Raw genomic sequence first — 72,089 nt, forward strand, 5'->3', positions numbered from 1 at the left:
CACTTGCTTAGGAATTACATAATTTAATGCCTTGACGACACCCTATCCATCACACACCCTAATTCAGGAAGGCACGATTTAAAAATAAAACATAAAACAAAGGAAGAGAAAGATGATATTATACATACTGGGAACATTGATGGGCCTCTGCATGTTGTTATTTTATGATTGCCTTATTTTCTCGAATTCAAAAGCATTTCAAAGATGATTCACCGGTAATATATTTGGGGAAAGTCTCTGAGAGTGAAGTGGAAGGCATCCTGATGGATGGGGTTGGGAAATCTTCATAAGCTCACAGATATTGACAGAATGACATTTTACTCTTCCGAGTAGTACTTACTTCTAGGTAATGGGTAGGGAAATTTAGTATGTTGCCTGTCTTTTCTAAGACATTTTTTTATGCTTTGACATGTTGAGTTGGATTGATTCACCTGTGTAATTGAAAAGTATAATTTGGTCTTAGTGTAATTGGTCTTCTCCTGGAATGCTTATCTGACAGGACAGATCAGTTATTAGGTTGGTTCTGCCTTCTACCTACACACAGATCAGAACATATATATGTAAATTTTTTCCTGGAAATTCACTTGTTAATGATATCCATATATAAACACACAAGTGAAGCTAACATTTTGTCTATCTTCTACTCTCTACACATGTATATCTGTGTACACTGAAATTAATTATTTGTTAATATTATTTTTATTAGTTCTGCTATTAATAATTTTAATAAATTTTACAGTGGTCCATTAATATTTTTTAATATATAAATACAGAATAAGAACAATGGTTAATATTGGTTTTCTTATATATTCTTAATTAATCAGGCAATATGAAAAATATATATATCTTCTTATTTAAGGTACTATCTGCTGAGTTAAAATTAGTCTTCCTACTCCAATCCATCAGTCTTTCAAATTGCCACCAGGGTTAGCTTCCTAAGAAGCAAATCTGACAGTATCACTCTCTTGTTTATGAATTTCACTGGCTCCCCATTACCTAGAGGAAATGTGCCAAAATTATTTGCCTTCAGAATCTCACCCAACTTAGAATCTGTTTCCATTCCTTCCTTCTAAACCTCAAATATAAGTCACAATGAGCTTTTCAATATTTTTGATGCAAGACATGTCTTGTCACAACTAGGGAAATTTTGTATTTGATTTTCTTTTCCAGGAAAATTCTTAACTTCTTTTATATCTAGAAAAGTACAATTTATCCTTTAAGACTCAGCTAAATGTCACTTTTTTTCTGAGAACATTTTCTTGATTTCCTTAAGCAGAGTGAGTTTATCCTTCTTTCCAGGAATACTCAGTTTATACTTTTATTAAAGCACTTGACAATTAAGAGTACAATCATTTTTAACTGCATATATAGTTATGTGACTTATTTTGGTATAGGGATCCTATATTAGTTAAGCTACAATTAAGTTGCTCTAAAAACAAATAAACAAACAAACAAACAAAAACGAACACAAATAAAGCATTTTAAATATATGTTCTCGCATCCATTTGATCATAAGGAGTTCACAGTTGAGACATGGCAACTCCTCTTTTCTCCCCTCCAAACATCACTTCCATCCAGTCAAGATAGCTCCTGCCATTACATCAACATTTCAACCAGGGAGAGAACTGGGGGCAGGTGAAGGAGAGGTGCAAGACCTAGAACTTGACTATCTACCTCACTACCAGTGACACTGGTTTGAAGGCTGAGAGATGAGTCTGAGGCTGATTGTTATCTTTATCCACTCAAAACACTATAACTATGCACCAACTAGAGAACAAATACTGGGCCAATACTCATCATTTTCAATCACAGAACACATCCTTGACTTCCCAATGCCTAGCACAGTGTTGGTTCATATTAGGAATCATTATACTTGATGGATAAATGGGTAAATCACAAAAATCAGCAATTTAGAACCACAATGGACCTAGAAATCATTTAGCACCACCCACTCATTTCTTCAATGAGACAGCTGAAGATCTTGTGATTTTGCTGAATTTATGTAATAGCTGGGATGTTCAGAAGCTTATCAGCCAAAAATCTTTTTAAAGCAGTAAAATTACTCTGTTAATTTCAAAGGATCTTTTCAGAGAAGAGTACACTTTAAAGGAGAGTACATCTCTGTTGTATTACATTGAAAGCTTTCTATAATATGCTCCTTTATATTCAAAGAGACCAATGGGAAGTCAGAACAAAATGAAGAGGTTTGGACTGAATGTCCACCATGAAACATTTAAAAATATTTTATACATTAAAATTTAAAAAAAGATATTTTTTCTCTTCAGTGTGACACAAGTACTCTGTCTCTTTTCATAGCCATCTAGTATCCTTCTTTGGGAACCATCATTACCAGTTTCTTATATAACATTCCAGAATATTCTATGCATATAAGTATGCATGATGGCATATATTTTTGTGACTTGCTTTTTAACATTTTAATTTTAGAGATCTGATAAGGTATATTTTCAATAAGGAAATGTGCTAACGTGGAAATAGAGGCTAACTTTTTGTTATGAAACCTTCTTAAATTCAAATGATGATCTTCAAAACATACTACGTCTTCAAACAGCCCTGACATCTATCCTTCCACCTATAGCCACCCCTACTTCTGTCTGTGCTCTTGACACACTAGCTTGCTGCCGGTTCCAAGAATAGAGTAGGCTCTTTACAATTTTCCTTCTGGTCTCCCAGCCTTGAACATGTGCCCCGGGAATTTGAATTGGGTTACTCCTCATGTTTCAGCTTAATGTTAACTCTTCAGAAGGATTTTCCATATCATTCTCCCTATGGTTCCCAGTTTACCCATAGCCCCTGCTGTTAGTCCTGAGAGCATACTGTGTAAATACCTCATCATTCTCACCCAGTCTGTAATTGCATTATTTATTTATCTGTTTACTTGTTCACAGCCTAAGTGCTCTACTGAGATGAGAAATTTGCCAAGGCAGGAACAATGTCTGGTTGTTCTTGCATAACCAGCCTCTTGACTCCTTTACAGTCAAGACCAACAGGTATTTGGTAAATAAAAACACACACACAAATGAACAATAAACAAATTCTCCTTGAAGCCTGTTTATTAATGACTCTGTGACCTACCTTCTTTCCATTGAGCTGTACACAGAAAGATATGTAAAGTATAAAATGTATAGAAAAGCTGTGAGAAAAGATATAATGGCTCTTTCCTTTTGTTCTGATAAATAACTCAACAGACACATTTCACCTACTGAATTCGTGGTGATTTCCCATAGCATCATACATTTTTAAAGGGCAATGTTTTCTCAATAGTCTCTTCTCATTCCATATTTACACTTTTTTTTCCAACAGCCCTGACACTAAATAGGTTCACTACTTCCTCGGAAACTTGACAAAGTGGATAGCAAAACATTGAGCAAGAATTTTTTATAATAAAACAAGATCATCATTTCAATGATGAACAAAGTTAATGCTAGTTCTAGGGATAAACTGAAGTTATCATTAGCAAGGCAGCAACTAAACGAGTTAGGGTTTCAAGGGCTCATATTAATCTACTTTTCCCAGCATTCCTCACAACGTCATAAAGAGCCCATATCAAGCATGTCAAACTTGTGGCCAGCAGGCTGCATGTTTGACATGCTTGGCCTAGATGCTTATGATAAACTATGTAAGTAAAGGTTGAACCACATTGACTGCATAGGATCAGTGCCACATGGATGATAAAACAAGAGTGTTCTACAGTCAGCAGTCTTCCTTTCAAATCAGTCTTCGTTTTGTAAAGAAGTAGACCATTCACTATTACAAATATTTCTTCATTTGTTGCTTCTAAAATATTTTGTTTATGCTTTATCAAAAGCTTTAATATCCCCAATTAATTGGACATGTGATTTATGATTACTCTTGCTTTCCTTTTACTCTCCAATAAACATTTATTAGGCACTTGTGATGTACTAGGCACCGTGGGCACACAGGATGTGGGATACGGTAAGAACACCCGAGAGTAAAGCCCCTTTTGTTTCTACTGCTAAGATCCATGAATGGATTTTCAAGTCTCCATTTTTTTTTTTTTGCTAAACTGAGTCATAGATATTTCTTGTCACATACGAAGTACCTTGTGAAAGATACTTATTTAAATTATCATTTTTAAATTAGATATGAGAATATAGATTTGTGAAAAATTAAAAGTATAGATAAAAAAAGAAGAATCACATAGTGTCACCCATTAGAAATCTCCCTCTCTATTCTTCCAAACATTTTTCTATATATAAGCACCTGAGTATATATGGCTGTACTATTTGTTTACAAAAAGATTTTATGTTACATATGCAGTTTGCAACTATTTTTTATGTAAACACCTATGGTAAACATATATGAGTAACTAAACACATTTAGTTACATATATGATTACCACATTTATGATATCATTTATTTAACGATTTTCTTCTGCATTATATTTTTCTCAACATATTATACAAATCACTTGGTGAATGTGTGCATGCACACATCTTCCTTTAATTCTTAAGATAATTCTGAAAGTATAATTGCAGAATGATAATAATACTTTACTCAATGCTTTAAATGTATTTACTCAATACTTGCTGTATATATGTTTGCTTTATATATCTTTACTCATCAAATCCTCAGAACAAACCCATGAGGTAGTTACTAAGATGCTGATGTATAAAGAAGTTAAGACCATATTTCTATTGAAAGGTTATCGATGATAAGAAACACTATTATCACATGCAATTAAAAAGAAAATAAATATTGCCAATTAATTTCTGATGAATATTTATATATGCACCTTAGAATAAATAAAGTATGGTGACTTGCTTAAGATTCTATAATCTTTTGGTGCAGACATGATATGTAAACTAAGCCAACTGGTCTATAATCTTATCCATACAGCTCTATTTTCTTCCCAGAATGTACTCCTACATAAAGATTAGGTCCAGTAGTTAACTGGGGGGTTGGGAGGGAATGAAACACGTACTTAATAGGTTGTGCTGTGGGGTAATTTTTGTGTGAGATAAATCAGTATTTTGTTGTCATGGTATTATCATGCCACATGCCCACACCCTGAGTTGTCCCTAGACTTAACAAACTCCCAGGGAGAAAGAAGAACACTGTAAAGTCTCTCACACTCTTCTGTGAAAGCCTAGATCATGATAGACACCACAGAAGGAGCATCTGAAAGTGAGTCCTTTGGAAGGAAAAGAGAATGAGAGCATTTGAACAATATTCAGAATGGGAAGGAATGGGTGAGTTCCTCAATAAACAATACCCTCTTCCTGCTTTGTTCTGTGCACTGTGGAGAACCTGCACTTCAGACTGGATGACTGAATGATATACCCAATGACACTGAAACCTAGGTACCAGGGTTTTCGTCCTCAAAAAGACATCTTGCTCCAGGACTGAGTGATACAGTGCTACAGAAGACTTCAAGGGTCTCCCCAATGCAAGTTCTTAGAGGATATGCAAGGCTGATATTGATTATTTTTAGACCTGGTTGAGATATGGTTTATGACTAAATTTGTTTTTAAAGAATAAAATTAAATTGTGATACTTCTTATATTTTTTTGTATAGCTGAGATTGAGAGCAAGATTCCCATTCTCTATAATTAGGAAACGAGGCAAGTAGGAAGTCAGTAGCGTAGCTCTGGTAGATGGATGAAAAATGACACTGAAGTACACTGAAAAGGGAATAGGAGAAAAGATAGTTTGAGAAAACAAGAAAGAATATGAATGAAAGAGAGAGAGAGTAGAGGGACTTGATTATATTTACTGGTTGAGAAAAGAAATCAATAGGCAGAACCAGAGAGGAGGAAAAAGGCCCAGGAAGAGCTCTATAGAAGCAAATACTATCACTGTGGAGGTAATGCTGTTTTCCCTCCTTACGGGAAGCCTCCTCACATGGAGGATACATTCCTCTCTAACTGGGCTTCAATCAGCTATAACCTAAAATTCCTTAACTGCTTGTACTTCCTCTGCAGTTACAAGGCCAGTCAACCCTAACCTGTTCTCTTTCTCTCTGTCCTTAGGCTTTTCTCCAAAGATATAAGGTCAATTTAATTCAATTTAACTGATTTGACCTGTTGGTGTTTATTGATTGCTTGGCCACTGATTAAGCACTTCACCGTCCTACCTGCTCGACTTCCCTAATCGTCTGCAGCTTCTTCCTCTCTGGGACTTGGAAAGAATCACTATCAGGCCGTTCAGGTTCCCAGTTCTGTAGGGAGAACCCTCCTTTGATGGGATTGTGGATGAACCTATACATAGTTGTTAGGTTGCTTTTATGAAGGAAGTCCCACTGCACAATTTTCCACGTGTCCACCTTGCGGAGAACGGGTATGATGTCTGTGGCATGAAGGCGGAACTGATTGCAGTTTATGATTTGTTTTCCAATGGAATATAAAAATTTTTTGTCAAAGGAAATAAATGACAGCCTCAATTTTGTTTTGGGTGGCCGGTGGGGATGGGGCACAGATTTAAGTATCTTCCTGAAACGGAACATAATTTTTGTGTTTTTAATGCAGATGGGGCTATTTGTCCAATTCTGTCAGAGAGAGTACGTGTCTATGGAAATTTGATGCCACTGGATCTTTCTTCTGTGTTTGTGGAGTGGAAGTGCACGTTTCATCTCTGATAGCTGGCTGGCTGAGCCAAGTGGAGGATCCCCCTCTGTGCACCAGGAACAGAAGTTCAGCCCATCTGCTAAGAGATATCTGCTCTGGAGCTGACTGTGGGTTGAGGATGTCATTAAACCATAGTTTACAAACTACATCTAAAATGGGATGACAAATACCTATTCTGAAGTTATTACTATATGCAGAACACCGAGTTCGGCGTTTGTGTGCTGAAGAAAAAATAACTAGTCTCATTAATAGTAATTGTCAGAGAACTGCTGAATGGTGTCTACCATAGACACTTCTGAGGGAGAGGGTGAGGGATGGGATATTTTCCATCATCAACTTGCCTTACCCCAAATATTCATTCCTACTTGGTTTGCTCTGTTCATTTAAAACAAATCCTACCCTGCCCTCCCAAAATTAAGTCTAAACCCATTGTATTTATTCATCCATTTACTCATTGAGTAAACACTAATGTAATAGTACGTTACAGACCCTCCACCACCCTCCAGTTCATTGTTCCTTCCTCATGATGCCCCTACATTTTGTTCTTGTGCTGTCTCATTGTGTAACATTAATTGTCCAGATGCTTGTCTATCCACTTGCATAATGAGTACTCAGATCCTGTCATTGATCCCTGGCACTGGGAAGATGCTCAATAAATGCATACATAAACTCACAAGTAAATAGCATTCTGAATAAGTAAGGGCATTAGAGAGGTCCAGGGACAACGCAAAGGCAGATGAGCACATCTATGTGTTGTTTTAAGGAGCTATTTCTCTGGAAAGCAAGAACAAAGGCTGGGCCTGGGAGAACTGGGCTGTGTAAGAGCCCGTTCTTCCTCCTGGGATTCACTCTTCTACCTGCCACCTATCCCTGTTCATCTCGCACCATCCCAGTGAAGGATGTCCAATTTGAACTATTTAAAAAAAATTAAAGTGTAATTGACGTATAACATTAAAAAATGGGAAGAAAACCTCAACAGACATTTCTCCAGAGAAGATATATAGATGGCCAACAGACACATGAAAAGATGCTCAACATCATTAGTCATCAGGGAAATTTAAATCAAAAGCATAATGAACTATGGTCTCACAACTCTTACAGAGGCTATTATCAAAAGGACAGCAAAGAATAAGTGTTGATAAGGATGTGGAAAAAAGGGAACATTCTTGACTATTGGTGGAATCGTAAATTGGCACAGCCACTGTGGAAAACATCATGAAGGATTCTTAAAAATTGAAAATGGAACTACCAGACAACCCAATTCCACTTCTAGGTATTTATTCAAAGAAAACAAAAGCACTGATTTGAAAAGATATATGCCCTCCTGTGTTCACTGAATCACTAGTGTTCATTGACAGGTGACCAGACAAAGAAGTTAAGGCATTATGTATTTAATGGAATATTATCTATAATAATAAAAGCATAGTATGCTAATTAGAAGGAATGACCTTTCGGACAAAGCCACAGCTGTGGAGGCTGAGGTAGAGGTGGCCACTGTGGTGGCAGGGGCTGAGCCCCTTGCATGAATTTCATGTATCAGGCTTCTAGTGTGTGTGTGTGTGTGTGTGTGTGTGTGTGTGTGTGTGTGTGTATTATTATTATTCAGCCATAAAAAAAGAATGAGATCTAGCCATTTGTGACATGGACAGAACTAAAGAATGTCATGCTAAATGAAATGTCATATAGAAAATAACTTAGAACATTCTTGCCCAGTACTCGTGAGTGATCCTGTGATTGTAGCAGAGGCTGGGAGAAAAATCCCACATGGCTGTAAGGCAAAGCAACTAGGACCTGATCATATCCTGTTAAAGCAACTTTGCCCCAGGAGATCTAGACACTGAGCAAGACCTCAAAGCTCCAAGTACAAAATAATCTCCTGCTGGATTAATATAACAATAATTTAGGGTAAAACTGAATGTAGCAATGGCAAGGAGGAAAAGACATGTCTCCAGATATGTTGGAGAATGGATGCATAGCAATAAGATTACATCTCATTGAGCATTTACTGTGCACCACACTTAAAAGCTTTACATGTTTTATCAGTTTTAGTCTTATATTTAAACTCTTTTATGTGGGTGTATATTTCATAAGTAGAAACTGGAATCTGAGCAGATGAACAATCTGCTCACATCCCCGGAGTTTGTAAGCCCCAGGGATGAGGTTCAAACTGAGGACACTCTGATACTCAAGGTCTTACTCTTAAACCACTTTTTGCACACACCCCCCCAACATGGGGTGCAGGGAGACTGCAACAGAGGATCACTCGCTGGTTTCAGTCCTTTTATCTGAAGATGATGAAATTTGAAAAGTTCTGGTAGGATCATTGGAAAACACATTTTGAGTAAAGATGATTATTTTAGATTTGTACATACTTCAATATAGGTCTCCAGTATATTATCAGTAGACTTTTGGGAGTAAATTGTGGTTTACTTTACTCTACTATAAAATGGAGATATTTATGTTACAACTTGCTGTAAGAATGAAGTCCAGAACACCATAAGAACTCAATAAATGTTGTTATTATTATTCATGAGTATTTGGTTTAAAAAGCAACAGTATGTTTATTGCTGGGAAGGCATACGCCTTTGTTTTCAGCTGTTCCAATAAATTTCTTGTATTTTATTGGAAATTGTTTTCTTTTACCCTTTAAGGAAAATAGTGTGCTAATAACTGTAATATAAGTTATTCTTAATTGAGCCCTATATGTCAAACTGTGTGTAAACATCTTACACATATTGTTTCATTAACTTAATTCAATAAATTCATGTAAATCATTTAATGCTGTAGGAAGATTTCAGAAATAGTTTTTGTCACTAATATGTAGTTCATGGATGAGTTTCAGAAAATGATGAACTTTTAAAAATTCTAGATAGTGTAAGTGTGCCAATATGTATGTCATCAGTTCCTCGATGCACTCTATCACCTCCTCTCCTCACCTAAATGTCTAAAAACTGCTACTTTATTAAGGAATGACTTAAATCCTATTTGGAAAGGAGAAGGGTTCATGAAATGCACTAAAATGAAATAATTCCAGAGATGACTAGTGCTTCGCTTTCATGCAAATGTGTAGCTTGTCAGAGGAGTCTGAGGGACGAAAGGAACTAGCTCCTTCTTGTTAATTCGAGTCATTAACAAATCCCCAGTGGCAAGTTTTACAGCACAGGTTTAATTATAATAGTATTCTGAAGTCAATACAGGGGCTGAGAAGGTTTTGTTCTTTTTCCAAGTCCTAGTGCAAAATCATTGGCGTTTCAAAACCAAGGGAGCATTCACAATCCTTTGAGGCTGTTTGCAATACGAAGCAGGTGGCTCTGGTCTCTAGTTCTCATTTTGTCTATATTATTTAGGCTAATACTTAATAGCTTTTATCTTCCTAACCAAGTATAGGGTCCAACTTAAGATTTAAAACTTGCCAGAGATACACGACAGGAAGAGATTAATATTATTTGCTGCCAGTTATAGTTACTAGGCAGGACCTGGGAAGAAGAGGATAAAGACTTGGAATACTTCTTTAAGAGTTTTCCTGTAATGAGTGGTTCACACGTACCAAAATTTCCTGTATTTCTTTTTCAATTAAAAAACGGTAACTGTGACTTCTATCCTGTTCAGTATTTTCGTGGCACATAAAGCAACGTGTCTGTTCTTAAAATAAATAATGTTATTTGTTTCGTTGTCTGACCCATTCCATCTGCTGGTTAGGAAGACTGAGCCAGGCACTATCTGATGGTCATAGGGATGTTCCCATTATGTCTTCTGGGTCTTTTTTCTGTATTTCAGTAACATAGTAAAGATGATCTGGAAGGTTTCCTCAAGCTTTCAGATTCCATGATTTTTAAAGCATTGGTTGTTGACTAGAAGGGTTAGAACTTGAAGGTATTTAAAAATCATCCATCTGTAAGCATCAGACGTTAACTTCCTAACATTACAGTGTTCGATGGACAGCGATCTCTACCTCAGGCCTCAGCGCCTACTCAGGTACTCCACCCTGACAGGAGAGACCATGGTCTTTCTCCCTGGGACTCACACGGGACTCACTCCCAAAGAGTGTGCCATACGCCTCAGCGAAGGTTCCTTTCAGAACGGGGCCCTGGTGATGTGTGAAGACACTTCCTGTTAGCGATTACAGAAATGAGGATCAGGTTACGATTTTGAAAACGGTAAAAATAAAAATAAAAAGGAGAAAGGCAATACTTAATATTTGGAAAAGTTAAATTTTTACCTCATATTGTTTTAATCTATATATGCGGCTTCTATAGTTTGTATTTTTTTGAAAATCTTTTTTTTACTTACATTTCCATGACATAACTTATTTTTCTGAGTTAGGATTGTCCATGCCTTTTAACATATTTATTCACACCTAATTTTATAATAATCTCTTATTAGTTTAGAGCAAGCATGTCAAACTCAAAGGCTAGCACGGGCCAAATAAACAAGGTTTAAGTTTATGTGGGCCACAAAAAAACCCCCCAAAAACCAAAAGCTTCAATTTTCATATGAAACCAAATTTCAATAGAGGCATGCTGAATACAAAGCACTGAAATAAATGAGTAATCATTAACATAAAATAATAGAACATTTAGTAAAAGTTAATATTTTTGTCTTGAACATTAACTTACTAGACACTGAATAACTGCAGAAATTAATAACCGTAATGCAAATAAACCTATTTTTCTTGTTCTCTGAAAGCGAAATATTTCCTGTTGTGCACATCAAATAAATCAGTCCAAGACTAATGAGGTAGCAATCAGCTGCTAAAATATTTGCTGCTGGTATTAGTGGAAATAGTGTGCCTGCATAAGGCATCTAAGGGAAATGAATGCAACATGATTACAGTAATCAATCATTAGCGAACATTGTAGTTCATTATTAATAATTATGCATAACAGGATATTATAAAAATTAAGTTACAAAGTTTTTATTAAAACATTTCTTACATACTGTTATATTAGCTGGGCAGCAAAAATATTTGTTGTGGGCCGCATGAGGCCCATGGGTTGCGAGTTTGACATGCTTGGTGTAGAGGTAGACTGGGCACTGATATGAGAGTGAGGTAGAATGGGAAGAAGACAGGATACTGGAAAGATAGATGATCAGAAAAAGAAATGGAAATGGAAAATACAAGGTTACAGAGGCCAACAGTCTCTTAAAGAAGTTTTCGTATATAGGAAAAAACAAATCATTATTATTAAAATCCTTTCTTTCCAGGCATCTTGAGGTTAAACAGTAAAATAGATATTGTTTTCTAAAGAGGACAATCTGTGATGTGAGAGACACAAAAAGGAATTTTAACTTTGAAATGTCTTTTTAAAAAACTTAAAGTAGTAACCATGGAAGAAATTGAAGCAGTCAGCAAAAAGCTCCCAGCAAACAAAAGCCCAGGGCTAGAGGGTTTCACAGGGGAGTTATACCAAATATTCAAAGAAGTAAAACATATCCTCCTTACACTATTCCAAAATTTCAAGAGGAAGGAACACTCCCAAGCTCATTCTATGAAGCCAGCATTACCCTAATACCAAAACCAGATAAAGACAACACAATGAAAGAGAATCATGGGCCAATATCCCTCATAAACATAGATTCCAAAATCCTCAACAAAATTCCAGTAAATCGAATCCAGCAGTACATCAGAAAGATCAAACACTATGACCAAGTAGGATTTATCCTGACGATGCAAGGATGGTATAATATCCACAAATCAATAAACGTAAAACTGGTTTGGCTCAATGGATAGAGCATCAGCTTGGGGACTGAAGGGACCCGGGTTCGATTCCGATCGAGGGCATGTACCTTGGTTGAGGGCATATCTCCAGTAGGGAGTGTGCAAGAGGCAGCTGATCGGTGACTTTCTCTCTCATTGATGTTTCTAACTCTCTATCTCTCTCCCTTCCTCTCTGTACAAAATCAATAAAATATATATTTTAAAAAAATCAGAACGAAAACCTTGTCTACTCAGTGGCTACATGTGAAAAGGTAGATTCTCCCACACACAGACTCTGAAACATTGCTGTTCATGAAATCCTCATAAATGTTCTCTTCACACAAGATTATTTTCAAAAGCAACATTCAGGACTCACGTGCTAAATGTCGGAGGTGGTGCGACTGTTAGAAAGTAAAGCAATGTGCCACTGCCGTGATCAAAGTAAGCCTCCCTTCTGCAGGCTGGGAATGTGAAGGTGTAAGGATAGATGGGCAGGGCCATGAATCCTCGAGAAAGTGGTGTACATGGAGCATGGACTTCTAGTTGTGCTGTTTCTCCATTAACCACCTCACCACACGTCTCAGGTCCAGCTGATTTTATTTACAGAAGAAAAAAAAAAAAGGTGCCCAATCCTCCACCGCACAGGCACCTTTAATGAGCTGGGGTTATTTTGCCGCTTAGCTTACACGTGAAAATCAATAGGGAAACTCACCCTTTAGCTCTCAGTCAGGTCTGGACACACTGGGAGTAGAGATACAAGTTTATTTCCGGTCCTATTATATACAAGGAAGACCCTGCGATGGCTATTTTCCTGCCACCTTTACTTGACCTGAAAAATTTTAATAGTATCTAAAAGATCTCATGTCTGACCCGCTACTGTCACATGGCAATCAAGGTGCTACGTGTAAAACGTACCTTAAAGCAGAGTGACAACACATTGCTTTATGATATTGAGTTAAATGTGGATTTCCCAGTAATTTCTAGTAAAGCAGTTGTTAGTTTGTGCAAATACATGTTTAAAAACATGAAGAATTAAGTGCAACCTTTGAAAGGATGCTTGGGTCTTTTTACTTTTCATGCAAAATAACTCACGTGTTTGAAATCTGGGTACCTTTAAGATATATTTTATTGATTTTTTACAGAGAGGAAGAGAGAGGGACAGAGAGAGTTAGAAACATCGATGAGAGAGAATCATTGATCAGCTGCCTCTTGCACACCCCCTACTGGGGATGTGCCCACAACCAAGGTACATGCCCTTGACCGGAATGGAACCTGGGACCTTTCAGTCCGCAGGTCGACGCTCTATCCACTGAGCCAAACCGGTTTCGGCATGAAATTCGGGTACCTTTAGACATGTATTCTTAAAAATAAATAAATAACCTGTGCATTTATTAGTTAGAACACGATGTTCACTAACATAATATAACACATAGAGAGTAAATCCTGAACTATTTTATGCTGTTAAATAGCTATTAGTAGCTATTTATAAAGCACCAGAGGAAACTATTTATTAGAAATCAATGATCTAGTCAATAGCAAATATCAATACAGATTAAAATAAATTTGGAGAATTCCTATTATGCAACATTGGCTAGAAAGACATAACCTACTGATTTAAAAACACTTAAATCTATCATATTTGTTGCTATTACATTGTCTGACATATAATGTTCAGGCTCTTGATTTTCAGATGCTCATCAGGATTTTTCCTGTGCTTTCACAGAATTTATGTAATGTTTGATGTTTAGATTGCTCATTTTAAGGAAGATGGCTGTTAGCTATAGGTTAATAGAAATAGTGTCCCTGGCTGCATACGGTGAGTTTTGAATCTTCTTACAACCACATGTAAAAGCGCACCCTGCTAGGACCTCCACTAGTCACGCTGAGGTTTAAACACCAGGATTGGGTTCCCGGGGGATTTTCACTCTCACAAGTACTTTATGCAGCTCTAGGTGTCTCGGGGCAAACTGAACTGGCCACTGAATCTGCTTTTTAAGGGGAGTTAACAATGGCTTAGTTCTACCTCTCTTGAAATGCAGGATTCATGTTTTTTCTCTCTTAAAATTTAGTGTTCCCAGAGGCAGTCAGGGGACATGAGAGAATGAGACTGTATTTATCTATCCCATGCTGGTTACAATATAGGTGAGGGCAATCCAATGTTCCCTGCGGTGCTTTGTCTGAGCTTTTTAACCCTGCGCTGAAAGAATAACCGCTTCAGAGGGAGGTTACAATGGAAACTCCAAACCCATTAAAAACTTGGGCCTTTACCTTGGTGCAGGCTTTTGATTATAAAAAAATTCTGTGTCCCTTTGAGGCTGTACACCTCTGTACGAGAGGTGAAACTGTGAACCCTGGACTTATTACAGGTGCAGCGATTGCCAATTCTAGGATTAGAACCCAGACCTTAGATCTTTTCTTTTTGAAAGGTATTATGGTTTTATTTTGGGCTGGAAGAGTCATGGGGCAAACCAACTTAAGTTAAACTCATAAATATACACAGATAAATGGGCACATGGCTGTCAGAGAAGTTAGAAAAGTTATACACAGGATCTAAAATGCTCATACCTCCATAAATGCCTATATGAATCATCATAAAAGTCATGATAACATTGTGTTTTGATAAACTGGACATCAAAACACGGAATATATTAGTCAGAATAAGCGAGGCTATGCTGTGGTAATGAACAACCTCACAAATCTCAGTAAGTTTGGATAAATATCATGTGTTTTTGTCTTCACAGCTCTGTCTTTCCTCTATAGTGATCCCAGTTTCCCAATATCTCAATACAAGCTTTTCTCCTTCGTTTGCATGGCATGGCAAGAGACACCTTGGAATCTCAATGAGTAAATAAATGTATTCACCTGGAAATGATGATTTCATTCCTATTTCACTGGCCAAAGAATACCTAGGGGGTAGGGAAGTTAGATGACCACTCCTGCCTATAAAGTGAAGGAGAGCTGGAAATAGAGGTGAGTAACCCAAATGTATACCATGTGAGAGATGACAGAATGACAGAATTCTAGGTGAGAAATCCATTAACTCTTTAACTATCTCAAATAGGTATGGCTGAATGAATAAATATATTTGTTTGAGATAGTTAGAGTTAATGGATTTTGAAGACGGGACTTTCTGAAATTATGCTCTCTGATTTATCTATAAGAAGCAATGGCATTATTTTTTGTAAAAACCACACAAATATGCATACGTATGAAGTACTGTGCTTCATTAAATATTCAAATGGCATTTCAATATGGAAACAAAATCCATAGACTAATTTCATTATTGTCACAGGCAGAATATTACGCTCCCTGAAAAGTGCTCAATAAGATTGATTTGTGTTCTCTATAAAACGTAGTCTCCACTGACCACTTGCCAGGTTGGGTTACAAGAGCCTTTCAAACCACAAACGGTGCTGTGGTCTCTACGATGGGATGCCTGGCAAGCTTACACTGAGCCTTGAAACACTACAAAATATCAATGGCCAGTTCACAGCCAATACCTACCCGGGCAGAGGTACTTGGCTATAAATCGTTTGCAGGAGCTATTAGTGTAAATCAAAGGTTTCGTGTGTTCTTATTTTTTTTCCCCTTTGCCCTTCTAGAATATTCATAAACAAATGGTATATCGCTGCACCCACGGAGAAACTATCATCACCTTATAAGCCCTTAGCTCTCTTCATTTAACCCCTCCCCCACCTTTAAAATAAGCCCCGTCGATAGCATTCATTATTAATGAAAGGTAGGATCATTCCTGGATGGAGTTTTACTTCAGGCAGCAAATCGATACCTCTGACCACGTCTGTTTCATTATTGACAACGTCTACCCACATTTACTCTTATAATTAAGTTTGAGTTCAACTCCTAACTTTTCTCAAGTGTTTCAAATGGCTATATGGTGTTCTTAATTTCAGCTGCCGTTTCATCTTTCTCAGTAGGTGCCCATTTTATTGTTAAAGGTCACACTCATTTGTCTGCGCTGACAAAGGCAGCCCTGAAAGTTGGCTGTGGTTTTGACAGACAGTGGTCCCTATAAGTGATGGCCCTGAGGACGGAGCCGGCACCGGGAGACAGTCACCAACGCCAGGGGAATAACAGATAACAAATCACGCCACCGTTTTTCCCCTCCTGGCGTGATTGACGACAGCACAGCGGGTGTAACTTTTCAATGTCCTCAGATTAAAAACCCCTCAAACAAATGAGTTCTGAAAATACTGTCCAGAGGCATTAAAGGGAACTGTTGGGCTCAAAATACATTTAAAAAATAAGGTGTGTGTTTTTTTGTTTGTTTGTTTTTTAGAAAAAGCACAATTTATGGCCACTCACTACAATTATCTAATTTTCAGTGATACTTTCCATTTCATACACACGAAGCGCGGCCACAGACTCGAGGGGCGGTTGTACCGTCGAAGTAACACACAGTGCTTAGCTGGGCAGCATAGCAGATGGCATTCTAGAGAGGAAATTTGGTGTTTGCCGAAGCATCGGATGCATTTCAGGGGGTTACAGATGCTTTAAAAAAGTATTATTTGTGTGGTTATTAATTGTATTCTAACTGAATGGTAGAAATAAAGATAATCAAATGACCAAGCCCTGGTTAAATCAGCATATTAAATCAGCTCTGTATTTCCCTGGTCTATCATTAGCAGACGTAAAGCAGTATTAAAAAAAAAATATTTCCACTTAAAAATATGAGCTCCATTTTTCCTGACATATTATTTTGTCCAATATTTTTTTTTATTAACTAAAAAATACAGATGTTATACTTCTGGTTAAAAAAATGTAATTAGATGTATTGTTTTATATACCTATAATTAACTGTATATAGCTAGGTAGACATAACGTGGAATAGTCATAATTTTAAGTGTATATGTAGAATGCGGCATGTATCATTATGTATACCATTGAAGTGTGTAAACCATGAGAAAAGGGTGCCATTTGTCGGGAAGTTTTCACCATGTTAATAGTTCATGCCTGAGCTGCTTGCTGTAAACAGTGATTATGAACCTCTCTCCCAAGAAGATTGATTCAGCAGTTCTGAAATGAGGCTTGCAATCTGTGCTAATATGGGACCTCGGTGATCTAGATATTGGTTGACTGAGCTATCACCAGGGACCCAGGTGAGACATTGGATTAGCACTGTCAGGTCACCTTGTTTTGTCTAGAAGCCCTGACTTTGGGACCACGTGGACAACATTTGACTACAGCTACTGCATGTTACTAGCTATGTGGTTTTCACTTCTCTGGACATTTACATGGGAATAAGAAATCATAGCTTGAAGGAGTGTTGGAAGATTAATGAAGCTGCTAAATAAATGCAAGGGGTCTTGACTTGCTAATAATACAGCTGAAATGATTAAAACAACACAATCAGGAGCCTGAATTAAAACACACTTTTAAGAAGGTAAATGGACTCTCCTCCTCTCCCTACCCTGCAGCCCCAGGGCTCTGGGCCATTCCAGGGCCATAAGAGCATCTATACAGACAGATGAGGTCATCTCCGCTCAGTCACCAAAGGAGGTACTAAGATGATTCTTCACACTTACCCTACGTCTAGTTGTTCAGATATTAGCTGAGTCTCCCAAATCTTGTACTTCCCTTGGGGTTCAGAGTGAATCTGGGCCTTGGCAACCACACGTTCAACATGCTTTCTGAATCCTTGCCACCCACCAAGGATCAGGATTTCTTCCTTAGATGATGAGTCATACTCCCCACAGACTGGGAGCCATTCTAGGCTGGAATAGGGCCTGCTCTCCTTGTCCCACATCTCAAACTTTTTTTTCATCACCTGGGATGGGGTACTCTGATTTCAGGTAGGGTTTCTATTTCCTCATCTTCAAAATGGAAATGATCACAAGCCTACCCACTGGCCCAAGGGTTAAACAAGTTAATACATGGGAAATGTTTAAACCAGTACCGGGCACATAGGAAGTGACTCATTCCCCACCCCGACCCCCCTTCAGGGAAGGGGGGTTGTCACACTGCTGGGAAATGCTCTGTAACTTAAAACAATGTCTTTAGCGGAAACCGGTTTGGCTCAGTGATACAGTGTCGGTCTGCGGACTGAAAGGTCCCAGGTTCGATTCCGGTCAAGGGCATGTATGTTGGTTGCGGGCACATCCCCGGTGGGGGGTGTGCAGGAGGCGGCTGGTCGATGTTTCTCTCTCATTGACATTTCTGGCTCTCTATCTCTCTCCCTTCCTCTCTGTAAAAAATCAATAAAATATATATTTTTTTAAAATGTCTTTATAGGAAAAATGGGATTATGCGAGATCCCCATTCTGTACCTAATGATACTTAATATCATTAACATGTTGTAAAGAAATATATATGAAGCCTCCTTATTTTTTCAATGACTACTTGGAATTCTAGTTTTATGCTAAAATTTACGTATCCCTTCACCTATTGGTGGACATTGAAACGGTTCTTAATTTTTAATCCATTTTTATGATATTTCATTAGATATATTTGTACATATATTTTTACACTCTTATTTTGTATTTTGTAGGATAGATTTCTGGAAATTATATGGCTTGATCAAAGAATAAATGGATTATTTTGATTCTTTTGTGAAATTTATTTCCCAAATCTATGCCAATTTATAATGTCACCTATATTGTAGGAGAATGTCTATTCTCCATCCTCTTGCCAACATTGGACTATATCAGTTTTATAAGTGTAGATTTCATTGATTCTTAGATGTACTCCCCCCCCCCCATTTTTAGCAGCTCTGAAATTTGAATGTTTTATAATTAATGACATGTAAAAGTTAAATTGGTAGCATTTTTATTTTCTCCACAATACATTAAATCATGGCTGTGTTTTGTAATTGATAACACCTTAATTTCAGTGAAATATGGCATTTTCCCAATCTAACAGATGGTGAAAATTTTAGTAATTTACTGTTAAGGTGTGCATTGTTTCAATTTTCTATTTTCCAAATTTAATACTTTTGGAAAAAGTAACATACTTTTTCTTTCACAAATGGTCTGTTTGCGATTAATTCATTTTGTCCTGGTGAATGTAAGGAAAGTATGCAAAGGATGCAGGCCGTCCAGGGCACTGGCAGACCACGCTCACAAAGCTGGTACATCAAAAATGCACCGTGACCCAGTGTCTTTCGAGAGCAAGTCTGTTTTCAATAAGGGATCTGTTCCCACACAAAGGGTCATATACATCTTCACAAGGCCTATCTTGTTGGGAAAGAGGACTTACAATTTTTGTTTTCTGATTGACAATGAATCCATTCTTCAGAGAAAAGTGGGTACTGCTCTCATTCACGAGAGCAAACTTTAAGTCCTGAAATTAGTACTTTTCTCCCAGAGTAGCTACATTTGTCTGATTTCTCCTAAAGCAGCTACATTTGTCTGATTTTTCCAGTTCTGACAAAATATGTGGCTTCCTGTAGAAAGAGTTCTTCATTCCTGAATCTGACTTCCCAACTGTTACCTGGATTTCCAATTGCCATAATGTATATTTTATAAAGATGTCTCCTGCTGGGCTCAAATCAACATTCCTCTCTCTGTTGATGTCTCACACACCTGTATTTTCAATAAGGGATCTGTTCCCACACAAAGGGCGTGATCCCTGCCACCCACCCAGGGGACATCCGGCAATGTCTGGAGACATTCTTAATTATATTGACTGGGTGGGGTAGAAGCTGGGTAGGTACTAATATCTAATGGATAGAAGACTGGGATGCTGCAAAATATCCTACACTACATAGAACAGTCAATCACAAGGAAGAACTATTGATCTAAAATATCAGTAGTGCCACCATTGAGAAACCCTACATTAGAGTCCAATTTATAAGACGGCTTTACCTGTAAATCACAGTGTTTGGAATTTCAGTATCATCTCCTAGGGTTTGTCAACACCTAACTCTGCCTCTACACACACACACACACACACACACACACACACACACACACACACCCCAAACTCCTGAGTGAAGCAACATACTTTTTATTAATAGTAGTTTCCTACAGGAATGGTGTGGGAGGGTAGGGGAAATTATGACATGCCTATAATTTGAAAAGAGTTGCCAGGTGTTTTTGATACTGCTTCCTCCTCCCATCAAGCGAGTTACCACTGTAATTTAGAAGGTCTGAAGACAGTGATTGTCAAAGTACTTTGATTTACATCCCTTCCCACCTCTTCCCCGCCCTAAGGCTCACCACTTGCTTGTCTAGGATTGCTTTTGAAAGAGAGAAAACGTATTAAATTAGGGTTTTCTATTTATAAAGTAGAGTATCTTTCGGTGTGTCATGAATTTGGCCAAAGTAGAATATATAAATTTTCTGATAAATTTTTAAAAATGAATATATGAATTGATTCTATGATATTAGTTCAGGAATGTCGACAAATAATCTTTTCTTTGTAAATGTGGGTGACTCAGAAAGTCACTTTTCTTTGGTATTAAGCACCTTAACTTAAGCACTTCCTTTGAGATCCCTAGTCCGTGATTCCATGGGATAAACAACTGTTTCCAATTTCTGAAACTTGAGTCTTGTCCACCTAGCATTAATATACTACTCATTCCTATAGTTCTTATAGAGAGAGCATTCATTGCAATTATTCTTCTCTGCCTGCTCCTGAATCCCTACATCCAGCCACAGGCCCACAACGGGCTCGGATCTGACCTTGGCCTTCCACAGGGAAGCACTGGTGGGCTCTTCATGGCACACAGCTGTGCCTTGTGCCCGTGTTCTCGGCAGTCTGCCAGCTCGTTCCCCTCAGGTCTCAAAGGTGGCGAGGAAGAAGGGACAGGTTGTGGTGTGAGAAGGAAGAACAGGATGCGAGGTGAGAGATCAGGTATGGTTAGTCCAGTCTCTGCTCTCCAAGCCTTTGGTGCTGTATTTGTCCTCCCCGCTGCTACTCTTGGTGTTCATTCTTATCTACGGATGTGAAATGGTACCAAAAAGCCCAAGCCAGTTCCCAGAAATCCCTGCCACTTTAGAACATCCTCAAGTAATTCAAAAAAATGTCCAGCCTCTGAAGCACGGCTCAGATAATATGCAAATATCCATTGTTTTGCTAATCCTACATTCATGTTTATATTCCTCTGGATCCAATCACCAAAACAACAATAAAAAGTGACAGGAAATAAAAATCTAATACCTCTGGCAACATATTGCAATGAAGTCTGCGCTGTTTTTGCAAAGTCGTCTCCAGAGAAGTGGAGGCAGAATCTCAGTGGCTTTTCCAACATGGCCCACCCCCCCTCATCCCCCCCAGGGGCTACAGCTTCAGTCCATCCGAAAACGCCTGGCATGCTTTCATGGAGCAGGGAGGGAAAGCAGGTCCTGAAATGCTGCAGCCTCCACTTGGCTTCTTCCCCCCTTTTCATAACCAATTACAATCTGTTGTGGTTTGTCTTGAATTTTATTTTAAATCTAATTCAATTAAGTAGCATTTTACATTCATATCGCTAGCCAGAATTGGGATGTAAATATAACGACTCCTGATAGAAGGCATTTGTTTTAATTTATTCTTCCAAAATGCCATCTGTCAGAAAGGAAAAAGAAAACAGCAACAATAACATATGGATGAATTCTTTTTGTTTATCTAAATGTTTCTGAATCAATATGTTCCAAAACATGCCAGCAAACTATGTGGCATTTTTGATTATGGGTGCTTACACGGGGTTCTCTGAATGAACTTGCAGAGAATAAAAGGTAAAATTTTAACTTTGCAGAAGGGAGTCTATCTACTGATACTAAAAGATCTGTATAATAATCTAAAGTTCCATTTTCTGAAGCCAAAACAACGTTAGAGTGAACATTATCTGCAAGTGTTAGATTGTATGCTAAGAATAGTTTTTAAAAATAGAGTTTGGGCAAAGATTTCCCTGAAGCTACTGTAAAACCATCATGTTCTTCTTGAATTGCTAAACAGGAATTAAGTTGGACCTTGTGTGGTTTAGCATAGCATGAATGGTTTGCTGTGCTCTGAAACTGGTCATCCAGGTATTGTGTGAAAGTTGTCACCCTGTTACCCAGGAGGCTGAACCACATGAAACTGACCTTGTTCTGGGTAAAAAAAAATAATTGGATATGAATTACTTCACATGCACCAGTCTAACTTAATAAGGATGTTTCACTCTACAGGCCACTTTAACGAAATGATTTTATGTTCTATTACCCTAACAATGTGGCTTATGTGCTGGTGTCATGCCTACTATACTAAAAGACCACGTGACTTCTTATCTTATTTAGTAAAATTGTTAACACGGGTTCCATACCCAGTCCAATTTAGTGTGTGCAACATATTGATGTAGAACCTTAAATATTCAAGGAACAGTGGCAGCCTGGATATAATTAGTTTAAATGGACAAATCTCTATATTTAAATCCCTAATATGCAAATAGAGAATGAACAGCAGAACAATTGAACAACCAGTTGCTATGACATGCACTGACCACCAGGGGGTGCGTGTGGAACATGATGAACATCAGTCCCAGTGGGATGGTGGAGCAGGTGAGTGGGAGCGCCAGACCAAGGCAGGTGCTGGTTGCTGTCATAAGGGAGAGCATCTGGTGGTTACTGAAAATCTTTGCTCCATTGTGCTTCTGTCCCACCCTGCTCACACCCACTGCCTAGTGCCACGCACCAGCCCCAATCACTTGGCGCATTCAGCAGGTGAGAGCGGAGGCTACCTGCCCTGATCTCCACTCAGGACTTCTCCACCTCCCCCTGATCCTGAGGGGTAATCAGGGTTGGCGGCCACCGTTTGCACCCAATGCCTTTGCCAGCCCCGCTTGCATCTGCAAGTCGGTGCCAGAGCTACCACTCGCATCCGCAGCCAGCACCTGGTGCTGGTCCAATTGCTCAGCACTGTGAGCGGGTGTGAGTAGCGGCTGCTGGTCCCAATCACCCCTGAGGGCTTCTCCACCTCTCCCTGCTCCTGAGGGGCAATCAGGGCAGCAGCTGCTGCTCACACCCACTGACAGCACTGGCCCCACTTGTACCTGCTGCTGGTACCGGCCCCAATAGCTCTGAGTTGTCAGCAGGTGCTTGAGGTGGTGGCGGGAGCGGGGCTGCCAGCAGACAGGGAATTGGGGGCTGCAGCAGGAGGGACCAGGCAGGGACGTGGAGGATGGACTGAGACCACCCCTGTTCCCATCACAGCCATGCAGCCTGCAGTTCCTTTCAAGGTGCACAAATTCATGAACTGGGCCCCTAGTGCATAAATAGAGATCTGAGTATAGCCAAAACACAAGTAGACATACATCTTTTCTTTATTTTGTCCCAAAGAATTGTTGTGTCTCTATACACTACTACTATTACTACTACTACTACTATTACTACTACTGTTACTACTGCTACTACTACTAATAATAATTAACGTTGGGGTGAACAGGGTAGAATTCTATATGGTTGAATTTCAGTTAGCATTTGCTCATTTTTCCTCTTTTTAGAATTAAAACATTAAAAATATTCAATTTTGAATGTGTGTGGCAGCAGCAGACATTGGTCAGTCAGCTCAGTTCAACAAATATTTACTGAACATCTGCTATTTTTCTAAGCAATGTTCTGCATTGTGGGGTTGCACAAATGAATGGCACACTCATAATTTTAAGATGACTGCAATTTCAGGGGATAGGAACACACTCATACGAATCAATATAACATGGTAGAGTTTCAAGTGTTGAGAGCAGAGTCTGAAGGTTAGTTCTGCTGCTTACAAGCTGTGTGACCTCGGGCAGGTTCCTACACAATCTGTGCCTCGGTTTTGTCATCTATACAGTGAGGTCTTGATAGTACCAATCTCTTAGCATCCTTCTGGAAATTCAGTAAGTTCATATAGGTGGAGCCCTTAGTACCAGGCACAGTGTAATCACTCCCTAAGTCTTAGCAGTTACTATTATTAGCAATGTTAAAAATGGCAGAGGAATAGAAAATATTTGTTTTGTCTATATCTAAAATATGTTTATAGGGGATGACATATTCTTGGGCCTCATCAGTTTAGTTGGAAAGATAACAGGCATTGTAGCCAATCTATTCTGTATTCAAATCTTTATTGCTTCATAGGTATATGAGCCTCAATTTTCTTATATGTAGAAGCAGGGATAACATTGCCACATTTTCATGTTTACCATGAGAGTTTAATGAGAAAATGTTAATAAAGATGGTCAATAAATACTATTAATATTTATTAGATGAAAAATCCATTAATCAAATATTGAATATATACATCCCCAAATTAGAAGTACCATGAAAAGTGTGCAGTTACTCAATTAAAATGATTATATCATGCTTTTAAAAATATAACTCAGAGATTAAATAACTCTCAATATTAAATTTTCTTTTAAGTTTTGTTCCTACCAAGGTCCCTTTTTTATTTTTATAGAAATAAATTTCCCCTTATTTTCATAGTACTGTATAAAAATTCTTACAAACTAGTATTATGAGATTATCTTATTTTTGCGTTTTAGAATGGAAACAGTCTACACAGATTTGTAATGTGATAGCCTTTATGCTAATTTTGCCAGGAGTTTCATGGATCATATTGGAGGCTTGTTAATAATTAAAAAATTTTACTTCTTCATGTTACAAATAAGTATTACAGTAAATACTTTCCAATCTTTATCTGACATGACATCTTACCAATACAGGCATCACAAAATAAATAATTTATGAAAAATATTTATTTAAAGAGCTGTAATTTACCTTGCATTTACCATATGCCATTCACCCAAGTAGCAACATAAAATATTCATTAGAGAAACTCATTAAAACAAACTTCTATACAATGAGGTGACGGGACAACAAAAAACATCAATCATGGCAGGGCTTTAAGTTTTTATTAGTGCATATGGGCACACTAATATTTCAAAGTAGAAAATTATGAATATTTTGCTCTGGCTCTGAATGACCATGCTGCTACGAAGACAAATTTGATAAGACTATAACAAAGACAGGAACTGGTTTTTCTTCATTTGTTTTCATTTTAGTCAAGAAATCAGTGACAGTTCTCTGAGATTTATTTTATTAATGATGAATCAACCTGATGTTATAATTAATGGGAAATCTATAGCTCATCTTGGAGGAAAAATAACTAGGCATCTAATGATGTTTAAGCCTGGCATTGCCAAACCCTGAGCCGCTGTCTCTTGAGTATGCACGAGGCAGGGCCATTACACTGAGCAGCAGGGACACAAAAAGGCCCTGGGAGGCATGGGAAGAAGAACCGAGCTCGCTCATGTCTAAGAGCAGTGCTAACAAAACCCCACCAAGGTGGGGCTTGGAAAAATTATTCTACTCACGCTAAGTAGCCGAAGAATTATTTCACTGCCAGCTTAAAACACGCACACACGCACACCTTTGCAATTCTAGTGAAACTTCTAAATATGAACAGTATCCGAATTTGGGGGAAATCTCTAACTCCAATTAATCCATTTATGGGATTCACATAAGCAGCATTGTGGTTCTCCTGGTCTCCCTGTATAAACTAATTCACAATTCATTAGGAAGTTCTGCTAAATCTCCGCTTCACATTCGCCGCCCTTCTATTACACTGCTGATCGGTGATTAAATGTTCTAATAAAATTAACTGGCTTTGCTGCAAACAGAGCATCTGGAGCTATGTTTAATTTCATGTCAAACATACACAGGAAACACCTGTCTAGGTGAAGTAATTTTTTTTAAATGACATTAATCCGTCTGTTTCGGAAAATGGTGTCATGGTTGTCACATTAAAAGGTAATATCAACAAACACAGAAACCCTAAATTGCTTCGGAGCACAAGTTTTTTCTTCTTTTTTTTTCTTCTTCTTTTTTTTTTAATTAACAACAAAAAAAGCTTATCCAAATGTTACTGTGTCAGTCTTATTTTGTGTGCTGAATAATAAGAGCCCACCTTCTTTAACTCAGCAATTTTTAATACCTGCCCTGTAAAACGTCCAGATGTTTAGTTAGTCTCTGTACATAAAAGATTAAAACCACTGGTGTGATTCTTTATTTAAATATCTCTGTGCCAAAATCTAACACCATTCACTGATTTCCTCATACGATAGGTAGATTTTACATGCCTTCTAAAGTAAACTAGATCATGCGTACATGAATTTTACATGATGCCACAAACAAGCACATGCCAGTTGGAAATTCAATCTTCGTGTATATATATAGCCATCGGTCTTCTAATAGGAAGATGAGAATGTGCAATGTAAGCCCGACAGCAACTGCGAGATGCTAATCCTGGTCTTTTTCCCTTTCATTCAGTTTTTTTTTTTACATATTCTCAGCTTTTTGAGCTCCAAAAAAATTATCTCTAAATCTTCCTTCCAATTTATATTTCTTTGTAGGACACTAGTGGGCTGCTGCTAAGAGGTTTTGTGTGTGTGTGTGTGTGTGTGTGTGTGTGTGTGTTGTGTGTGTGTTTTTTTAACATGCCTTTTAATAACAGTTTAGTGATTTGCTTATTTTTGTGAATCATACTATTTTTTTCATTTGAGAAATGAGGTTGCTGAAAAGTAAAAACGCTAAATGACTTGACCAGGATCACCAGGACATGCAGCATATACTGAGCCATTATGTAAAAACTAGAGGCTTGTTGCAGGAAGATTCCTGTAAGAATAGGGCTTCCTGGGGTGGTCTCCACAGCCCTACCTGCTTCCCCCCCTTTTCTGCAGCCCCACTTGCTTGCTTCTCTGCAGCTTCTCTCCCTTCTGCAGTGCTTGGCTTCCTTCTATGCTATCTTCAGTCCTTGTTCTATGCCTGCATATGCAAATTAACCACCGTCTTGGTTTGGTTAATTTGCATGCTCACTCCTGATTGACTGATATGTGTGGCTTGTGGGCATGGCAGCGGTATGGTAAATTTGCATGTTTCTCTTTTATTAGATAGGATATCTTTAATATGGGTGTTCTGTGCAAAGCTTTCCATCAATGTGTACCATGAGGCCAAGTGTGAATTCTTCATTGGGGGGAGGGAAGGATGTGTTGAGCAGGTGAGGGGAAGTTGAAGGAACAACTATGAATCCCATTTTTAGCTTGTGTGTTCTTAAAAAGTAACATGAATGTTGGGGAGTCTTATTAAAAGGGTGCTGCACTGTTTTATGTTGTTTTCTAAAATAAAATTTAAAAGTCAGTTTTTTAAGAAAATGTGCCTTAGATCTCTTGTCTCTCCTGCATCACAGCCTCCTCTACTCACAACACCCAGTTTAGAGTCCTCAGGGTACAGTCACTGAAGAAAACTATGAGAAACATTTTATTTAAGATCATCAGGCGGCTCAGAATATCTAAAAAAAAAAAAAAAAGCCTCCAAAAGATTTTACTTTTAAAATACGATCAGCAGGATGAAATGATGCAGACTAGTTAATCAAGAACAGGTCTGTCACAGGTAACAATCTTAGAGTAATTTGAAACTTCGGTGCTTAACTCTTGGTCAGCAAATTGTTGGTGCTACTAGTAAATTTGCATACTAGTTTCATTTTCATACAGGTTTTGATGCCGTTTACTTCTGTAATGGCAGAGAAGTACAGCAGAGGGGTGAAGGTTTGGGCCTATGCTTTTGGCTGAACTCTAAGGGAAGTAGTTAGAGGGTGTTGAAAAAAAGGAGATTGAACATATCTCTTATTCCTAAATGATTATGCATATCAAAGCAGACTGGAGATAACCCAGGTCTGAAAAGAGGGGCCAGGTGGGGAAAGGACAGGGCGAGGGGTGTGCTGTAGAGGATGACAATCACATTAATACTCTATGTCTTTTTGTCTGGTGACCAGTACTTGTACAACCAAATTGATGGTAAACTCTTAAAATGGAATCCCTGTGCTGGTGAGTGTCATGTCATAGTCTCCAGAGCAGAATTTCAGCCTTTTCCATCTCATGGCACACATACAGTAATTACTAGAAATCTGAAGCGCACAACCCCCCCCCCCCCAAAAAAAAATATATATATATATATTTGATCCGACAACAAAAACAGGTGCAATTTTGATTCATTCACAGCTATTGCTGCATTGGCTGTTGTCATTTTTTAAATTGGTAATCTAAGGGAAAAGAGGTCAGTGTCCCCAACTAAACAGTCAAGTATTGCATGTTTTAAAAATGTTTGCAGCATACCAGTGTGCCATGGCACACCGTTTGACAATCTTTTCTCTAGAACCCTGAGTCCCACCGCCATATACTAAAACCTGTCCCTGGGAGTGGAAGGAAGGTGAGGCAGGAAGGGTCTCGGACCTTCTGCCTCATGTGTCCACTAGTATAGCTCTGTCTTTGTCTCTGTCTCTGTCTCTCTGCACATGCACACACACGTGTGTGTACACACACACACAGACACGCTACTGTGTAGTAATTCCTCCTTCTTTGTGGTTTCTGAACTTTCAGTTACCTGAAGTGAGCTGCAGTCCAAAAATACTAAATGAAAAATTCCAGAAGTGAACAATTCATAGTTTAAACTCTACAGGAGGTAATGCTTTTCCTGATTACTTAGTGTTTTGGTGGTGAAGTACTTACTGAGGTTGAAATCAATGCCTTAGGTCACAGTATTTCCCAAACTTTTGACATATGTGTACCCCTTCTATAATTTTTGTAACGCTGAGTACCCCTCGTACTCATGAGAATGTAGAATTAGGCACAGCTAAACACGGTGCAGTGCATATCCCCACCAAACTCTTCCTGTACCCCTGGGGGTACGCGTACCACACTTTGGGAAACACTGCCGGGTTTAGGAGATAACCTTTATCTCTGATCAGATATATGAAATAGTATTGATTATGTAGATCAATGTAGATCAGAGTTGACACACTTTTTTCTGTAAGGGGCCAGATGAAAAATATTTTCAGTTTAGTGGACCGTGTGGTCTTTGTTATAACTACTCAACTTTGCCACTGTTGTGAGAAAGCAGATAGAGCTAAACAAAAACTGGGCATGACGGTGTCCCAGTAAAACTTGATTAAAAAAGATGCAATGGACTGCAAGCTGTTGTTTGCCCACTCTTGAATTAGCCTATAGAAATGGCCCATAAAAGCAGAGGTTATCATATGAATTAAAACATACACATCTCAGAATGTAGAAACATTCCAGTATTCTCTTAATGATTTGGATGTGATGTTGTTTTTATACCATGAAAACATTATTTCAAAATTTGACATCAAAACCAAGTTGGATATCCTTGGAAGGTACTCCATTTCCAAAACTAATAGTAGAAATAAAATAAATGCAGCCTTGGTAGGATGAATTGTTGGAATAATAAAAGAAAATGTAAATATAAAAGATCATACGTAACTGATAAATTAACGAAAACACTTATGCAAAATGTAAAACTGCAAAATACAACTAGAACAGGAAGTTGTTAAATGCTCATGAATTCTAGCAAAATCTGCTGGTTATAAAAGCAAAAACTGATTAGTAACAATTAATGATGAATTTTCTAAAAGAGAGTATTAGATTACTACTTCAACTTCTGAGAAGAGGTAAATGAATTGGGTTATTAAAAGAGCAAAAACAAATAAACAAAAACCAATAAAAAACTCAAACCTTTATGTTGTAAAAAGTTATGGAAATATGCCGAAACCAGTTTGGCTCAATGGATAGAGCCTCGGCCTGCGGACTGAAAGGTCCCGGGTTCGATTCCGGTCAAGGGCATGTACCTTGGTTGCATGCACATCCCCAGTAGGTGGTGTGCAAGAGGCAGCTGATCGGTGATTCTCTCTCACCGGTATTTCTAACTGTCTATCCCCCTCCCTTCTTCTCTGTAAAAAATCAATAAAAATATATTTTTTTAAAGTTATGGAAATATGGTTGCCAATCCTCACTTTCTAGGTCTCATTTTCTCATCCATTGAAGGCGATGATGGTCTTGGTGGTAGTGTGATATCTCTTCTATCTCTAAGTTTCCATAACTCAATGGTATTTTATGAATTCCAAGAGAAAGAAAAACAAAGTTTTCCAGAATAATACAAATCAGTTTACTTAGGAACAAAATGATTGAAAATTGATATCTGAGCGCAGTGATATCTAAATTTGGGGACACTCCCTTCATATCCTGATGTGGAACATTACATTCTTTCCATTGCCTGGCTCTCTTGCATCTGACACTCTGCAACACCGAGAATGGCAGCCAGTTCCAGATCACACCATTCTATGCTTGGCCTCCATCGGAATGTCAGCTCCAACTCCAGACTACCACACGTTATCTTTTCTTTTCTTAAAAATATTTTTTATTGATTTCAGAGAAGAAGGGAGAGGTATAGAGAGATAGAAACATCAATGATAAGAGGGAATCACTGATTGGCTGCCTCCTACATGCACCACACTGGGGATAGAGCCTCAACCCTGGCATGTGACCTGACTGGGAATCAAACTACGACCTCCTGGTTCACAGACTGACACTCAACCACTGAGCAACACCAGTATCTTCTTGTTGAAAACTTTCTTAGGACCCTCTTCCTCAGTAAGGTTAATCTTGGTCAGTCTGTCCTCTCTGTATCTTTTACATAAGTTTATTAATTAATTTATCTTATCCAAAAGGAAAGTGAGGCCCAGAAAAGTCAGATAACATTCTCAGGGCCACACAGCTAGTAAGTATTGGAGCTAGTATTCCACAACAGGTTTGCCTCACCTCAAAGTCTGTACTATTTCTACTCTTTTGTGAGGGATCCTCTAAACCAATGTGGGGTGGGATAATGCAGGGAGGGATAAAGCTAAAATAATGGAGATGATCAATTTTCCAATTAGGGCATACGGACCAAATATTGAAAAGTTTAATGAAGAAAAGAAAAACTGTACATTAATACCAACTATTTTCTCAGATTCCTTTGTGGTTCTAATTTTGTGTAGTTTTCTTTTAATATATATAATAAATACAATTTTGTCTTCTGCTTTCCTAACCTGACATACAATACATAATGTATGCTATCAAATCTACATAAAATACTTTTCAATGGCTGCATAATCATACTATGTGATCAAAGGTATATAGCATAATTAAATAATTTTGGAACACGATGGTTATCAATGACTTATCTCATATAAGTCGTGGTGCAATGAATATCCATATCTATCTACACTAATAAAAGTGAAATGTGCAAATTGACTGTACCTCCGAGATGCCCCATCAGCCAATCAGGAGTATGCAAATTAACCCAACAAAGATAGTGGGTTAATTTGCATATGCAGGCGCAGAGTAGCCAGGAGGGGCAGGATACCTGCTATGAGGAGGGGGTGGGAGATGAAGGGAGCTACAGGAGCAGTGCTCTGGCCGGGAGCAAAGACTTGCAGGCTCCAAGGAGGCCAGGAACAAAGCCAGGCGAAGGAAGGCCTATTCTTGCATGAACCTTTGTGCAATGGGCCTCTAATATATATATAAAAGCCAAGCGACCAAAACACTGGAATGATCAAAATGACTGGATCTACCAGTTGCTATGACATGCACTGTAGCCGGCCAACTAGCCCAATGAGGGGGTGGCCCCTTCCCTCATCCGGCGCCTCCCACAATTGGCTCTCCCCACCCTGATTGGAGATGGGGCCAGTTGGCTAACCACCACGGCCCCTTCCCCTGGCCCGCCTGGCTTCCAATCTCGCCACCCCCCCCCCCACCGCAATCATTGGCAGGGCTGGCTGGCCAACCTCCTGCATCCTCTCACCCGCCACCCCGGCCCTAATTGGCCCCCATCGGGGTGGGGCGGCCAGACCCACCCATGCATGAATTCATGCACTGGGCCTCAAGAATATCACATTAATTTTTGCTTTCCTTTTTTTTTGTTAACCCTCACTCAATCATATTTTTCTCACTGATTTTTGGAGAGAGAAAGAAACATCACTGTGAAAGAGACACATTGATTTATTGCCTCCTGCATGTTCCGAGTTGGGCCAGGGAATGAATTTGCAACTCAGGTATACGACCTTGACCAGGATTCAAACCTGAGACCCTTCAGTGCTCTGGCTGATGCTCTACTACTGAGACACACTGGCCATAGCTAATTTTTAAAAAATATATTTTATTGATATTTCACAGAAAGGAGGAAGGGAGAGAGATAGAGAGATAGAAACGTCGATGAGAGAGAAACATCGACCAGCTGCCTCTTGCACACCCCCTACCGGGGATGTGCCCGCAACCAATGTACATGCCTTAACAGGAATCGAACCTGGGACCTTTCAGTCCGCACACCGACGCTCTACCACTAAGCCAAACCAGCTTCGGTGCCATAGCTAATTTTTATCTTCTTAAGATATATTCTTAAAATTATGGTCAGGAGCTGTGAACATGTCTATGGCTCTTGATAGAAATCTATAAAACTAATACTTAAACAAATACATGGATAGCACAGTGCCCAAAATGTTGTAAATATTCAAGAAATAATATTTATATTTTTAAATTGCTTTCTGAAAGGTACCATTAATTTACCCTTCCATCCATGTTATGTGAGCACTCATCTCAGTACAAACCAGCAACTAATGGCTGCTTAAATGTTAACAAACTTTTAAAATGTAGGTAGGAATGCTTCCTTTGTTCCTTTACTTTGAATAAATCACAGAGGCCAGAAGTGATATCTAACCCCCCCATTTTTAATATTTTCCTTCCCAATGACTATTATTCATTCCAGAAATGAGGAGAAATTTATGTATAAGACATCCCATTCCAATACTATAATTTTCCTTTTAAACTATTTATCTTCTCTGCTTGCAAATAAGCTCCTAATTGAAATATTCTGACGTTAATTGCTTAGCATTCATGTTGTTGGTAAATTCATAGTAATTTTGAGACATCTTTATACATTTATTATTCTGTATTTATTGAAAGACAAAAATACTTGGGCACTTTTTGTTATTATTCAGAAGTTGTTTTAACTGTTAGCTAATAACAGACGATGAACTAGGAACCACCTGTTTAAAATTATACTCTAAAACTAACTCAGAAACCTTAATTTTAATTTGATCTGGTTAAATCTGAGAAATAATATTCCACGGGTAATTACAAATATGCTCATGCTCTTTGATGACCAATTTGTTATTTAAATTTGCATATGGTTAAGGTGTATAGCTTTAGTTATTACTCTTTTATTATTTTTTTCAAATACATTTTTTCTCTCTAGGACTTTAGGAGTCTTAAAATAATTGATGTCTAAGCGCTTTCTCTTGATCAAGGCAGTATTTGTTTAAAATAAAGGTGAAATAGCTCCAGTCTGATTGCTTTTCTGAGGTGCAGATGTCACTCTACCTGAGAGTAATTCTATAGCCTGCACATGGCCAATTTACCTCCAACAAATAACTGTGCTAAGGCTTTATTGATATCATGTAGTTTGGACTTATAACTTTATAGGCCAACAAATTTGATTCCATGCTAATCCACGGCCTATTTTGATCATTCTTAGGTAATCAAGTTCTCCTTTGGATGTGGGAGGAAGAAAATCTCCTGTCTAATACAAACAATATTATCTCCAAACTGTGATGCATCATCATACATGCAAAGCCAAAGCTGGGGTAGGCTAGACTGGCAGATTAGATGAACCACTTCAATTTCCTATCAATCAAATTATAGTTTATTGTTCGGCTGAACTACCTCAGGCAACACAAATCTAAAAAACTGTCATTTTGGAAACATTACATTTTTTTTCTTGTCACATTATAACCCAAGCTACAGTCATAAAAAAAGAATGTCATACCATTACTGACTCATAATATTCCTTAATTTAAGAACAGCTAATTCATCTGTAGATTGGGCCTGGTGTCTACATTGCAAAGATAACAGTAGTGTTAGATTAAAACATTATCCACCCACAAAGCTACTTTATTTCCCAAGTAATGGTGACTTAAAAAATATTTAATTAAACAACGGGTGGCTGCTTAAAATGGTAGCTTAATAACCAGATTGGAGGCAAACATTACAATCTTTGATCCATCTAATATTTCAATTGTTTTGTTTATGTGCAAAATAAATTATTCAAAATTTAATTAAAGATTTGTTCTCTGCAGATACAATAATCCTTTTTCTATTTTTTATTTTATTTTTGCAGCAGGGAAAAATGATTCATCAGTCAGATTGAACGTTTAAGAAAAACAAGCAAGAACAAAACTCTAATATCCAGAACATTAAAAATCTGATTATAGTCTGTCTCCCAAATGTGTATCCATACGTTTTCTGACATTTATTCTGGGACGTTCCTCTTAGGTTGAGGAATTATCACCCTTGCCATTGCATTTTAAAAGCTTTTCTCTGGGTTCATCTCAGATGTATGAAACAAGCTGATGGCATTTCCATAGCTGGAAATATTTAGTCGATGCATGCGACAGTGATGATTGCTTTTCTTTGTAATATAGGTATTACAATTTGGACAGTGAGGAGGAAAAATTGCAAAATACATTTATTCACAGAATACAATTCCCTCAAAATTGAATGAGATATTTGTGCAAGAATGAACCTTGTTGAAACCAGAGCAGTTTCCAGTTGCAGCAGACCCATATTTATACTTAAAATGTGTTCATGATTACTTGATGAAGGCATAAACCTGCTAGAGAAATAATACTCATAAATAATACATGCTAAAACCCAAAGATAATCAGACAAGTTATAAGAATATACCTCCCTCCACAAATGTATGTCATTGCTACATTTCATGAAAGGCTACTTAATTGACTACCAGATAAAGGTATAAACCTGCTAGAAGAATAGATTTACTGTGCACTGAGGCAATGCATTTAAGAGGTCTCTACTGAATAAAAGACTAGTTCCATTGGCTGAGCTAAGATATGCTCTTGAGTGCATTGGGACTTATTAACTGAACTTTTATGTGCCTTTTATGCATCATTTATTTTTGAAAAATCAGGAATTTTCATGATAGCAATTACTTATGCACCAAAGTCATGTGAAATTCCTGTGGTTGGTACCACAAAATCCATCCCAAGGAAGGACCTTTTCCTTTTTTTTTTTTTTTTTTTTTAACACCTCCAGAATTTAGGACAGAAAAAAAGGAAGTGGAATAACACCAAAGGAGGTGTATACTGCTCCACTGAACGCTGTGGGTTTTCCATATAAAAAGTAACTCGAAGGCCTGACACTAACCTTTCTGTAGACTTCATTTAATGGGCATAGATGCAAAAAAAAAAAATCTTGAACTATATTTTTCAAATATGATGATGATAATAACACATAACATTTATTGAGAACTTACTCTGCGCCTACACCAATTTGTAGCATTTGCTTATCTGTACCATTTCTTCTTGCAAATATGTCTGTGTTTGGCATGACAATAAACATCTTTGTTCTGTCTTATTTAGCCAAGATTTACATTTGCCGGCACTGATATTCATTCCTTGGGATAGAAATACAAAACCTATTGGCAATAAATGCTCTGCCTTTGGTTCAGCTTTGCTATAAAAAACAGTGTTTTTCAACCCTGTGTAATTAAATGCAAATGCTGGGTTATAATTACATTATGGGTGTGACTACCACAGACCTAGGGAAGGAAATTCTTAGTTAAATCTGCTTCTACCTTATTGCTTCTAGGCTTCCTGTGGTTTATTCCCTCACCTTTTAAACTATTTGATCCAAAGAGTCCACCTTCTCTCTCCCAGGCTGCACTAAAATTACCCTGTCGGTGCAGGTGAGTTTTCTGTCTCCTTCTGCAGACCCCAGGACAGTAAGAAGGAAATAGACCTCTTCCGCTGGTGCACTGGACAGCTTGACTCCCTTCTCCTGCTTAGGTTTGTGCATTGATGGACACCCAGGGATAAATGTGCCAGCAGGGACACTGAGACTGGGGACCCTTTGTGAAGAGCAGAGCCTGGTGTGACCTACTTTTCTCTTTTTAAATACATTTTTATTGATATCAGAGAGGAAGGGAAAGGGAGAGAGAAACATCAGTGATGAGAGAGAATCATCGATTGGCTGCCTCCTGCACTCAACTACTGGGGGTTGAACCCTCAACTTTGGCATGTGCTCTGACCAGAATTGAGCCCTGACCTCTTGATTCATAGGCCAATGCTCAACCACTGAGCAACACCAACCAGGTGGTGTGACTTACTTTTAAATAAGGTTCATATTATCAGACTCACCCTCCCTCCACTCCTTTCTCTACACCCACCCTCCTTTCACTTCCTTCTGTTTGTTTTTATGTACAAAGATAGTGTTATAGTGGCATCATGAATCACAACTACCATAAAAAGGGCCTTGCAAAGCTACCAGTGGACTTAGGTGAAGTGTTGAGTGGGAGGTAGGGCAGCTCTAGGCCATCCCTCGCTGGTCAGCATTTTCTCTTAAAGCTCCAGCATGGGACAGGGACTTTCCTAAGGAGCCAGGTTCTCAGAAGCATCTGTAGGAGTGGTCTGATTAGGGCAATCACGTACTCTGACAATGCTCACACTGCCGCGCTGGTCAGAAGGTCTCACTCTCAGAATGAACAAGTCTGAGGTCCAGAGCCACAGAAGGGCTTGGTTCCTTGTCACACAGGGTCCAGAAGTGATAGGCGAAAGCAAGTTCTCTGGGCCTCAGATTGGGGCTTATTCTATATTCTGGGAGTGCTGAAATATTGGCTACCTGCCGGGGGCTGGCCCATGATGAAGTATGCATTCATCCTCAGCTAAATGAAGACAAGCCACAAGAAGGTGAATTTTTCATTGCGCTGATTTAATTTCACTTACAGGGGTGTCTTAAACTCTACTAGGGCCGTTTCTGTTCTTGTGTGATATGGTGGTGAAAGTAGTTTATACTTGTTTGGCCTTTGTTTGTTTTTGAATGTCTTTTCTTGGCAAAATGAAAATGTTGGCAACCCAATGATGGAACTTACATATTTATTTGAATTTCACTGCTCCATGAAATTTGAAAGTCTGGGAAGCACTGAAGTATACTGCCTCTCCCTCTCTCCCCAGTCCCAGATGGGCACCACCATGAATCCCTCCTTCTTTCAATTTCCTTCTTGGCAGAATGCATCCTATGATTCTTGGCTTCAGGCTGTGGAAACCTCCATGCGTGGAAGGTTAGCAAGCCTGGGGTTTAGACTCAGCTGTGACACCAACTAGGGTACCACCTTTGTCAAGCCATCAGCCCCCCCCCCCCACACTGGGTTTTGTTTTTCTTATTATAAAAATGAAAGGGCTGGCTAAGTTAATGAAGACTTTGTAACGTTCTCTCTTTCTCCTCGTGCCATGTGCTTAGAAGCTTCAGGTTCCATTTGTGAGGCAGAGCTTCCAGAGGAATGGTTCACAGAGAGGCTCGGTGTCAGGGAGTGGGGCTGGGGGAGATGTAAGAGATAGAAGAATCAATTTTATTTCCCCCAAGAGCCAAATCTAACAACCAATATATACAACTCTGAGTTGTTTCCTCTATTTACCAAAGTGCCATGTCTCTTTCTGATCCTTCATAGCTCATATTTTGTTGCTCAGACTGTCTGACGTTTGTTTAACCTAAAACTAAATCTGAATTTATACCAATTTAAACCTTCATAAATGTCTCATTTGAAAGTAGTTTCATGTAAGTTAAGAGCATGGACTTGTAGCCTTGGCCAGTGCGGCTCAGTTGGTTAGGCATCATCCTGTGCAATGAGTGGTTGCCGGTTGGATTCCTGGTAAGAAATTGTGGGTTCAACCCCTGATAGGGGGCATACACCAGGCAGCAGCATATTGATGTTCCACTCTAACATCGAGGTTTCCTTCTCTCCCTCTCCCATACTCTGTCTAAAAATCAATAATAATAATTAAAAAAAACCCACAATAAAAGAGCATGGACTCTAGAATCCCCCTGCCTTCATTCCAATCCAAGATCCACTACTTATTAGCTGTGTGTCTTTGCTTAAGTTACTTAATCTCTCTGTCCTCCAATTTCCACATCTGAAGTGGGGGTCATAATACCTGCCTCATGTTTGAGTATTAAATGAGTGGATATATGTAGAACATTTAGAACAGTACATGGCACAAAGCAAATATTTACACAGCACCTACTGGTACTAATTTACCAGCTTTTAACCTAAACTACTACCAATTTTCCTCACCACCCCTATCCTTCCTTGATTCTCACTATCAACCCACATATCTAGCCAACAAATCAAAGTTGTATTTATTACTAAACACGGCGATGTACTTACCCTCCAGTCTAAACTCACATTTAGTGTAAAGAAAACAACAACAAATAAGGTTGATAATAGCCCGGGGCAACTCCTCATCTGTGCAAGTTGTATCATGAGATGCTGCAATTCAGTCCCATCTCCAGGTTCCACTTCTAACTTTAGTTCTCCTGCTGTTTCCACCACATCTGCAGGTACTGCCTCCACTGCAGTCTTGAACCCCTCAAAGTCACCGTGAGGGCTGGAATCGTCTTCTCACAAACTCCTGTTAATGTGGATATTTTGTCCTGTTCCCATGGCATCTAGAACGGTGAAAACTTCCCAGAGGTTTTCCCTTGAGATTAATCATATCCACCAGAGGAATTACTATCTATGACAGCAACAGCCTCATGAAATATATTTCTTTTTTAAATATATATTTTATTAATTTTTTACAGAGAGGAAGAGAGAGTGATAGAGAGTTAGAAACATCGAGGAGAGAGAAATATCGACCAGCTGCCTCTTGCACACCCCCTACTGGGGATGTGTCCGCAACCAAGGTACATGCCCTTGATTGGAATTGAACCTGGGACCTTTCAGTCCGCAGGCTGACACTCTATCCACTGAGCCAAACCAGTTTTGGCATGAAATATATTTCTTAAATAATAAAGCTTGAAAGCTATAATTACTATTTGATTCATGAGCAGCAGAATGGATGCTTTGTTAGCAGGCATAAAAACATTCACCTTGTACATCTCTATCAGAGGTACAGCACCTGGGTAACCAGGTGTATTGACAATGAGAAAAACTATTTTGAAAGGAATATTTCACTCTGAGTAGCAGATCTCAAGAGAGGGTTAAATGCCCAGTTAGCCATGTTGTAAACAGATGTGCTGTCATCCAGGCCTTGTTGTTCCATTTATAGAGCACAGACAGAGGAGATTCAGCCTAAGTTATCAAAGGCCCTAAGATTTTTGCAGTGGTAAATGAGCATTGGCTTCAACTTAAAGTTACCAGCTGTATTAGCCCCTAAGAAGAGAGTCATCTGTCTCTAATGTTTTAATACTAATCGTAAGTTCCTCAGAGAGTTGTTGCATTGAATCAATATATCTAAAGTTGTTAGAACAATCCATTGCACGTAAGTAACTTGTAAGTATTAGCTATCCTTATTATTGCTACAACTATTAACTTAGTGACATCAAAGTTGGTATTATAGAAGAATAAAAAAGTAAAAGAAAATTGGGGACCTTACATTAGATAGTCAACATTTTAGTGAAAGTAGAAAAATAATTACTATAATCTACTACCATGTATATGAGAGAAATATTTTCACACAAAAAGTGAACAAAGGTGTCTTTATGAAAAGTCATCACAGTGCATGTATTAGTTTATCACCAAAGAGAAGAGGAAGTTTCATCAATAAACAGATCAGTCTGGGACTTGAGAATCGTTGTTTAAACATCAGGGACTGAAAAGCGGGACAAACTACAAACCTTGGTGTGTTATAACAGCATCAGGTAATAGAGAAATAGCCCCTGTCGTTTAGGAATGACAGTCCAAATGTCCTCGCTGGAAAAAAAAAAGGCTAAATTAATCTGCAAGGATCACTTAAAAGAGAAACACCCGTACTAGCGCGATGTAGGAATTGAATATGTATTGGCCTGGGGGTGAGAAAATAAGTGAAAATCTTAAATAAAAGACATGGAACTTACTTATTTGTTTAGCCCAGAAAAAATAAGCTGAGGATCATTTCAGAAACTATTTTCAACTATAAAGTGGGGCTATTTTATGAGATTCTAGGTTGGCTGGGCTTTAATTGTCAGAGGCTGAACGATCGACTGCCATTCGCCCCCATGGCTGTTGGACTCTGTGGTGCTTCATGGTGTTTCTATTTATCTATTTCAGACACTGGTGTGTACAAATATTCTGATAAGGAATAACACCATAAAACTAGTGCTATTCTGCCCAGCTGGCATGGCTCAGTGATTGAGCATTGACCTATGAACCAAGAGGTCATGATTCAATTCCTGGTCAGGGCACATGTCTGGGTTGCAGACTTGATTCTCTATGTGGGGTATGCAGGAGGCAGGCAATCGATGATTCTCTTTAATTATGGATGTTTCTCTCTCTCTCTCCCTCTCTCTTCCTCTCTGAAATCAATAAAAATATATTAAAAACCAACAACAACATGCCCTAGCCTGTTTGGCTCAGTGGATAGAGTGTAGGCCTGCGGACTGAAGGGTCCCGGGTTCAATTCCAGTTGGGAGCACATGCTCGGATTGCAGGCTTGATCCCCAGTAGGGTACTTGCAAGAGGCAGCTTATCAATGATTCTCTCTCATCATTGATGTTTCTCTCTCCCTCTCCCTTCTTCTCTGAAATCAATACTAATATATATATATTTAAAAAAAACAAGTGCTATGAAAATGACATTAGAAAATGAAGCTGTTATAATAGAGCTAATGCAGTCATTTATGATGCATGGACATCATGGATTTGGCAGAAATGTGTAAGAGTCAAAGTTGGATTTGAAGAAAATATTCAGGAATAAGGTATGGTTACTGAAAGATAGGGAGGATTAATTTGCTTGTAATATAATGGTATTAATAAGAAAGTACTAGAGTATAAATTTGACAAGATAACTTAGGTCCACAATACATGTTGTATGAACTTTTACACCTTTGACTTTGGAGGATAATTTATTACTTTTTCAATACTTTCAAAAATTATTTAAAGATTCAATTAAAAGAGAAGTCTATTTTTCCTCAACAATAATAAAAAACTGACAACCTGGAAACTCTAAATGTTTGGCAATGAATATACATAATATTCTACAAATTCAGAACACTTTTTCCTTTTTTACACTAAATGTTGACAGATATAACAAATAAAAATATACATTTTATCTGGCAATCCTATCATCAATATATTTTAGTTCTGTTTGTTCTGTGTTATTGACTCTAACTGTTGTGAATGTAAGCATTCATGGGTTGAAATATTTAAAGGTAGCCTTTATTTGGTTTTACAAAATGCTAAGCAAGTGTAATGACAAACTGATCCTTTGTCCATTTTTTATTTGCTTCTTTGGGTGGAAAGCATATCTGGGATCCACTTTATATAATAAATATCCATCATTGCTATTTTACATTAAATTTTAACTATTATTTATCTTAAAATTAGTGTAACTAGTGGTGTACAGGTGTTTAAATAAACTATGTAAAAACATACTCAGTGAAAATTGTCTCCCCCCAGAGTCAACTGTTTTTGCCTGTTTGTGATTCTTCTGTCATTTGTATAATTACATGTATGTACATATCTTTACACACATGGAAGCATAATAGATACATTCTTCTGCCCTTTTTTTTTTTAATTTGAAATATCTTGGAAATCACTCCATATGAACACATTGTAGCTTTATATTACTTTAAATTGCCACATAATATTGTATTATATAGATATAGCCTAATTTATATAAACAGTCTTCTAACCATTGCCATTTGTGGCCACCCTTCACTGTTTATTTTATGTATATAATTGAAATAGTAACTACAAGCTGTTATTTGCTATCTTAATTTAATGTTTATTATAATCATCTTTCCACATTGCTCTAAAAATAAAAATAGTATTTCCATTTTTAAACATTTTGCACTTTAGGATTATGAATAAATATGCACAACTCCACGGAACCAATGTGCATTGACTGCCTACAATGGGTCTGCCCCTCCTGTGCTGTCACTTCTCATCATCAGAGGTGGGGTGGGCAGTGCTGGAGACCAGTGCTGGCCATGCATATATGGTGCACACCCCCTCAGCAGCCTGGACACCTGGTTCATTTCCTTCCAGAGAGATTTGGAAAGAACCAGTCACCAGACCACACGCAGGTGGTTTACAAGCAGCAGAGCCCAGGTTCCAGAGCACAGCTGATTTAAAACACACTCTTGGTGATAACAGGGTGTCTCTGATCTCAACATTAGATAGAAGGGATAAGTGTCCTAACATAAATAAAAATATTATAACTATGCAAAGTAGGATTTTTTTTTTATTAAAAAAAAAAAAGGCTCTCACTACCAGTAATAAAAAGTTTCTTTCCAGGTCAGGTGATTGTGATTAGGTTTCTTTATCTGGAAGACCTATGCTTCTATCAATATAATTTCAATAATTACAGGCAAACATAACTTGCTTCTCTTCTCTTCCCCCCAACATAGCTCTAGGGGTTTACTTATTAATATTTCAGGATGGATTATAATGAACCTTTAGGAGGAAATCAATCTCTATAAAGTACAACCCAAATTATTATTATAAACTCTAACACAAATTTAATATAAAATTATTTTATAACATAAATGTTATAAAAATAATTTTATTTTAGTGAGTGAAAGACAACACAAATATTTTATTCAATATATCTAAGGAATTTAAAAGGCTGATTAAGTAAATAGTTTTTATAAAACTATATACATTTGAGCAATGAATTGAACTTTGAGGATTTCAGCATGGAGTGTGAAAGATAGACTGGCAGAAAAAGAGAAATCATAATCCAGAAAATGATGACTGCCAAAAAGGGCAATATTTTTATTTTTATATCAAAAGCATATAATATTCAAGTTTCAAGTGAAACAAGACAACATAGAGAAATGTCCTCTCATTAAATGGATGAGCGAACCAAAACATAGTTGATACTGATAACATTTTCTATTTTTTTAAAGTATATATTTGTATTGATTTCAGAGAGGAAGGAAAAGGGAGAGAAACATCAATGATGAGAATCATTGATCAGCTGCATCCTTCACACTCCCTACTTGGGATCAAGCCTGCAACCCAGGCATGTGTCCTGACTGGGAATCAAACCGTGAACTCCTGGTTCATGGATCTAGGCTCAATCACTGAAACATGCTGGCCAGGCAACATTTTCTTAATTTAAATAGCTAACAGAGGGTCTTATGCAAGAGGCCTTCATAAGTTTCAGGAATTATTTTTTAAACTTCTGTACCCTGTATAAAAGTGCCTCTTAAGATTTAGGTAAGTTCTTTTTGGTCTACCCATTTGCAGCTTCTCTGTATGTAGTTGATAGATTACAAGACAAATTTGATACACCCATTTTGAAGGTTAGAGTAACTGGTCAGTGAATCATTGAAATGGTCAGTGAGTATTTCAGCTAACATCATGAGCAAATCAGCAATCAATGATTACAGCAGTTGAAAAAGAAAAGAAAGAAAAAACTAATTAAGTATGTTGAGAGGCATCACATAATTATAGTTTTGGATTGTGATGAAATACATGAAAAATTGGACTTCCATGCCATAAAGGGTTTGGAATGGGAATAAGATTTATACATATACATAGAATGTTCCCACAATGCTTAAATAGAGACTTGCTATCCAGCTAATGGTACAAGACTTTCTCAATATTCTTCAACTTATTGGAGGCTGTGAAAGAGTTATGTTGGACAGTTATGGACAATTAGAACACTAGGCCACCTAAAACCTGGATCTAAATATGAATTTGTCATTTATAGATCTTGTGACTTTGAAAAAGTAAAATGCAGCTATAACTTTTTATTTTAAAATATAATGATGGCTTATTGAAAGAATTAAACAGGATAATATGTATATTAAATTATTTGTGAAACAATTTGGCTATGTTAGGTGTTGCTATTGTAGGTGGTCATGAATCCTAGTCAATCCTTAGATGATAGTGAATATCAGATAATGGTTAATGAACCTATGTTTGAGATTCTTTGAGGTCAGTGGTTTTCAAAGCAGGACCTTAGACCTCCGAGAAACCCTGAGCTACTTTCAGTCCTTAAAGTCAAAATCCATTTCATAATAATACTTTTATTAAAGTCAACATATTCTGCCGAAACCGGTTTGGCTCAGTGGATAGAGCATCGGTCTGCGGACTGAAAGGTCTCAGGTTTGATTCCGGTCAAGGGCATGTACATTGGTTCCGGGCACATCCCCAGTAGGGGGTGTGTAGGAGGTAGCTGGCCGATGTTTCTCTCTCATCGATGTTTCTAGCTCTCTATCCCTCTCCCTTCCTCTCTGTGAAAAATCAATAAAATATATAAAGTCAACGTATTCTTCGGGGTTATACTAGTATACTGAACTAAAAATTAAAAAGTCCTTGATCTTTGAGGAAGCAATTAATCTCATTAAATCTCCTCTATTAGTAACATGTCTTTTTAATACCCTTTATCACAAAATGGTTAGTAACCATATAGAATTTCTCTTGTACAGTGAAGTACAAGTTATAATTGTTATCTCTAGGTAAAGCGTGCTATGTGTGGTTGAATTTGACTTTGAGCTATAGTCGCCCCATTTTACATGGCCTACAAACTATGGTTATTCAGACAGGCATATACAGATATCTACTTGAAAAGATACAAAGTCTGTAATTCCTAAGGAACAATTTATAGTATTTTTTGATAAAATTTTAGCTTGCACAGAAAATAGAATTTTGGAAAAAGTATATAAGCTGACATGAACTTGACAGATTTCCAATACTTAATGAAGTTTCTAATGAGATCCTGATAGGAATATTAATTAGTCTGATTAGTTTTTGATACCATATAATGAAATGTGTCAACATTTGGGCAACTGCATTACTCCGTGAACCAGTACTTTCCACTAGACTAATTCATGATGTTATAAAATCATGCACAGGTCAAAGATCTATTAAGAATGCAAGATAAGTAGTGCATTTTGACATAAAAAGAGTGAAAAGTTAATTGATACGGTTTCAGATTCTACACTGCAACCAACTTTTTAGAAACCACTATTTGTTGATATTTGGTGCATGTCAAAGAAAAATATCCACAATTGCATTTGAAAAGGACCCTAGAATGTCTTTCTTTTTTCCAATTTACAGACTTGTGAGAGGCTGGATTTTCTTTCTATCGTCAACCCAAATAACATATTGCAGGACAATGTATCGCCAGACACAAGGACTTAGCATATTTTCCTAAGCCACATATTAAAGAGATTTATAAAAGAATAATATAATGCCATTTTTAATTTGGGACATAATTTTAGCAAAGTATATATTTATGTTAACATTTAATGGGCTTATAGTTGTTATTTTAACAAATTAATAAATGATTTAGAAATGTATTTTCTATTTCACTCTCTAATATGCTAATTATCAATAGCTATAACATACATAAATAAAAGCTGTTGCCACCAAGGTAATTTTTAATAATATAAAGTGGTTTTGAGACCAAAAAGGTTGAGAACATCTGTTCTATGCTGTCATTGGTAAGGATGTTTGAGCTGCCTTAGGATTACCAAATCAAACTGGAATGGGAAGTTTATATTCTGCTTAGGAAACATTTCAAATTGTAATTTGAATCTCAAAAGACCCTTCATATATACATAAGTATGGACAAAATTGCCTAACAGCAATTTCTGATGTGTCTTTCTGGATAGATTTTTCCCACTGCTTGCAACTTTAAGAGTTTGTGTACCATATCTGTCTAATTCATCATTATCATCACCTAGATTCCACAGAAGTGCATGATACAAAAAAGGCCTCCAGGAATTTGTATTGTTTGGAAGAATTTATAAATTAATTTAGACATTCATGCAGGGGGTATCTGGACTGATATCTATGAAAATGCTCCAGCCACTATGATGATGTGGGTAGATACAAATGAAGAAATATATCACAAACATGGTTGTAAATGCTGATGTTAGAAAATGGAGGGAATAGTGCCATCTCACATCCACTTGATTAGCAAAAGGTTCATGAAAGAGGTAGGATTTGAAAACAAAGAAAGATACTTTTAGATATCAAGAGCAGTAAGAATAACAGAAGATTGAAGGACAGTGTGATTATCTTATTGGGCGGGATTCAGGTGAGCTTTTCATGGGGAGTGAGAGGAGAGATGTTTGACCTTAAACCTGAGGCACTTGGAAAAGAATGTCTGCAGTTCAACTGGAAAAAGATAATAATTCTGAAATAAAAATAGGAATTTCTAGTTGTTATTTTTATGGCTAACTAGATGAGTGTTATGCTTAACATTTTTTCAGTACACTCAGAAATAGGGATGTTATAAAAAAGACTAAGTTATTATTTAAAATGTTTTGCACAACACCTGGTAAAATCTCACTCTAATATATTGGTAAGTAACTAGCATGAAAAGGAGTTTTTAAGGCAGGCAATTAAATGCACATTAATTTAATGCATGGATGTTATTTTAATCATCACAAAATTGCATGTTTTACTTCATGATTAAGGCTTTCTATTCACTCTTGGAATGACATCTACTGTGAATCACCTGTAAAAGGAGCAGACCAAGTATCCACTAATAAAAGAAAAATATGCAAATTGCCCATCACTTCACAATGCTTACCAGCCAATCAGGAGTGAGTATGCAAATTAACCAAACAAATGTGGTGGCAGCCCCACTCCCCAGCTGCTCAGGGCCTCTGGGCAGCATGCATGCAGGTGCAGAGCAGCCCAGTGGGGCAGGACACCTGCTATGAGGAAGAGGGCGGGGGACAGAGGGAACTACAGGAGCAGTGCTCTGGTGGAGCACAGACACAAGGCAGCAGCCAGAGTGAAGGCCTGGGTCCCAGGTGCCAGCAGCCAGGGGAAGGAAGGCCCATTGCACAAATCTTCGTGCAATGGGCCTCTAGTTTCAATATAAAAGTTAAACCCATTTTTCAGTTGAGCATAGAAATTGTCAAGTGATTCTATAGGTGAGGGTTATTTTTCACTGATCCTAAACATTTAGGTTTTTTTTTTCCTATCTTCTATCATGTAATTTCATGATGTCTACTAATATATACATCCATCATCCATTCATGCTTTCAAAAACATATTTTGCTGTGTATGTGTATGCGGATACATATACTATATATGTACACACACATAATTCTATTCTTAAGTGAAAGACTTGTAGTTGTGAACTGCTACTCTTTCTTTGAACAGGAATAAGGCATATACTTTAAAATTAGAAAGGAAAGTGATATATATATATCATATATACATCTATAGATACTACAGGTACATTCTATATAATAAAAAGTTAATATGCTAATTAGATGACCTTCCAGAACAACCAGTGGGCAGGGGGCGGGACCATGAGGCAGCCCATCAAGGCAGCCAGGGCTGCGAGGGCTGAACCCCTTGCATGAATTTTGTGCACTGGGCCTTTAGTATACCTATAACTATCCTCTCTCTCCTCTCCTCTCCTCTCCTCTCCTCTCCTCTCCTCTCCTCTCCTCTCCTCTCCTCTCCTCTCCTCTCCTCTCCTCTCTCTCTCCCTCTCTTTCTCCCTCCTACTTACCTAACTTCCTTTCAAATATAAAGAAATGTATATCTATGTGTATATCTATGTTCTAGGAATTTTCCCTCTATTAAGGAGCTGAAGAAAATACAATAAAGTCCATGCTGCTGAGTGTTTCCCTTTAAAGGAAAAGCCTGAACTGACTTCAAAGGTCAGTCATGAGCACACATGGACTCTGTCATGTGGCCTCAGTCTCACAGTTCTGTGTGCCTCATAAATATGGCAAAGCCCCAAGTCATTCTACTCAAAGACACCAATGAAACGTGTGGACTTTAAATTCAGTGAAGCCCAGTTTCTCAGGATAACACACACAGGGTCCTGCCACCCCTACACAAGACAAGGACTACCCAGCTCTGGGAGACCCAGCCTGTCCTTGGGCATCGTGCCTGCCACTATCATCCTGCTAGCTAGAATAACAGTCCTGCATAAGTTATAGAGGATCCTACAGCAATGGCACTTTTACCATTCAGTGAAAAACATCCTCTGATACAAACAGAAACAGAACATAATGAAATTGTACCAAGTGTATGTCACTGCACTATTTTCCTAAAACACAAAAACTTTTACAACTTGCTCCCTTCTCAAGCTTGGATGAGTACAGCAATTTAAATATGTTTCCATGTGTTTTTTGTTTTTTTTTGGTTTTAGTTCTGATTTAGGATATATATATTGAATTGTCTTCCTCCACAGCAAGAAGAGACTATAGCTAGTGAATGGGAGCCTTGTCTAAGAAATCCCGAGAAGGAAGGCAAGAAATAGTACCTACTTTACTCCATGGATGTTAAACCAATATTTTGGAGAGAAGTCTCACTACTGCTGTTTTAGAAGCAAAAGAGCTGATGCTATAATTTCTCTTCTTGATAAGATTCATCAGCTAAGTACATGCACAAATGTAACCAACCAAATCATTAGCATTTATTATGGAAGACAGTTTCAAATTGATGGGCAGTGTTGAAGAAAGGTATCATATAAATCTCTTCCTTTCTAAACCCTATTTGAATACACAACAAATGTATTTTAATACAATTAATACATAACTCCCCTTGCCTATTCCACATTGTTAAAAATACAATTTAAAACCTATTAAACTGAAGTTCAGATTAATGTGAAATAGCATGTTTAAAAAGGTGCATTGATGTCTTTGCTCAGCCTATAACTTTTGCTTGCATTTTGTTATAAAGTTGATGGATATATTTCATCATAAGGTATTATCATTATGTTTCCTCAGGAAAAAAAATTATTTTAAAATGATGTTTGTCCCTGGTTACTCTAAATCAAGGCAACATCATGACAATTAGCATGCTTCCATCTTTCACACATTAAAAAGTAAATATAAATATTAAATTTTGCCAGATAGTGGCGATACTCTTGTTTCTCAGTGTAGTTGTGCTCAAATTATCTAACAGTTTATTTACCTTAAAAGAGATGAGATTGTGAAATCTAAATATGTAATTCGCAAAAAGTCACGATTTACATTTTACTTTTCAGATTCTAAAACCCCATTACTATTAAGAATATCTAATACCTATTTTATACTGTGTTACATTGTAATATTTTAATATAAATCATACTAACATATCTGTTTTTGGCAAGATTCTTATAACTATTTTTACAAGTTTATGATAGCTTATGGAATGTTATCCTTCAGTCTAAATATTTACTGGCACATGTTATTTTTTTTTAAACTCCAGTATCTTTCATGAAACATCCTCTCATTCCTTCACACACAACTAAACCTTACCTCAACCTAAAGTAAGAGTTACTTAAGCCAGTTTCTTACAGCAGTTACTGAAAGCTCACAATTTCTTATGATGTACTATAAGGGAATGTCGTAGGAGACCCAGACTATATGTCATCATTTATACTAAATTTTTTAAAAAAGATTTAAAAGGAAAGCCATTGTCAAGGATGATCTTCTAATACATTTTATAATTCCCCACTAGTGAAGGGTTTTTGAGAGAGAAAAAAGATGACAAGAACTGAGAGTTTGTTCATAGATTATGCATCTTTAGGCTCTGTTTACAAGATTCTGAAACAATGGGGTGATACATGCAAAATTAAGTCATGCACAAATGTTTCCAATTACTCACTTGTTTGGCATCACATAGACTGGATGGAACATGGACATTGCCATCTGCATTTTTCACCTCATTGTTTACTGAATTGCAGAAAGGACTGTTGAGGTCATAATTCTGTAACTCTGATGATTCCTATTTTGCCATTTCAGAACCAAGCAAAGCTAAGGATTGAATCAGACAATCCGTACTGACTAATTAAAAGAAGGCATTCTAAGTATTTCAAGAATGGGCATGAATAGACCAGCAACAATGACTCAGAATGACATAATTGAAATATTTCATGAGTAAAGATTTGCCTTGGTCCTCCTCTATCCTTTAGAAACCTTAAGAAATGAGCATGGACTTTTACGAGATTAACATCTTTTGAATACACCGAAAAAGAAAAAAAATCAAACCTTCGCCTAACACACGATAATTAATTTTCCCACACCATTCGATTGCTTACAGATGTCTTTCCAATGGGGTCTGGCCTCTAAAGTTAATGTACCTTCAGCTAGAATACCTCCTACTTGATTTTTTCTCCTTCTGCTTGCAACTGACATCATACACAGAAAGATGAAGGGGCCAAGGCGTTGCTTAAGAAACCAGTAGTCAGGAGACTTCACCTGCCACCATAGATAGAGAGAGAAAAAATGGGGATGGGAGCGCTTAGTAATTTCAAGAGCCACAATTTACCATGGAAGCCTCTACTTAATATTCCGCTTGATCTGCCAAGTTTATAGCCTGGCAAATCTGAATACAAATGTCGATGCAAATGAGGATTCATTATTCTTACAAGGTCTTTGTGTTGAAGCTTAATGTAACTTGGTTCCTGTGGTTGCTCAGGGAACGTAGATTGCAAGACAGGAAAAAAAAAAAAAAAGATGAAAAGGAAAATAGAGAAAGAAAATAATAGAAATAGAAAGACATGTTTAAAATGCACGTTAGCCTGAAATGTGAGGATGCACAGGAACAAAGTAGCCTCATTACCACCTCTCCCTCCAGTCCTTCAGTTATAAGACATTCACTTCCCATCAGCAACACAGGAGTTAACCACTCAAGAACATTCTACCCAGAGAGAAAAACACAACAATTCTCCTTTTACTGATTATAACACATTGTTCCCATTATACAACCGATTCTTCAAATTGTCAAAACATTTTTATCATTCTTTTATAATTAGAGAGCTCATGAGCTGGTAGGACCTACACATTCCGATCTCTAAGAAGACTGCAAATGCATTTTTAAAAAAAATAAAATAAAATAACCCCACCCAACAATTCCCTTCCTTTCATTATGGACTAATTGCCAGATAATTCTGAATCAACATGTTAAGAGAGCTAAAATTAATAAACTACACATTGAAAAATCACAACAGTTTACCAGTCATTCATTTATTGTTTACCATCACCCATTGTATGCAGAAGGTTGCAAAAGCCCCAAGTGAGGGGGCACCCTGAGAGGCAGCAAAATGATGATTATATCTCATATACCATCGTATATTGTCCCGATGAATCCTTTGCATGATTAGCCGTTGTTTACACAGCAATACCTCCTCCGGAAATAAAAAATGTACTGAAGGTAACAGGAGCTGCAAAGCTTTAGCAGATACAAGGATCCCAAGATCGTTGCAGTAAGGCTTGCTTCTTCATCCATAAATAAAGCACATTTGCATCCATTCAGTCAAATTAGCTCCATTAAAAAAAAAAAAAAAAAGTGGGTTATAATTAGCTCCATTTTTTTTTTCTGGTCCACGGATAAAATTCTTGCGTGCCTGCTGTTTTGATTAAATCCACCATTGTCTTCCCATCGCTGGTGCTAATTCGTCCAAGGAAATCTTCAGTGGAAGGTGCTATTTTATGCTGCGCTTCCGTTAGGTGTCTAATTTACGCCACGTCCCTGCAGTGTTTCCTTAAGCCATCCTCTTTGTCTTGCCTTTGAAATTTACCAAATCTTACAAGAAATCAATACTTAATTGATTATTCACTTTTCTGCAAGCTTCACATAGCAAGGCACGCATAAGATCCTGGAGGAGTCTTCCCCCGACTTCCCAGGCAGGAGGGGGGTCCGGTGGCAGAGCTCTGCGAGTGTCCGACAGCAGGCGATCGCTCCATGGCGTGCCGGCGTCTGATCAAGACAACGAACGAAGATGCTCTAACGAAGCAGGAAAAGTTCCTGGACGAGGCAGATCCATCTCTGGGCTTCCGATAAAAAAAAGGCTGAAGCAGGAGCAGTTGGACCCCAGAACAGAACGTGCGTATTTCCTGCACAAACCCTTTTTGTGCTTTTTTTTTTTGCTTACCCTTCTCCTCCCAGGCCACTGAAGTCTATCCCAAGTGCCACCGACCTCGGAGAAGTCCACACCGGAATGGGGGTGAGCCTGGCGGTGTACCTCTGGCGCAGGATGAGCATGGCAGGCACGTACTATTACGAAATGTAGGGCAAATTCAAGCGAAAGAGAGGGAGAGGGGGAGAGAGAGAGGGGAGGAGGGGGGAGAGAGGGAGAGCTGGAGACAGATGGCGGATCTGGCTAGGAGCCAAAGCCAGTGAAATGAATTGCATTGCTGAATAACTGTACACCATTGATTCTGCCACTTGTTGCTGCATGGGGAGGGGAAAAAAAAAAAAAAGAAGGAAGGAAGAAAGAAGCCCCAGTGTCTGCTGGAATCCCCTGGTTTGCCGTGTGGTGCAAGCAGACCAGTGTCCCACGCGTCTCGGTGCTGCCCGTGGCGCGCCCCGGGTGTCCAGGGTGGGCGCGGAGGTGCGTGAGGAGGGTGTGCGCAGGGATGTGTGTGCCCCAGAGGGCAAGGGCGAGTGCGTGTGGGCGTGCATGGGGGAGCAAGGAAGACCAGCCCTCTCCAGCCAGCCATGTTTGTCCAAATGGAGACGGGGAGGCTGGCATCCGAGAGAGGCGGCCACGTGCCGCATGCTAATGTGCACGCAGCAGGCGCCCTCCCCACCTGGAACGCGAGGGGCGCACCGGCGAAGCCCTCTGCGGACCAACCACCTGGGGGTGGGGGGGAGGCCACTCGGAAAGGAACCTGTAATCTCTAAGCCTACAAATGGGACGCAAGGAAAAGCCAGACATATGATGTTTGGGTGTTGTTTTTCGGAAACGACAGCCAGCCAGTCTCAGCAGATTGTTCAATACATGCTCCCTTACCCAGGAGGAAGGGGGGGGGCATTATGGGATGCCCAGGGGGCTTTGGAAATCAAATACAATGTTTGAGTAGCACAATTTGAGGTACATTATAAAAAAAGCAATTTGAATTGCCAATGAGGCGGCACATATCTGCATGCTAATTAGACCTGTGTCAGGCTTACACTGCGTGCGGGCTTCTGTTGATGGGAGAGGAATGCGCGTGGAGAGCTTTGCCGAGAGATTGTTTCTGCATAAATTATCAGCTTCGTCCCACTGATCATTTTCCCAAACAAACATGAAATGCAAGACCAAGGGGCGATTCTGAAATTAAAATTATTGATCGACAAAGCCTCAATCCGAGAATCTAATTAGAGGACGCACAAACAGAAGCTGATATTATGACGGACCGTGCCTGAGCCAGCCACTAGACTGTGTGGAGGTTTGTAATTTATCTTTGTTTATGCAGCCAGGATATTAAAAATGTAATTAAAATGGTAAAGTGATCTGATCAGAAATAGCCACCTAGTGGCAAGTATATTATTTTAAATGGATTATAAAGGCAGTGGTCTGTGCAAATAAAAGGCCTTTTATTTTTGCTTTTGACAAGCTTGGCATCTCATTGAGATCTTGCCTAGCAATTTATCTTTTGCTTAATAAGTTGTCTTTCCTGTTTGGTTCCATACGTAAGAAATATCATTTCTAGCCCTCGTTTGGGCACTAATAAACATTCTGTTATTACAGGTGGCAGCCTGCTCTTCCAGGAACATCTTTCATACATGATGACACATTCTGGTCACAAATGGAAGCAATTCAACACCTATTTCATAGGCTCACCATAAACATTAGATCATCATTAGATGTATTCAACGGCATCGGCAGGTGGGGTCATTCCCTCTTCTTCCACACGCTCTCCTTTGAAGGGGTCTGGGTGGCTTTGGACCTTGGCATTGACGGTCATGCTGAGTCCGGACAATAGGGTTTCAAAGCGAACCTGCTTGCCTACGGTCTATGTTCTTCAACTTGCTACTTCGGAACAGACACAGTTGCTTAAAAGCATGCAAGAAGGCGATTCAAGTGATTTATAGGTTAGATCTTCTCTCATTTAGCAACAATTTAGAAGTGCCAATGAATTATTTTAGGAGCGAGTTGTCTAATATAAAATTTATTAACCAAAATGCATCTACTGTCATCCAATTGTGGATTTCGCAGCCTGCTGCCAGAAACACCTTGTGATTCTCTTAATAAAGCATCTAAAAATGCATGATAAATACCTTTAAGAAAAATGAGAGCCCTGGCTCCTGTGAGGTCTACATAAGAAACGTTGGAACCCATTTATTTTCCTTTTCCTTTTTTTTTCAAAATCACCGTGGACCTGCTCAATTCCCTTTTAAGAAATTCACAATTTAGGGTTCTGTCAGCAGCTCTGGGGTCTTTTGTTAGGTGCACTTAAAACGCCAGATTAAATATTAATACGTGGTTCGAGTTATGCTATTTTGCAAGCCCTGAAACCCTATTAGTAAATCATGATCTGGTGACTGATGCAAGAAATTTCAAGGCGTTAAGAGTGCAGATTGCTTTCTGCCCCTCCATCTGATAGATCGCTAGTTTTTAGTAAATTGGGTCTTTGGACTCATAGCTGGGAGCAGGTACATATTTTCCAGTGGCAGAGAACACGGCCCGCCTACTGTAGCACTTTCTACACACGATGTGCGCCCACCCTCACACACAGGCTTTTTTTGCACAATATATAATGACCTTTGCATAGCTGTGATTTACTTCACAGAATTCTCTTGGATGTGTGGCAGAGCTCCCCGGAAGAAACAGTTGCAGATTTCCAAGGCTTCCACAAATGCTTGAAAGGAAAATGAAAAGAGGAGAAGCTGATCTTAGAATTGGGTTATATCAATCCCATCAGCATCCTTTTAAAACCGGAAGCTATGAAATGAAGGTCATTCTAGAGAGTGCCAACAGCACCTCTTCAACGATTCGAAGGTAGGAGATGGGTGACAAGTCTTTGAAAATAAAGCATTAGGAAATAAAAGAGGCCAAGCATCCTCTCCATTCTTCCCAAAAATACGTTGGCACAACACACAACTTGCCCTAGAAAAGTGAGGGGGGTTTTCAAGAGATTGCTTGCTTTTGAAAAGTGGCCAAAGTCACTTTTGACCCCTTGATAATCCAGGTGACAAAATATCTTAATTGGTAACATTTGTTTCACCCAGATGGGCCTTGGCTTCTAATTCCTTGTCATGTGAATTAACATATGTCATTACAGTATTTACTAACTAGAGAGCATTTCCTCTCAGTGGATACTTTCCATGCTTCTGTTGGGTTCTGCTTTACCATCTGTCCGTTTTTTTCTTCTTTCATTTTTACAGACTTTCCTACAGTAACAGATTTAGTCACAGATTTAAAGGGGTGAGCATGAAGACTACTGGCTTTTTTCCCCTCTCCCTATTATTATTATTATTATTATTATCATCATCATCATCATCATCATTATTATTGGCTTAGAAATAACTAGAATTCAAAAGTACAAATCAACTATTTATGCCCATAATCACATTTTCAGTGTCTTCACTGAATTTTTTTTGTCTAGAAATATAAAACTCATTATTGAGTGATTTCAAAGAATTGCTATCCAGTTTTAATCTATAAAACTAGTCACTTTATTATATTATAATCACCATATCCTACGTAAGATTCATTTGCGTACACACACACACAACAATTTTTCCAATGACTAAATGTTCCCAATGATTGTCAAAGTTATGACAATCACACGCTCCAAAAATTATATAATTGTGCTTATTTAATGCAGAAGGGGCAGTTGGAGACCAGGCACTCTTTTCCAGTTAGACAGTGTAAAACATCTTTTGTGTGTTTTCCTCTTCCACTTTGGGTTTGGCTTCAATGATTCTACTCATCCTCCTGTCCTACATATAAAGGGGCCTCTGAAATCCTCTTGCTGCTTTCCCCATAGCCATGATTCTCTTTACCATACTAGGAAAGACCAATGTCTTCACATTCCTCTCTATTCCCTCAAAATTTTACTTGATTTTTCAAGATAAAGGGGAAAAGAAGAGAACTTTATTGCCACCACAGATTTTGTGCTAAAACAAACTCCAAACAAAGTGTTTAGCATCTCAGCACCTGACTCCCTGAGGGCCTCCTGTTTCACACTCCACACAACCCTGTGCTTCCCGTTAACAATCAGGCCTAGACTATATAATAATAAAAGCGTAATATGCAAATTGACTGAACAGCAGAATGACAGTCCGGACAACCTTCTGGACAACCATTCCATGACATGCACTGGCACCTGGCCAGCCAAGGCAGGAGAGATGTGATTGGTCAAGGGGCCCCACCATAACCCCATGTTCATCCTGCAAAGGGAGGCCCAGACCATTGGCAAGCTGGGCAATTGATTGGGGGGGAGGTGCTCTGTGATCGCCCCAAAGCCCCAAAGAGGGAGGCCCAGGCTACCTGGTCACTGCGCTGCAGCAGGTGGGCAGGACCTCCCTCTGCGGAGCAGTCATTGGCTCCTCACAGTTCACCCAGATTTGGTTCTGATTGGTTGGTTTCTATGCCAGTCAGCATCTGTGGGCCTATCTCCAGGCCTGACTAGAGAGGTGGGGCTGATCAGCAGCCCCTGTGGAGGTCTAGAGAGAAAATAGAGGTGCGGCTGCTGGCAAAGCTCAGAGAGAGAGATTGGCAATGGCTGATCAACAGCTGCCACAGAGGCTGTGTATCAGACCTACCTCACTCTCCGGGCCCCTCTCTGAGCCTGATCTGCAGCCCCATCCACAGTCAGTGCTGGTTCACCAGGGCAACCCAGCACTGACTACAGGACTGGCTTCCAGTGTTCAGTCGAGCTTTTGTTGGTGGTTATGGACCCACAAACTCAAACTCACAACCTTGGAGTCAAAATAAAAGTTCTTATATTTGGGAATGAGACTGACACAATTTACATAAAGAAGACAATAGCAGCAATTCAGGAATGGAGAGCAAAATAGATGGAATTATGGTTCAGAAAATAAGGTTAGCATTCGGAAAGATTGTAATGTACTAGTCAAAATACCTTGGGATTTTTGTTCATTAAGTGATGAAACACACTTCCTATTGACTACTTTAAAAGTAGCCAATAATTTTTTAATATGCTAAGTGTCTGTTCTACCAGTCGACTGCTCAATGAAAGCATACTATGCTAATGATATGCTAAAGCTACTCAAACACTTGCTATGACATTCATTGATTACCAGGAAGAAGATAGTTGACCGCTCAACCAGTTGCTTATGAAGTGCACTGACCACCAGGGGGCAGACGCTCCAACCGGTAGGTTAGCTTGCTGCTGGGGTCTGGCCAATCAGGACTGAGCAAGATGGGCTGGACATGCCCTGGAGCCCTCCCACGTTCCCTCCCTAGCCCAAATCATGCACTGGTGAGGTCCCTCAGCCTGGCCTCCACCCTCTCAAAATCTGGGACCCCTTGGTGGATATTGGAGAACCAGTTTTGGCCCAATCCCACAGGCCAGGCCAAGGGACCCCACTGGTACATGAATTCATGCACCCAGCCGCTAGTTAGTATAATAATACACACATTTCCCTTTCTTGCACATGAGTTGAATTCATTCTCATTCTCTCTCTCTCTCTCTCCTTCCCTCTTCACTCCACCCCACATTCATATTATTTGACTTTTTAATTTTATTTAAAAATTTCCATATTAAAAAGAAATACTTCTACTTAGCATCATTTCACTGAGTAATCTGACTATATTTCAGAGAAAGTTAGGAGAGAATCAGTAGTCTTGTATGCACATAAAAAGTAGAGTTAAAAGGTCTTGTATGCTTGGCTTATATTTTCCTATTTCTATAATTTTATTTTAAAACTAATGTGTGTGATCTCAAATATTTTAGAAAGGGAAAAATACAATCCAAATGAACATAATGTGACTGGTTGAAAAACATTCATATTCCAAACATAACAATTAAACATTTTATTGCCTTTTGAGTATAATAAAATATCAATATGAATTAATCAGAAACCAAGTTTATTAATAGGAAAATTACCAGTTTCCAATAAGACTTTCCAGTTTTGTGGCACTCATATATTTCCTTTTGAAATTTTTAAAACTCACTTATACTCTGATTAGATATAAATGAAAAGTCAAATATGGCCCTAACCAGTTTGGCTCAGTGGATAGAGTGTTGGCCTGCAGACTAAAAAGTCCCAGGTTGGATTCCAGTCAAGAGCATGTACCTTGGTTGTGGGCACATCCTCAGTGGGAGATGGGTAGGAGGCAGCTGATCAATGTTTTCTCTCACTGATGTTTCTAACTCTCTATCCCTCTCTCTTCCTCTCTGTAAAAAAATCAATAAAATATATATATTTTTAAAAAGTCAAATATGTTTTGGCTTATTTTTTATTTTTTTGTAGGTGTGAGAGAGAGAAAATATAACTCTTCAAATTTTGAAAAATGGTATAAACTTTCTACCTAAGGAAAAATAAGTAGTATTTGTATATAGTTATATAAAAATATTACTGGCCCTGGCCAGGTAGCTTAGCTGGCTAGAGTGTTGTCCTGAGTAGCCAAGATTGCAGGTTTGATGCCCAGTCAGGACACAAAAATTAACTAATGAATTCATGAATAAGTAGAACAAAAAAATCAATGTTTCTCTCTTCCTTCCTCTCTCTCTAAAGTAAATTAATTAAAAACATAGTAAAAGGCTAACATGCAAATAGACTGATTGGTGGAAAAACCGAACAACTGGTCGCTATGATGTGTGGTGACCACCAGGAGCTTCACCACCTCCCCCTGCTCCTGAGGGGCCATTGGGGTCAGCAGCCACCTCTTGGACCTGCTGACAGCACCAGCCCTGCTTGTACCCACTGCCGGCAACTGGCGCTGGTCACAATCACTTGGAGCCTGCAGCAGGTGCAAGCAGGGCCTGGTGTGCTAGGATGTGGGAGCAGGGGTGACAAGAGCAGGGCTGCTGGCAGACAGGGTACTGGGGCTGCAGTAGGAGGAGCCAGGCAGGGATGTGGAGGATAGGCCGAGACCCACCCTTGTGCCCACCACAGCCTCATGGCCCACCGTTCCTTTCAAGGTGCATGAATTAATACACTGGGTCCCTAGTAAATAAATAATATTCCTGGGGATTTCTGGAGGTTTTGGGGATTATGCTATGGTTACAAATAATCCCAAAATATCAGGGACTCACAACAATCAGTGTTTAACTCTACTTCACACTACATGTCAATTATTTGATGGTGTTGGGTGACAATGATCCACAGGTCTCTTGCATTTTTGCATGTCTTGCAACAGATACTGATTGCTTTTGTTCTGATCTATCTTTTCAAGAATTTTTAGCTAACAATGTTAAAAGACAGAAATATGTAGATCTCCAGAGAAAATGGTAGATTTGTATATTATCTAGTACAATAAAGAGATTGTCTTTTTCTAGTACAAATGAATTAAAAAAAAAAAGAAAAGAAAAATAAGCCATTATTTTTGGAAATGCAACTAAAGAATAAAACACTAGGAATAAACTTATCAATGTGAAGCACCAATATACTGAAAATTACAAAGCATTATTAAAAGTGATTGAAAAAGACACAATGAAATAGAAAGTTATTCCATGTTCATGGATTGTAAAAATCAACATCATTAAAATGGCCATCTCATCCAAAGCAATATACAGATTTAACATAATTCCCATCAAAATCCCAATGACATAAAAAAATAGAACAAAAAATCATCAGATTTGTATAAAACCTCAAAAGAACCTGAATAGCAGCAGCAATCCTCATGAAAAAGAATGAAGCCAGAGGTATCACACTACCTTACTTCAAATTATATTGATAGTACAGAGCAATGATAATCAAAACAGCATGGCACCGGCAGAAAAATAGATATATAGACCAATTGAACAGAACTGAGAGCACAGAAATAAAACCACATATATATGGAGAAATACTTTTTTGAGATAAAGCCTAAATCATATAATGGAGAAAGGAAATCCTCTTCAATAAATGGTGCTGGGAAAGTGGGAAAGCCACATACTAAAGAATGAAACTAGAGTATACAATAGTTTGTCCCCATGTACAAAAATTAATTTAAAGTGGATCCAAAACCTAAATATAAGATTTGTATAATAGGCCGAAACAGGTTTGGCACAATGGATAGAGCGTCTGCTTGGGAACTGAAAGGTCCCGGGTTCGATTCCGGTCAAGGGCATGTACCTTGGTTGCGGGCATATCCCCAGTGGGGGGTGTGCAAGAGGCAGCTGATCGATGACTCTCTCTCATCGATGTTTCTAACTCTCTATCTCTCTCCCTTCCTCTCTGTACAAAATCAATAAAATATATTTTTTTAAAAAAAGATTTGTATAATAAATTACATAGAAGAAAACATAGGTACTAAACTTATGGGCCCGAGTCTTAGAGAAAATTATATAAATTTGACCCCAAAGGCAAGGGAAGTAAATGCAAAAGAAAATGAATGAGACTTCATTAAGCTAAAAAAGATTCTGAACAGCAAAAGAAACCTCCATCAAAACTAAAAGGCAATTGCCTGGCCTCTGTGGAAAGCACATTAAGATATTAATAGTTAAGTACTTAATTCTCAATACTCTGCTGCATGTGTATCCTTCCCAAAATTCTCCATATTTTGATGATTTCTGTGATAATAAATAGATACAGTAACATATAGCTAGACATATAAATAATCCATCCCTCCACTTTGCTATGGTGCCTTATATTCTTCCAATACTGGAATAGTTTCTGTGGATTAAGAAATTACCTCCGGATGTCTTCCCAAAATACAGAAGGATATTTAGATTTTTTCTTTTTTTCATTTCTGAGAGCTTTTGGTGGTTTCCAATTCACACTAGATTGTTGCTTCTATATGAAATCCACAGATTAGACTGAATAAATCAATAAATGTCTTCCTTGTCACCTACATTTCCAAGTATCTTCCTAAAGGTGGCGGCAATCCAAGTGGTATTCAAACACTCTGAAATAAGCCTGAAGTGTGGATTTATCGCTCTAATTATTTTCTATGAAAGCAGTCTATTTTATTACACAAATGAGAGTTATTGTCTTTCCTTCTGATAATTGCTATTGTGGTATTTATTTCAGGCATTTTAACATCCTTTAAAGCCTATTTAGTTTTCTTTTTTTTTTCTTTTTTTTTTTATGAGTTTCATGCTAATTAAAATAATGGATTAGTAGGCTTGGATAATCAAATCATTATTCAGCCAGAACAATTGAAGGGCTTCTTTAATTGACCACTTCAAATCATATTAAACCAATCCTGAAAGAAACATCTCAAAGATTCAAAGATTGCAGATACTGTCTTACATTCTATAAGATACTAAACATTTATTCCAAATTCTAAAAAATAAATTTAAAGGCTGATTAAATTAGTAGATGTTTGAGCCCTAACTTTTATATAGAAGGCAGCTGGACATTTTTCCATTTATCCCTACCATTATTCTTTTATCAATTTCTACAGACAAATTAATTCCAACTGAATCAGAATAGAGCTTAATACCACCATTGGATGCTTTGTTTGCCATCCCAGATGACGATAGTAAAAGCTCAACCCCCTTTATGAGGAAAAAAGTGATACTTAAGGATAAAATGGCAAATTATTTGCCTTTGTATATAAGAACCCATGTTTGAAACTTGTGATTTTGCAAATATATCTTCATAATTATGTCAATGACATCTATATCCATATAGTAAATAAAGAATAAATTTGATGTGTTTATTGAATTTTATAAGCTGATTTAAAGTTTAAGTGTTAGAGAGGCAGAAACAGATTCAGGGAAAGTAAACCCAACCAAAATGAGCTCAACAAACACTTGGTTGGTCTGATTTATTTTAAGACGGGCTCCTGGGTCTTTCAACAGAGCAATACCACCTGAAGTCACTGTAACCTAGCGAGGGGTCACCCAAATATGGACTCACTGCTCTGTTTACAGTATACATGAATGCAGTCTTTTTGGAGTACAATTGTGAACTGTAGGAAAGTTTCTAAATGTGCTTGATATGGTCATCAATTTCACTTGAGGAAATCCATGTTAGAGAGTTAAGGAAGAATGTGTGAAAGAATGAATTATAGGCATTTTTATCACACTGTTGTTTATAATAGAGAAAAAAAGAGAAATAATTTAAATATCCAAATGTCATACAACTAATCAAGTTAAAGTACAGTGACACAATGAAATTGTGTGAGTAGGCAGTAAAAGAATATTGACGGTAAAATATGTTAATATATATGATGTCCCCCCAAAAAAATGTATATACACTGTAACAGCTCAGAGCTCAATTTTGAAAATGAAAAGTATTCTAATAAATGCCACCTTTATAATTATTAAAAATACATATATACATTTTTGGAACACCCCATAGATGAAGAAAACCATATATTTGGTGTGTTAAATATCATATATATATACAGAAAGTGCCTGGGAGAATACACAGTGAAAACTCTGAGAGAAATTAGTGGCATTTGAATTTTCTTCTTATTGCTTGGCTTTATTTTCTAAAAAAGAAAAAATTTGGCAATAATGATGCATTTATTTTGCAAAAAGGGAAAAGTTCAAATTCACATATATATCCTAGATTGGTTAGTCAAGAAAGAGAACTCTATTCGTCCCTAAATTCTCATCTTTAACAGCTTATAAACTGAGGAGTGGGAATTTTAAGAACAGATTATTTTGACAATTCTCGGGGGAAAAGGTGAGTAGGGGGTATGGGAAGAGACTGAACAAAAAGCATATACCCATGGATGAGGACAGTGGAGGGAGGGGGTAAGGGCAGAGGGTGGGATAGGAACCAGGTTGAGGGGAGATATGGGAGGGGGGGAAGAGGAACAATTGTAATAATCTGAACAATAAAGATTTATTAAATGTGGTTTTTTTGTGTTTTTTTTTTTTTCTGTGTGTGTGTGTGTTTTTTTTTTTGTTTTTTTTTAAAGGACAGATTGTTTTCTGAAACCAGGACAGTACTAATTTTTACAGATCCAAATTTAGGGATTATACATCTACACTAATAGAAGAGTAAGATGCAAATTGACCTTACCCACATGACACCCACCAGCCAATCAGGAGTAAGTATGCAAATTAACCCAAGAAAGATGGCAGGTTAGTTTGCATAAGCAGGCGCTGAGTAGCCATGGTGACAATGCAGGCATTCCACACTGCTCCAGCCACTCCGGGCCTCTGGGCAGCGTGGAAAGATGGAAAGGCGACTCCGGGCCAGAGCATAAAGGCAGCTCTGGCCAGAGCAAAGGCAGTGCCAGCAGCCAGGGCAAGTAAGGCCCATTCTTGCATGAAACTTCATGCATTGGGCCTCTAGTTATAGAATAGTAGGCTTAATGGGCAATTTTGTATAGGATAGATACATGGCTACTTATTACATAACTCTATACAATCTTATCTTATTTATCAAAATATTAAGATGTTTCAGTAAAAAAAAAAAAAAAGAATTCCATCAAATATGTATTGAAAGGAGAATAAAAGAACAAACAATAATAAAATCCTTCCCCCCCCCTCCCCCCGATTGATCACAACCTACTTATGGCTTTCTTCAGGTATTAATATATGTATTAATTTGCAAAATGGCAAAATAGTAAGTCATACTGAAAATGAATTAATATGTGATTTGTGCTTATTTAATATCACAGCATAGGTTTGTCCTCTCCTGTAAGGGTACTATAACATTCCACTCAAGCTTTACGAGCAAGCAGAGGTGACATCAATACTTGACCATCTGAGGCAAACCCAATCTGTTCCCCCCTTCTGAGCAGTGTAAACATTTAGTTTGTATTTCTATTCTAGCATTTAATGCACTTCATATAAAACTTGGGATGCATATATATTTACCTCCTCCACTAGACTATAAATGCCCAAAGAATGAGAAAAAATATCAAGTTCATCTTTATATTACTTACAGAAACCTCCTTTAAGAAGCAATTGATACAAAGGCATATTGTTTGTTTGGAATGATTTAGTCACTCCCTTCTTACATGTTATAGACTGAATGTTTGTGTCCCTCCAACTGTTATATCAACTAATATATCAATGTGTTGAAGTCCTAGCCTTCAAGTTGATGCTTTTAGAGATGGGGCTTTGGGGAGGTAACTAGGGTTAGATGAGGTCATGAGGGTGCATCCCTATTCTGATGGGATTAGTGTCCTTACAAGAAGAGACACCAGCCCTGGCCGGGTGGGTCAATTGGTTGGAGCATCTTCCCATGCACCAAAGGGTGGCAGATTACATTCCTGCTCAGGGCACATACTGAGGTTTCAGGTTCAATCTTTGGTCTATCCCCAGTCGGGAGTGTTTGGGAGGCAACTGATCAATGTCTATCTCCCTGTCTCCATCCCTCCATCCCTCCATCCGTCTGTCCCTCCCCTGCTCCCTCCCTCTCTCTCCCTTTAGCTCTGTCTAAAATCAATAAAAAACATATCCTCATGTGAGGAGGATTAGACAACAACAACAAAAGAAAAAACACCAAAGGTCTCTCTCCTTGCACATACAGGAGAGTCATTTGAGCACAGACAAATGGTGGCAGGTTAAAAATCAAGAGAAGAGGCCTTAGAATGAAATCTAATTTACCAGTATTTGGATCTTAGACTTCCAGAACTGTGACCAAAAATAAAATTTCTGTTTTTAGCCACCCAGTCTATGAGTCTATGGTATTTTGTGATGGCAGTCTGAGCAGATTAATACATGACATTTATCACAATTTATTATCCTACCCATCATTTTGCATGTCAGTTCTCAGGTTTCTCAGAAGTATGGTATCTGCAGAAAGCAAATTAACAATAATTTATCTTAAACATGGGTTATTAAAATGAAATGAAATCAAGCATGCTCTTATATATCCAAGTCATTGACAGACATTATTTGATACAATAAATTCATAAGTTAATATAGTTCTACAACTTAGAAGAAGCATACTATTCCAAAAAGTTTATAGGAATAATGACCTTATATTATGTTTAATTACAAATGGGACTTATTTTTTAAATACATTTTTAAAGATTATTTTTTAAAATTGATTTGAGTGAGAGAAAGAGAGAAAGAGAGAAAGAGAGAGAGAGAAACATTGATTTACTGTTCCATTTTGAATGTATCCTGACTGGGGATTGAACCCACAATTTTGGCATATTAGGACAATGCTCTAACCAACTGTGCTACCCAGCTACGGCTAAAATTTTTAAATTTATTTCTCTGGAAAAATATCAGACCTGCAATAATCACATTTTCTTACCTTCTTTTATTTTATACACTGGTTTAACACTTGAATCCCATATCCTAATTTAAACCACTTTGAGACTGCCAGGTTGTTGAAATGAATATGGGTTTCATTTTCATACATCACCATATCTAATTTCTAACTACGTTAATTAAAATATAAATGTCTCAATAAAATAAAATAAAAAAGGATTAGAAAAAAATAATGTTTTTTTAAAGCCTCCCAACACTCCCTCTACATTGCCTTGAATACAAAACTGCTGTGCTGTAGGGTTTGTATAGAGATGCCAAATAGGTGAAATGCAAATCAGAAGAAAGTCATTGACAGATAAATTAAATAGTCATGATGTGAATATTGAGTTTCGGCAAGCATTGCAGTCTATTGGCGCCAAGCTAGATTTCTTGTCCTGTACAAAAATGTTATGTTGCTCTCGTTAAGCAGTCATCCATCTAAGTGACTTCAAGGCCCTTAAGACCCAAATAGGCAAAGCTCATCTATCAGCCACTTCACTTCAGTCAGAGCCACAGCAGGTACCATAATAAAGCTCAGTCCACATAGTCTGATCATTTGGTCACAGGAACACATTTAAAATCTCAGTTTTGTTGTAATTTTATAGTGAGATACCAGCTGGTCTTCATTAAGAACTCTTTTTGATGTGTTAAGGCCTAGCGATGGAGTATGATACAAAGATCAGCAGAATATGTGAAGTTTTGGAGGAGAGACTCCCCATGATTTATGCTCGGTCTTTTGTTTGACTTCAGTGTGAATATGGGTAAGAAATGGTTTTCTAGTAACTAAATGCAGTGCTGCTAATCATCCACCCCAGAATGTTTACAAAGCAAGAGAAAGTGGCAGAACCCATAAAATTACAAACAACAACAGAAGTGATTTTAAATTCAGAAAGGTGGTTCTCTTGCACATATTTAATCCATATCTTAAATCTCACCTTATATAGTAACTAGAGGCCCAGTGCACAAAATTCATGCACTTGCCGAGGGGGGCGGTGTGTGTCTCTCAGCCTTCCCTGTGCCCTCTCCCAGTTTGGGAGTCCTTAAAGAATCTCCAGCTGACGGCTTAGGCACCCTCAGCAGTCAGACATCTGTGGCGCTGCTGCAGAGGCAGGAGAAGTTCCCACCACTGCCACTGCACTCACCAGCCATGAGCCCAGCTTCTGGCTGAGTGGTGCTCCCCCTGTGGGAGTGCACTGACCACCAGGGGGCAGCTCCTGCATTGAGCGTCTGCCCCCTGGTGATCAGTGCACTTCATAGAGACCTCCATTCAGCCATTTGGTCGATTTGCATATTAGTCTTTTATTATATAGGATTTTGAATAACAGATTTAAATGTTAAAAATTAAGTTAAACCATCTGTTTGGCATCATATCAACAAATAACTATTCTATAGCCTCACTAAAGATTTTGTTTAAAAATAACTACAATGAAAAGAAAAATTAAAAAATAACTAGAATGATAATTATAAAAATACATTTATAATGATAACATTTATTCTTCAAAATAGTTTAAAGAGTAATGCAATTTCAATAAAAATAGCCACTAATGGAAAGGGAAAAAATCTGTCCTTTCTGTGATGGTGAAGAAAAGCTCACCACACAAAAATTGAAAATGAATTTTTGAAATCAACAGTAATAGATAAAGGGACCTAAGCAATACTTTGAATTTATAAAACTATAATGCATTTAAAAAATTTGGAGTAATTGTATACAAATAAGCAGTGAAACCAATATAATAGAAGCTTCAAAATACTTTAACACAAAAGAAAATAGCCACCGACCACTCAAAAAATGCTGGTCACTTCTTGTGTCTATTTCCTTTAACATTATAGTAAAACTAGAGGCCTGATGCACAAAATTTGTGCAAGGGGGTCAGCCCCTGCCTGCCACAGCAGCTGGGGGCCTCTGCCTTGGCCCCCGTCACCATGGCTTCACCTGGAAAGTCATATGGAAATACATCTAGAAGGACGTCCAGTCTAATTAGCATATTATGCTTTTATTATTATAGAATATGAAAAATTTTGAAATCAGGCAATATAATCGTGCCTATTTTAAATCCAGAAAAAACTGAAGCTATTAATAGGGTAGATCCTTTTTTCCCTTAAACAGATTTATTAAAGTAAATTACCGTATTTTCCGGCATATAAGACAACCCCCTAATTTTACAGTTAAAACATAGGTTTAGGCCAATATTCGCTGTATAAGACTACCTCCCACTTCTGAGGCAACACCAGTTCTTTTTTTAATTAAATTTTTAATGAATGACCCCTGATTTTCGGTTGACTTTTTTTTGTTTCAAAAGTTGTCTTATACGCAGGAAAATACGGTAATATACAATATTAAAGTGTAAGAATTGAATCCTCAACAAAATATTAGCAAACTAAGTTCAACAGTACAATTAACAGCAGCATAAACCATGATCAAGTAGGATTTATTCCTAGGAAACAGGATGGTTCTTTGTATACAAATCAATAAATATGACATACCACATTAGCAAAAAAAGAACAAAAAATCACATGATCATCTCAATCAATGCAGAAAAAGCATCTGACAAAATTCAACATCTTTTCATGATACAAACTCTTTAGAAATTGGTTATAAAAGGAGCCTACTTCAACATAATAAAGATCATATATGACAAGCTCACAGCTAACATCATTCTCAATATTGAAAAGCTGAAATTCTTTCTCCAAGTTCAGGAACAAGACAAAGATGCCCATTCTTTCTAATTCTATTTATTATAGTACTGTGAGTCCTTACTAGAGCAATTAGGCAAGAAAAAGAAATAAAAGGCCTCAGACTGGAGGGGGGAAAAGTAAAATTGTCCCTATTTGCAGATGACATGACGTTATATAGAAAACCCAAAGGAATCCATTAGCAACATCTGTTAAAACAAACAAGTGAATTCAATGAAGTTGTAGAATATAAAATCAATATTCAAAAACCAGCTGTGTTTCTATACACTAAAATAAACTACAAAAGAGAGAAATCAAGAAAACAATCCTTTTTATAATAACAACAAAAAGAATGCTAATACTTATAAATAAATTTAACCATGGATGTAAAGATCTGTACACTGAGAATTATAACACTGATAAGAATAGTTGGTGAAGAAAAATAAATGAAAAAATATTGTGTCTTCATGAATTGGAAAATGTATATACTTCTCAAAGAGATCTAAAGATTCAATGCAATCCCTATCAAAATTCCAATGAGATTATCCACAGAAACAGTTTTTAAATTCATATAGAACCACAAAGAACCCCACAGAGCCAAAGCAATCTTGAGGAAGAAGAACAGCTGAAGATATCATACTTCCCGATTTCAAACTATATTTTAAAGCTACAGTAATTAAAAATATATTACATTGGCATAAAAAGACATAGATGAATGGAACATAACAGAGAGCCCAGAAATCAAGACATATACAGCATATTGTTCATTAACTTTTGACAAAGGAGCTAAAGGAGAAGAATAGTCTCCTAAAAAATGGTGTAGAGAAAATAGGATATCTATGTGCAAAAGAATGAAAGTAGACTCCTGCTTTAAATATTACACAAAACCAAACTCAAACCCCAAAAGTAAAGCACTATCTTACATCAAACACAAAAATAAAATCTAAAATGAAAAAAACAACAACACAGGATTTTAATATAAGACCCCAAGCTGTAAATCTCCTAGAAGAAAATATAGGGGAAATCTCTTTGATAATAGACTTGGCAATGATTTCTTGAATTTAACATAAAAGAAAAGGCAACAAAAGCAAAAATAAACACGGGGCCTACTTCAAAATAAAAAGCCTTTGCACCTCAAAGAAAACCATGGACAAAATGAAAGGCCATCTAAGAAATGGAAAGAAAAAAAAATGTTTGTAGGCCACATATCCAACAAAGAATTAATACCCAAAATATACAAGGTACACATACATTATAATAGTAAAAAGCCAAAGAATGCAATTTAAAAATGAGCATAGCACCTGCATGGACAATTTCCCAAAAAAGACAAACAAATGGCCAACAGATACATGACAAGGTGCTCAACATCATAATGCAAATCAAAATCACAATGAGATATTAACTCACACCTGTTGGGATGTCTGTTATCAAGGAGACAGGAGATAACAAATGTTGCTGAAATTCTGGAGAAAAGGGAACTCTTACTGATGCAAATGTAAATTGGTCTAGCTACTATAAAAAACAGTGGAAATCCTTTAAGAAATTAAAAAATAGCCCCTCTCTTCCTTGGTGCTGCCTACAAGAGGTGGCAGCCGTCTCCTACTTCATACCTGCCTCTTTTAAAGGCACCATGGCTGTCCCTTATGAAATCCCAGATTGTCAAAAGGAGGACCAAGAAGTTTATCCTGCACCAGTCACACTGATATGTCAAAATTAAGTGGAAATGGAGGAAACCCAGAAAGATTGACAATAGGGTGTGTAGAAGATTCAAGGGCCAGATCTTGATGCCCAACATTGGTTATGGGAGCAACAAGAAAACAAAGCACATGCTACCCAGTGGCTTTGGGAAGTTTCTGGTCCATAATGCCAAGGAACTTGAAGTGCTGATGATGTGCAACAAATCTCACTGTGCCGAGACTGCACGTGTCTCCTCAAAGAACCGCAAGGCCACTGAGAAAAGAGCAGCCCAACTAGCCATCAGACTCACCAATCCCAATGCCAGGCTGCGCAGCGAGGGAAATGAATGGACAGATTGTGCACACATTGTATTTGTGTTAATAAAATCATAAAATTCTGCCCCCCCCCAAAAAAAAGAAATTAAAAATAGAACTATCATATTATCCAGTAATCCCACTTCTGCGCATGTGTTCAAAAGAAACAAAATCACTATCTTGAAAAGATCTATGCATTTCCATGTTTATTGGGGTTCATGGTACAATTCATCAAGATATCCAATAAAATTCAGGGCTTGGAATTCTCAGGAAGTTTGGTTTCAAATAATGTAGCATAAAAACACAAGATGCAAAACATTCAAGAAATACAATGAGACATCTATATTAGACTATATAAACTATCTTGGCATATCACAGGCCAAACAAAAAATAGAATTTAGGTGACATAATCCTATATAATAAAAGGCTAATATGCAAATCAACCCAACAGTGGAATAACCGATTGCTATGACGTGCACTGACCACCAGGGGGACAGATGCTCAATGCGAGAACTCATGGCTAGTGAGCACAGCAATGGGGGTGGGAGCCTCTCCCACCTTCATGGCACTCAGACATCCCCCAAGGGCTCCCAGAGTGCGAGAGGACACAGGCCAGGCTGAGGGACACCTGCCCCCTGAGTGCACAAATCTCTTGCACAGGTCCTCTAGTTAACAATAATAAGTGTTTATTGTACTCTCTGTCCTAAAAAAAAAAATAGATAACATATTCCTTTTTAAGAATTTATGTTGCATTAAAGAAAATAACTTCAGTACATAACCCAAATTAGAAATAGTTGCACATAAATCATAAAAAAGGAATCAAAGCTATAAATAAACAATATCTATGAAAACAAATAAAGCCATAGCATTACATTGGAAACTAAAAAAATATTCCCCCAACTAATAATTAAATTTAGTACATATTACAGTGACTTCATTTTCTAACTAGAGGCTCATTGTACAAAATTCATGCATGGGGGTGAGTGTCCCTCAGCCCAGGCTGCACCCTTTCCAATTGGGGACCTCTCGAGGGGGCAGTTGGACATCTCACAATCCAGGACTGCTGGTTTCCAACCACTCATGCACCTACCTGCCTGCCTGATTTCCCCTAACCCTTCTGTCTGTCAGCCTGATCACCCCTTAACCACACCCCTGCCAGCTGATTGCCCCTAACTGCCCTTTCCTGCTGGCCTGTTCACCCCTGCTGGCCCGGTCATCCCTAACTCCCCTCCCTTACCAGCCTGGTCACGCTAACAGCCTCCCCCTGCTGATCTGGTCACCCCTAACTGTCCTCGCCTGTTGGCCTGGTCACCCCCAACTTCCATTCCCTGTAGGTTTGGTCCTCCACAACTTCCCTCCCCTGTAGACCTGGTCCCTCCCAACTGCCTTCCTCTGCCAACCCTGTCACTCCTACCTGCCCTCCTCTGCAGGCCTGATCGCGCCCAACTGCCCTCCCTCATAGGCCTGGTCCCTCCCAACTGCCTTCCCCTGCTGGCCTGATTGCCCACAACTGCCCTCCTATGCTGGCCATTATGGTGGCCATCTTGTGTCCACATGGGGGCAACCATCTTTGACCACTTGGGGGTGGCCATCTTGTGTGTTGGAGTGATGGTAAATTTGCATATTATTCTTTTATTAGATAAGATTAAGTTTCTGAACTCATATTTGGCTGATCTAAATCTGTGGAAATTCTGGGAGGACTACTGTTCTTTCTCCAGTGCCTTATATGTTTCCAAAGAAAAAACTTATTATTTCACTTTTTTTCCCCTAAATTAATTTATTTTATTGCTTTGAAATTGTATAATAATATGTTATTTAACACACACACACACACACACACACAAACACAGCTCTAACTGGTTTGGCTCAGTGGGTAGAATGTTGGCCTGTGGACCCCAGGGTCCCAGGTTCGATCCCAGTCACATACCCAGTAGGGGGTGTGCAGGAGACAGCTGATTGATGTTTCTAAATCTCTATCTCTCTCCCTCTTCTCTGTAAAAAATTATTAATAATATATATAAATAAAAATAAATAAAAATAAAAAACACACACAGCTAAATAATAAAATGTTACCTCTTCACTCCCCACACCCATTATTTTCACATGCCAGACTAACCACTATGAACAGACCATTCACGTAAATTTTGCATCCAGAACACAAAACATGATGACAGAAGTTATTACACCTTAAATTTCATTTTATAACGGAATTTTTTCACACAAAAAATGATCATGGAAATGTTTCTATATTAATGTATAGAGAATTGCCATATTATTTTTAATCACTACAAAGCATTCAGTTGTATGCAATATACACAATTAAAACATAATTCCCTATTGAAGAAAATATAGATTTTTCTCTTAGAAAAAGTGCTGCAGTGC

The sequence above is a fragment of the Pipistrellus hanaki genome (assembly GCF_964339955.1).
Source record: "Pipistrellus hanaki genome assembly, chromosome: 17".
NCBI lineage: Eukaryota > Metazoa > Chordata > Mammalia > Chiroptera > Vespertilionidae > Pipistrellus > Pipistrellus hanaki.